At 40.8% G+C, this 72089-nt stretch overlaps 1 protein-coding gene, 1 long non-coding RNA gene and 1 other non-coding gene across 4 annotated transcripts in view; 1 reads left to right on the top strand and 2 right to left on the bottom strand.

Annotated features, from left to right (window-relative positions):
- Positions 1-14519: 14519 nt before the first annotated feature.
- LOC140731404 (uncharacterized) lies at positions 14520-40486 on the bottom strand. The gene is made up of 3 exons (XR_012099803.1): positions 40394-40486; positions 30732-30914; positions 14520-15574 (listed from the first exon to the last, which is right to left on the bottom strand). It is a non-coding gene; the product is annotated as an uncharacterized lncRNA (long non-coding RNA).
- On the bottom strand, positions 18949-19022 carry trnat-agu (transfer RNA threonine (anticodon AGU)). The gene has a single exon. It is a non-coding gene; the product is annotated as a tRNA-Thr (tRNA).
- Positions 40487-70129: 29643 nt separating the features above from the next.
- Positions 70130-72089, top strand: part of sez6b (seizure related 6 homolog b) — a 919909-nt gene continuing 917949 nt past the window's right edge. Inside the window, exon 1 of one of the 2 annotated variants that reach the window (XM_073053431.1) lies at positions 70130-70885. In XM_073053431.1, the coding sequence (XP_072909532.1) occupies positions 70798-70885 (88 nt within the window). In that variant the 5' untranslated portion in view covers positions 70130-70797. The remainder of the gene's footprint in view (positions 70886-72089) is intronic. The other variant, XM_073053432.1, reaches the window with a different exon arrangement.

The raw sequence follows: 72089 nt of genomic DNA on the forward strand, positions 1-72089 counted from the left end.
TGCCTGGAGAACGTTGACAAGACCATGCTGCCTGGAAAACTGAAGCTCTGGTGCTTACAGTTTGGACTCCTATCCCGGGTGATTAGCCACTCACTGTCTATGAGGTCCTACCAAACAACCATGAAGAAGCTCAAGTGAACCATCAGTCATTCATAAAGAAGTGTCTTGGTGTCCCAAGGTGTACTGGTAACTTCGGTTCCTACGGTAAAGGAGTCCTTGAACTACCTTTCACTGGCCTCACAGAGGAATTCAATTGTTCTAAGGTGTGTCTACAGATGATACTCAAGGACTCTCATGACAAGACCATCAGTAAGTAACGCCGCATGGATCTTATCAACTGGATGGAAATGGACCCCAACTGATGTGGTGCAGCAGGCAACAGCAGCCCTTAGGTATAGAGACATTGTGGGGCATATCCAACAAGGCAGGCGTGGCTTTGGTTTGGCAGCAAGTGGACCCACCTGGCACAAGGCCACAATTCCAGAGAGAAGGAAGATGGTTGTCGAGGAAGTGCAGCGACAAGAAGGGTCAGACAGAAATGCAGAGGCTGCCTCCCTGGCTAAGCAGGGGCAATGGATGCAGTAGGAAAGCACTGAGAGGAGGAAAATCACCTGGAAGGACATACGGGAGATGAAAGGAAATGGACATAGTTTTCTCATCAGAGCTATATACAATGTGCCTCCCTCACAAAAAAACCTCCTCCAATGTTTTGGAGAGGACTCAACATGCGTCCTGTGCCCGATTCCAGCTACCCTCAGGCATATAAGATCGTAAGGCCATCTGGCCCGTCGAGTCTGCTCTGCCATTCAAACGTGGCTGATCCTCTTTGTTTTAATCTGCTCCTCAATCCCAGTTCCTGGCCTTTAGGGTGTTCTGTACAAGGACTCCCAAGTCCCTCTGCATCTCAGGTTCCTGAATTGGGAGGCCTGTATATAACTGCCATCAACATCCTTTTAACTCAACCCCCAGGGATTCAACATCTTCCAATCCTATGTCACATCTTTCTACTGATTTGATGCCATTCTTTACCAGTAGAGCCAGACCACCCCCTCTGTCTACCTCCCTATTCCTCCGATATAACGTGTAACATTGGACATTCAGCTCGCAACTACAACCATCCTTCAGCCACAATTCATTGATGGCCACATCATACCTGGCAATCTGTAATATTGCAACAAGATCATCCACCTTATTTCTTATACTACATGCATTTAGATACAACACTTTGAGTACCATATTTGCTATCTTTTCTGATTCTGCATCTCTAATGATTTGATATTGAGCCTGTTGGCTACAACCAAGACTCATCACCTGCCTGTCCTTCCTGACAATCTGACTGCATGCTATCTCTATTTTTTTATCATCCGTCCTATCCTAAGTCCCTTCACTCTGGTCCCCACTCCCTTGCCAATTTAGTTTAAACCTCCCCAACAGCTCTAACAAACCTGCCTGCGAGAATATTGGTCCCCCTCGGGTTCAGGTACAACCTGTCACTTTTGAACAGGTTATACTTCCCCCAGAAGAGATCTCAATTGTCTAAGAACCTAATGCCCTGCTCCCTGCACCAGCTTCTCAGCCATGCATGTATCTGCCAAATCATCCTATTTCTTCCCTCACTGGCGCGTGGCACTGCCAGGAGGTCCTGCTTCTCAGTTTTCTTCCTAGCTCTCTAAATTCTCTTTTCAGGATCTCATTGCTTTTCCTTCCTATGTCATTGTTTTTTCTTCATATTCAGTCAAACTGCAAAACCAGCCTCAAACAAAGCAGATACACTTGGTGTCACAACCAGGTCTTGAAGAGTCTGGCAGTGGCAATTAAGAGCAAGAAGATAGCAACCAACTCCTTGCCTGCTAGAATGACTGATGCTCTGACACCCACAGCAATAGTCTTGGAGGGAACAAAAAGACCATCTAATCTCCCTCCTAAGCCAGAAACAGGACAGATGAACATGCCTGTGACTGGAAAATGCTGGTGGATGTCAATAAACAACTCACATTTCCACCAGAAATTGCTCCCACCAACCTCAAGTGAGACTTGGTTCTCTGGTCCAATTTATTCCAGATTGTCTACATCGTGGAACTCAGTCCCCTGGGAGGACTCAGTGACTGAAGCATATGAGTGCAAGAAGCTACGCCATGCAGATTCAGCAGCCGAAGTTCAGTGACAGGGCTGGAAAACCAAAATTTGTTCTGTGAAAGTGGATTGTAGGGGATTTATAGCCTCATCCACCATCAAATTGCTGAAGGAGCTAGGATTCCATGGCCAGACACTACAGCAAACCACCAGAGTCACATCAGAGGTGGCAGAAAGAAGCAGTCAATGGGTTTGGATCTTGGGCTCCAAGACAGCATCAAGAGAGTGCCAGGACGCAATGGGGGTGGGGGGGGGGGTGACTCTGGATGCCAGAAGTTATTGTTGAGTACTCTGGAGATGTAGTGGGCTAATCAATGAAACATTGAGGAAGGAGGGTGCTCACTTGAAAACCCCTGTGTGTCAACCCTGTGCCACTCCCAACGTCAAATAAGTCTTGAGCAAGTGCTCCCGACCCACTGACACAAGGGATATTTACATCTTACCCTGTGTTTTTTTATTTTTTTTAGCGTACCGTTAAGTGGCATATAGTCAGTCCGAAGCTGATGAATCCACTCTTTCAAAACGCATCATATGCATCAAGATCTTCACTTCTGGCTTTGTGCAGTGTTTTTCTATTTTTCATTAATTTCTGTTCAATACATAGATGAAGTCACTTCGCAGAACAGTCTGCAGTCTGCAGAGGCCTGTGCATCACCTGGGAACCTCCCTAGTGCCTTGTGGAATTTTCTATTTGTGATATGATGGCAGCGCTCAGAAAAATTTCGGATCTCGGAGGATTTTGGATTCTGGAATTTTGAATAAGGGGTACTAAACCTGAAACAACACTATCTAATAATAACAGTGAAAACAGATAATTCCAAGGCTAAGGCCATTACCACGAAAAATAACTTATAACAATGAGCTCTGATGTAACAGGATAGGGCACTGTGGTAGTGTACACGTTACACAATGCTGTTACAGCTGACGGCATTCTGAAGTTCAGAGTTCAGTTCTAGCACCATCTGTAAAGAGATTGTACATTCTCCCCATGCACAGCATAGGCTTCCTCCAGATGCTCTGGCTCCTTCCCACAGTCCAAAGTCATACTGGTTGGTCGGTTAGTTGGTCAGTGTAAATTGTCCAGTGGTTTAGTCTAGTGTTAAACAGGTGAGTTGCTGCTCGTTAGGCTGGAAGGGCCTGTTTCTTAAATAAAATGAGTAAGTAAATGGCGCCTTTGGTGCATACAAGCAGATGATGTGGCTTTTCTTAGATGGAAATAACTATTCCCAGGATTTGGCTTACTTATTTACCAAAATAAGCTCTTTTTAAAAAAAAAATCTTCACGTTCTTTTTCTCAATCAAGGGAAAGCTGCATTGCTGTTAGGAGTTCTGTGTCTTACAGCTGGCGTTGGAATCAAGCGGGTTGGTTTGGTAATGCGGAGGATAGTGGCTCCTGTCAGTGAAATGCAATCAATACAGTACTCAAGTTGTTCAGGTGACTTCATAAACCAGTAAATAAAGCTGGTGTTACATGTTAGCTGTCTGAATCCTAGGATTAGATTATTGCCTTAAATTCATTGAAACTTCTCCTTTCATTACTTGCACATCTGCAAATTATCCTTTTAGCATTTATGCCGCTGCATTTCCAATCCTGCCTAAAGATTAAAGCAATGTCATATGACATGGGGCAAATGCTGCTATTGATTTTCTGGAATGAAAGCTTGAAGGTATTTTGTAGTAGTGACATAGGACTTGAAAGTGCAGCAAATTTATCAAGAGACCCACAATCTAACCAGTTTAATTTCATGTCTACATTCCATTCTCTGATAGTGCACAACCTTCCATATATTATACTTTGAATAGCAATGATACAAATGCACATCCCTGAAGTCAGCTTAATACCAGTTCCAATAAACATTATCACCTTTGAAACAAAATCTGTATATGTTCCTATTTTACCTTTCATTCCGTGAGCAGCTGCTTGTAATCTCCTCTTGCCTGGTTTTTTTTTAACTGACTGTAGACCTCTCAGCTTCCAATACCAATGGAATGACATGGTAAACTTTTTTTATACAAACTGGAACTGGGTGAGATGACACTGATCTTCTCCATATCCTGGTTGTAAAATACTTGATTACCTCACCATGACAGCTTGTTTGCATGTCACCATTCAGTGTCAAATGAGTCCCACTAAGCCTGCTTTGTATCACATTATAAATATTTAAACCTCTTATAAAAATTCTTCAATCTGATGTATCTCCTGTTGTAATCTGCTTTTCCATTATGGATTCCTATATTCACATTATAATAAAAAGTGCAATATGAACAACACAGGCTTATGACTATACTCTTTTATTTGTGATGCTACTGCAGATTACCACTTGTCAAATTCTAATATGTGAACTAATTAAATAATTTGTAACAAATGTCTATCTTTTGGTATTAATCTATAAATTATCATCTGAAGTCATTCATCCAAATTTCCATCTGGGAACCCTGATCCACTTACCCAGGGCCCTGTTAGAGCATGTTCAGGAGTTAGGGTACATAGCAAATATTAACTAAGTCAGCAACCAGTCTTCAGATTTGAATGTGGAATGCAGACTGAATTTAAAACATAGCTCAACAATTAGACCTCAGATGCCTGCATATGCATGAATGCAGCCTAGAGTCAGTGGAGAATAACATTCATTTTGGGTTTCCGGAGTGTGGGAGCGATGAAGGAAGTGTTTGAAAACTATATGTAATTCAAAGGAAGCATTGTAGATACAACATAATTATAGACTTGTCCTGTGGTTACCTTTGATCTTTAGCATATACATATGTCCTGTAATTTTGGGTCGGGGAGGCCTCTTTTAAGAGTGTCTCAATATAATGCCTGTTGCTCGTGTTTTTCTAAAGAAAACATTTCTATCTCCGCTAGTTCAGTGTCTCACTGGTGACTTTTTCACATCACAACGGTCCATTAGTTTTTTTTTGCTTACAATTTGCATGATCTGTTTTATTTTGCACTTTAGTTGCTTGTTATTCTTTAAAAAATTTTTAGAAATTCCTTTGTATTTCGTTATTTTCCTGTAAATGCCTACTTGAAAATAAATCTCAAGGTAGCATATAGTGACATATAAGTACTTTGATAATAAACATACTTTGAATTTTGAAACTGATGATATCTCTTGGTGTTAACCTCCATGACCATTATCTTCTTCCATCCTCCCATGCCCCACAGTTACAACCCATTCAAACCATTGGAGAGGTTATAACTGATAAATAAATGATAGAATCTACTTCAGGTATGTTTCACTTCATCTATTTTGCATATTTGGTACAATAGGAGTCTATAAGAATGTAGTGCAGATGTCATATGTTGTATTTAATTTTAAAAGACATTTGACAAAATTCCATCTAATAAATTGCGTAGCAAGCCTATGAGATTGAAGTGAGAGAAGTAAAACAGATACAAAATTTGCTAAAGGGCATGAGCAGAGATTTGTAGTATGGAGTTGTTTGTCAGACTAAAGGTAAACTTGCAGTGGTGTTTCACTGTATCAGTACTTTCTATGATATATTAAAAACCTGGACATTGGGACATTGGGCATAATTTCAAATTTTGCAGATGATATGAAATTCAAGAGTTAAATAGAAGAAATGCGGCATTTGAAGCAACCTTCAGAAGGGTACGGATGTGCATGTGTGAACTGGGCAATTATAAGACACATGGTACTTTAATAAGAAGAGTGAGCTGATCCACTTCGGTAGTTAGAATGAAAAGCAATATGTACTGAAATAGTACAATTTTGAAAAGGATGCAGAAGCTAAAGTCAGCAAAGTATAAGTAAACACATTGTTAAATGCGCTAGTGTACATTTAGAAGAATGATCTTTTTTCCAAAAATGGCCTTAGATATATTAATAGAAGAGTACATTCACAGTCAAAGAAACTCAATCAGATCTCTAACAAAGAATGATAAGGCCATAACTGGAATGTTCTATTCATTTCTGGACACGTTAAGTTGGATCCAAAGTTAGTATCAGCCAATGCTCCATCACATTTGCAACTTTTGCTGCAGAACAGTCACTTTAAAAGGAGAACTGTAAAAGTGCCTGGAATGTAAAATAACATTGACAGAATGTGAAGGTTTATGGAGAAAGAGCAGGGCTAATTTGTTTTTTTCAGTGGTTCTATCAATCACAGATTTGATTGGCCAATTGAGTTCCCCCTGGGTGTATTCAACATTAGATTATTTGCATTTTAAAATGGTTCTGCAGGGAAAATCAAATTATATTTTTTTATTTACACCATTGGGTATTCCAGAATAATCAAATTGATAAAATGAGTATGAATTTCATTTTTTGGTCTTTTCACTTTTCTAAAACTGAACTTTGAAAATAAGTCTGGACCTCAACCTTATTTCACTTTAGAAATGAAGCATATTTGGCTGTTCTTTCTGACTATGGGTTAAGACTTGAGATTCCACTTTATCTTGTGTTAATGCTTTTTTTTATAACGCTATCATATTAATCTCTGGTTTGTATAGCTGTCTTGTGTATCTGCAGGGCATCAACAATAATTTTATACTTCATTTTGGAGCCAGATAATTGGATCTTGGGTGGAAGTGTGTATCCCTGTGATAACTCCTTTATGTTGCAGGATTGTATATCAAGTTGTTATGTGTTCCATAGTCTGTATTGAGATTCTAAATTTCCATTTGTATATCGGCTGTCCACATCTGCAATGATTAATGTGGAGGCAAATTAGATTAATGTATTCAGGAGGTCAGAGCAAGGCGCTACAGTATTGAGTATTTCACGCAGTCTTTATTTGTGAACTCTTATTCCATTCAAAATTCCAGAGTTCATGAGTTGGAAGATGCCTCACAGGAGGTTGGGGTCATTAATCCAGGAGGATTTGTATGACTCTGGATGTTTGTTAGGAGTGGGATAGTGAGGACATGGGAGCGGGAGCTGAGCTGGAGAGAATTGCATTGTTGAATGGGGTAGGGCCACCAAATTTCCTCAGTTTGCTGGTTTTTGCAGGGGACTGCTGCATTGTGCAGACTGAAGAATGAGACTTGGCAATCCCGACAGCCAGGATATCAAATCAGACTTACATATTGCACATGTTCCAGTATTTTAGACCCAAGATTGTTGTGGTGGCATCTCGCCCGCAATGGTTCGCCATACGAAGCATAAAAGGAACAGGACTCATGTCCTTAGCACTGTTGCAGGTCCTCTCCTTGTGCTTTTTAGTATCTGCACCTGGTTAACCCATGTAGATGATTTTGCTGTTGGTCTTCTTTGGCTGATCCTTCAAGGTCATGATAGCATCACTTCAAAACAAACCAAAGCGGACCTTATTTCAACGTTGAGAAGGTCTCATTTCAGATTTGGTTGAGACTTCCAGCATCAATGTGAGAAGCAAAGACTGTTTGTAGCTGAGTACTTGCCTTGAGCATCCAATTCTAATGATATTCTTCCTGGATGTGTATCTTCAAGATGAACTTAAAAGTATTAGTATTCATCTCTCTATTATCTATCTATTAATTGACATACAGTATTAAGCAGGCCATTCCGGCCCTTTGAGCCATGCTGCCCAAAAATCACCCAATCATAGCCTAACCATGGGACAATTTACAATGACCAATCAACCTACCAACCAGTATGTCTTTGGACTGTGGGAGGAAACTGGAGCACCCGGAAGAAACCCACGTGGTCATGGAGAGAACATACAAACTCCTTACAGGCAGTGGTGGGTTTTGAACCCACGTCACCTGTACTGTAAAGCGTTGTGCTAACCAATACACTACCGTGCTGCCCCTTTAACATTTAGTGTTGTTGCAGTGAGGATCTGTACTAATAAAGGCAACTCTGACTTCTGGAATTGTTTCTGTCCATCTGTGTCTCTTCAGAGCGCAGTAGGCCGGAATCCAAATTCCATTTTCCAGGTGGTAAATTAGTTCCTGGTTTTTGTGTAGAAATGGCTTCAGTCTAATTACAATCAGCACTGATGTTATCTAAAACTGCACTTTAGAAAATGAATGGAGGTTGGAATATAACTTTACGAGCTTGATAGATTTCAGAACTTCAGGCAATGGATCAGTACTCTACAGGACTGATTAACTACACCGTTGAAAAACTCCAAATTAATTGCCTGACAAACATTTCTTCATTTACCTTCCATGAGCATCTAAGGCTCCTGGTCAGGGTTTAATCTGTAACACTGTACAGAATATCATGAGGAGCTCCAGGGCCATTCTTCATGAGGAGCATCTACTTCCTTTTTAAAAACTCTTGATTTGAGTTTCAACAGTTAGTACCTGAAACATGATTTTCAAAATACAATATTTTCTGAGGTGGTGATATTAGAAGATGAATTCCTGATGTATCCACAAAATATTAATGTCCGTGTTTGCTATATTTACATAAAATATATGAATGTCTATACAGATTGAAACTCTTTAGGGCAGCACCCTTGGGACTTGACTGGTTCTGACCCATAGAAAATCTCAATTACTGGCCTTTATCCCCGATTACCTCTCTATCAGTAGAAATGTTCTTTCAAATTGTGGACACTCCCTAGGACACACCACAGGAGATACTGGTCTAGGACATGCACATTGAAACATATAGTGAAATGCGTCATTTCCATCAAACCAAATCAGCGAGAATTGTGCTGGGCAGCCCATAAGTGTCACCATACTTCGAATGCCCACAACCCACTAACCCTATCTGTACATCCTCGGAATGTGAGAGGAAACTGGAGTATCCGGAGGACACTGGGAGAACATACAAATTCCTTGCAGACAGCAGTGGGAGTCACTTGGTGACTGTAAAGCACTGCACTAACCACTAGGCTCTCGCGCTGCTCTAGACAGGTACCTAGAGCACGACTGGAGTTTCAACCTGTATTTAGAGAGCAAACAAAAGCCAGGTCAAGACAAGCCTACTAGAGAACCGGCCGAAGTTTTTAGGCTTTAGTTAAGAGGTGAGAACAGCACATTATTAGCTATCATCTGCTGTTAACCACCAGCTTTCTGGTGGATTCCTCCAAGGGGACCACAACCTTGTCTTGGCTTGGAGGCTTGTGTGTCTCATTGACCTGGAGAGCTATGCTGGCTAGAGTCAGGGTCTTGTGCTTTTGTCTCTCGGTAAGGTCACCCTTGCCAAACAGGTCAAAGAGTCAAGGCCAGACTAAGAACGGTCCGCTGATCTTCCAGGTCCATGGGTTCAGCTCAGGTCTAACAACCCTTACGGAAACAGCAATGAAGAATCCTTCAGCACCTGAGTGCGACGGTATTCCAGAGTCTCCACACAGGGCATGCATGACTACCAGAGTTAGAAACCGAGAGGAAGCTACTGAGATGACGAAGGAAGCCCTGAACACGGCCAAAGGTGGAGGACCTTTACCCAGCTGCCCGAAATGCCAGTGGCGTAATGGGCAGCAAGTAATTAAGTAAGTTCCTAATGAATTGAAATGCATTAAAGTATTCATATTTGGCTTTGTTAAGTGACACAAGACATCAACTATAAAGGCTCTGCTTGATTCTTTCCCTGAACAGAGAAATGGATGTTAGCTTTTATCCTCAGGCTGTACTATATTTGGTAGAAGTAAGACACTAAACAAGCAAAATGCAGGAAGGCTTGAATTACTTTTGTTCCCCTCATTGTTCGTTGGGTTTGGTTTCACAATCCTGATTATATAGCAGGGCTAATCCTTTCACAGGAAAATCTTCCTGTTCTAGTTACATGTACAAAACAAGCACTCTTGTCATATTGGATACATTTCCTTTTGTTGTGCCTGTTGTGGTTGAAACAAAAATATCTCTTCACTTGATATTTAAGAAAGGGTAGATAAGAAGGCCTATGGGATGCTAGGCTTCATTAACAGGGGGATTGAGTTCAAGAGTAGAGAGGTCATGTTGCAACTCTACAAATCTCTGGTGAGACCGCATTTAGAGTATTGTGTTCAATTCTGGTCACCTCATTATAGGAAGGATGTGGAAGCTATGGAGAGGGTGCAGAGGAGATTTACCAGGATGTTGCCTGGTTTGGAGAACAAGTCATATGAAGCAAGGTTAGTAGAGCTGGGACTTTTCTCTTTGGAGCATAGAAGAATGAGAGGGGACTTGATAGAGGTCTACAAGATTATGAGAGGCATAGATAGGGTGGATAGTCAGTACCTGTTTCCCAGGGCACCAACAGCAAACACCTGAGGGCATATGTACAAAATTAAGGGAGGGAAGTTTAGGGGAGACACCAGGGGTAAGTTTTTTACACAGAGGGTTGGAAGTGCCTGGAATGACTTGCCAGGAATGGTGGTGGAGGCTAAAACATTAAGGGTGTTTAAGAGCCTCTTGGACAGGCACATAGATGAAAGAAAAATGGAGGGTAATAGAGTAGTTTAGTACTTTTTTTTAAGGATTATATGGGTCAGCACAACATGGAGGGCTGAAGGGCCTGTACTGTGCTGTAGTGTTCTATGGTTCTATATCTAATTTAAGCTCCAAAATATGAAGAAATGTTGATCAATGAATTTGCCCTCAAACCACAGCAGTGTTGGTTTTCCACTAATCTATGTTCTGTCCTAATGGAGGATATGATGTGTTGTGCTAAAATATTTCTGTAGACCCATTTTAGGAACTTTGAATAAAAATTAATGCATAAAAATTACAGAAAGCTGGTTGGACCCCAATTGCCAATCATTTGTTTGTGAAGCATCATTGATAACCCAAAGAATGCTGGCATTGTTTGGATGCAATGTACACCTTAAAGCTGTGATGGCATTAAAATCAGCAGTAAAATGCATACCTAATGGTAATGCATGCTGCCATAAAAATTATGCTTTAAAAATCACTTTCCATGACCCAGTCTCAAAGTATTACACTGCAGTATTTGCCAATGCTGAGCTTCAATACATCACCTGGACCAATGTCTGATGACATCCAACTGTCAAGAAGCTGACAAGCTAATTTTTTTTAAAAACACTCTGGGCACCTTGGTATGATTGACAGTGATTGAATGTCAAGGACAGCTCATAATGCAGCAGACAGCAATAAAGAAAAATAACTGGAGCTGCAACATAGAGTAGCTGCAGGTTTGGATTAAATTTTAAAAATAATAATAATTTGCACAATGTGGAAGCACACTGCTAATTTATTATTTGTAATTGATATTTTGGCCTTGTTTATTGCCAATAATTAAAGGCAAACTATTATGTAGGTTGCATAAGCCACACACATAAATTAATAAAAGCTGAATTGGCAGCGTGTACCTTCCTAGCCTCCTCCAGGCACCAATACAATACTGTTGCACGTAGAGATATCACAATGCTAAATTTGATAGTTCCATCATTTAAGAATTATTGTTAATGCATGTGAAATTACATTTCACTCCTAATTTTACATTAAAAGTATCTTTTCAAAAATCTTTGCTTGCTTTCTTTTCCATTTAGAGGAACAAAAAGGTGAATAGACAAAGTTGAGTTTTTATGCCCCAGAAGATACTCTTATAATTAATCATCTTCATCAGTACAGAGTCCTGGGACCATCTGTGAAAGTCTGAAGGAAAATAAACTGCATGTTTGACAGCAAATGTGTCCAAAGGCAACAGGGAAACATTGAAAAGAAATAGTCAACTTTCTGTGTTAGAAAAGACAAGGTTGTCAATGGCAGCTTTATAATTGTGTGCTAAAAGTGAATGCAAGGCATTATTTTAAATGTATCTGCAAAGCAGGGAGGTAAATCAATAAATATGTGTATTAGAAAGTTAACAGGCTGAGGGTTAACCTTAAAATGGTTATGATTGCCATCAAAGCTGCTTGTAACTCTTTTCATCTTCACTAAACATTTGCGGTGCTGTTGTTCCAGCAACGGTTTCCCATAATACCCATACACAGTTTGTTAATGAAATAGTGAAGTGAAAATTGGTGTTGATTTGAATTCCCAGGGTTGGGATGTGATGGCAACAAGCAATCATGGGTTTAAATCCTGTCATGGCAAATTGGAAGATGAAATACAATTATCTGGTAATTTGCAGATTGTTACCAAATCTGTAGAAGTGTTATAAAACTCAATCATATCACTCTGACCCAGAATGATTAAAACATTAATATTAAGACCTTTTATCCTAATCCCTCATGCATTCTTATATCAGGTGGTTGAAGTTGAACATATTAAATTGGGAAATGTCTTTCCCACCCATGTACACGATAAAACCCCAATAATCTGCTCTACAGAAGCGGGACAGAAGGTACTGATCTCAAGTAAGCACTTTAACTATTTATTTACTAACAAGCAGTGAAACAAGCATCTAAGCCAGACAAGCACTTCTCTAAGCACTCATAAGATACAAAACCATGACACCAAACATTTAGTAACACTTCTGACTTAAGTACGTACTTTAGTAAGGCCCAAGTTATATAACTACAACACTAAACATTCAACAAGCAGCTATTTATCCAAGTGTGCGCTCGGGCCCTCCTATCTGCAGCACATTTTCCCAATGGCTGCCGCTGTAAGTTCTCTTTGTGACTATCTGGGTTTCCTCCATGTGCTCCAGTTTCCTTCCATAGTCCAAGAAACGTTCCGGATGGTAGGTTTATTGGTCATTCTAAATTGTCCTGTGAGTATGCTAGGGTTAAACTGGGGGCTGCTGAGCAGTGCAGCTTGAATGGCTGGAAGGGCAAATTCTGCACAGTGTTTCAATTAGTAATTAAATAAATTGACAAATAAATAAATACAATCTTCCTTCAGCCCTGCTTGCAGTCCAGTCTGAAGAACCACATGCTCTATTCTTATATCCTGGGATGCCCAAAGCTGGAAGGCAGTGCCATGGTGCGAAAGCCAGCCAATGGGAGAGAGCTGCTACATCCTTCGAAAAGGCCAATCAGTGACCAAGAAGTGACTTTCAAACAAGCAGGTAAGTTAACCCCTCACGTTACAATCACCAAGACCCTGGTTCCTGAACTCCCTATCCAGTTGATAGGGAGGCGTCGGTCTAGTGATCTGAAGGTCACTAGTTCGAGCCTCAGCTAAGGCAGCGTGTTGTGTCCTTGAGCAAGGCACTTAACCACACATTGCTCTGCGACGACACCGGTGCCAAGCTGTATCAGCCCTTGCCCTTTCCTTGAACAACATCGGTGGCGTGGAGAGTTGAGACTTGCAGCATGGGCAACTGACGGTCTCCCACACAACCCTGCCCAGGCCTGCACCCTGGAAACTTTCCAAGACACAAATCCATGGTCTCGTGAGACTAACGGATGCCTATTACTATTATTATCCAGTTGAGCCCAGTTCCTGCCTTTTCTCTAACACAATGGATTTCAGTTCCTTCTAACAGGCTCCATTTCCCAACTCTCCTTCTAACACAATAGGACCCCATTTCCCACTCTTCTAAAATTCTGGAGTCTCTTCCAACACTGAGTTCCCATTTTCTGCGATCCTCTAAAGCACTGGGTCCTTAAACCCCATGTAATTGTTGGTATGGTGATGTATTGGTTAGTATTTCACTATCACAGTGCCAGCTGACTGACCAGGATTTGACTCCCCCGTCTGTAAGGAGTTTGTACGATCTCCTCATCACCATGTGGGTTTCCTTTGGGGTGTTCCAGTTTTCTCCCACAGTCGAAAGAGGTATGCTTGGGGTTAGTGACTTGCAGGCATGTTATGCTGGCATCGGAAGAGTGCCAGCACTTGATTCTGCCCAGATTCTGCCCAGCAGAATCCTCGCTGATTAACACACTCACAATATGCTGGAGGAACTCAACAGGTCAGCAGCGTTTGTGCAGAGAAATAAAGAACCGACATTTCAGCCTGGTGAAGGGTCTTGGCTCTTTATTTCTCTCCAGCATTTTGCGGGTGTTGCTTTAGATTTCCAGCATCTGCAGAGTCTCTTGTGTTCACAGTTCTCGCTGATTTGATTTGACACAAATGACAAACTTTACTGTATGTTTTGATGTACATATGACAAATAAAGTAGTCTTTTAAAAAATCTTTTTCTCCTAACCCCCTCGGGCCCTGATTCCTGTGCTCCTTTGAACACACTGGGGTTCCACCACCTTTTCCACTTAGCCAGGTCCTGTGTTTCATATTAACTTAGCTGTTACAGTGGAAAATTTATTATTGCTCCATGTAGCATCTAAAAAAAAGTGAATTCTGTAGGTCAGCATGATCCATCTGACCACTCCAAGAAAGACATGTTGTTATCTCACTGCCTATCATGGCAAGTGACAACAAAGATGATTGATACAAGAAGACCACTTTGATTTTCTTATTTTCCCATTACATCAATTCAGTCTGAAAGAGAAATCTGTCATCTGCATTAGCTTAAGTATGAAAGCAAAGTAGCTTAGCCCTTCTTAAATTCACAATTTCCTCTGTCTCTTTTCTAAAGTCTTTTCACAATCCCCACATTATCAAAGCAAGGGGAGCAAGAGAAAGCATTAGATCTCTGCTGATACATTTGTGCTATCTTCACCTTGAAGTTTATTAAGGCTTTCAATTAATGTTCATGCTTTCAAGAGGCATGGCATCATTAGCAATGTCCTTGAATGGAATAGTGTGCTAGGACATCTCAAAGGGAGTTAAGAGACAAATATGTGGTTGTTGATGTGGTATCAGATGCAGACACAAACTGATAATGATGGGAGATTTCCTTCTTTAAAGGAAGTTAGTGAACTGGATTAGTTTTGGGCCAGCACAGTACAGTAGCTGTTGGGCTAAGGCTATTACAGCATCAGCAACTCTGGTTCAATTCTGGAAGGAGCTTGTAATTTCTTTATGGTTTCCCTGGGTGCTGAGCCTATCTCCCACAGTCCAAAGACGTATGGATTATTAGGTTAATTGGTCACATCGGTGTAATTGGGCAGCATGGACTCGTTGGCCCGGAAGGGCCTGTTACTGTGCTGTATCTCTCAATTTTAAAAAATGAAATAGAGACACATGGGATTGCCGATGCCACAATCAGGAACACAAAGTGATGGAGCAACTCAGCTTGTCGAGCAGCATCAGTGGGGTGGGGGAGAAGACTTGTTGATGTTTCGGGTTGAAACCCTACATCAGATCTAAGAGTGGAGAGAGACGAGAGCCAGTATAAAGAGGGGTGGGGAGAGCGGGTGAGACAAGGATCAGAGGGTGATGGTGGACCAAAGCCTGGTGAAGGATGTTGAGAAGCTGGAGTCAGGTTGGAGAGGGAAAGGGGCCAACAGAGGCAGGCTGATGATAGATCAAGGTATACAAATAAAGGCTCTATTTTCCCCGTTCCACTCTATACTGGTTATCTTCCCTCTTCACCCTTAATCCAGATGCAGCGTTTCACCTGAATGATTCCTCTCTCCCCACAGGTGGATTTTTTACACGCCAATCAGTATTTTCTCGATGGCCATTATTTATATTGGTACTGTATTTGAGAATTGAAAGTTTAATCAACAAATTTAATTTGTCCAGGTGCTGTGGTGAGATTTGAACTTCTGCCTCCAGGCATTTGGATACCAGCCCATTATCACTGCGCTGCAATACATAAAAAAAATAAGTTATTTAAAATAAAGCATCATATTATGTATTACTGAAATTGTCTTGAGCAAATGCAACCGCAAATATCTAGCAATGTAATTAAGTCAGTAATTTAATGTTCAGAATCTCTACTCACCAATTACTATCTTGTATAACCTCTTAACTAAATTTTCTTTCTTATTACCTCACCTCTTGTAAACTACCATTACATCTCCAAAGGTTACTTCCCTTGGAGACCCTGCAGAGACCAGCTCACTTTACAGCGCATGTAAAATGGTGGTAGCCTCATGGGTGTGCATGAGAGACACATGGCATTGGGGTAGCAGTGTAGTGTAGTGGTTAGCACAAATGAGAGAGAACCTGCAGATGCTGGAAGTCATCAATTAGCACAATGCTTTATGGTGCAGACGACTTGCCGCTGACTGCAAGGAGTTTGTACGTTCTCCCTGTGACCGCATAGTTTCCTCTGGATGCTCCCACAGTTCAAAGACACACCGGTTGGTAGATTAATTGGTCATTATAAATTGTCCCGTTATTAGGCTAGAGTTAAATCGGGGCATTGCTCAAAGGGCCAAAAGGGCTTATTCCATGCTGTATCATAATAAATAAATTAGATAGATAAGCCAAGTCCAGCCTGAGACAACAAAATTACACTTTGCATGAGAATATTAGTACATTTCAGGGATTTAAAAAATCAGGAGCTGAACCTCAATCATTGACATTAATAGATTAGTTAGTGGTCAGAAACTACTGATTGAGTCATTGAAACTACTTAAATCTGACAGATATTATATTCCCCTTGCCTCCCCAACCACTGAATAAACCATTAAATGAATTGATTAACAGTCATTTTAATTATAAAAAGACTGCATTCTGCACTTGCTATTTTGTTTCTGAATTTTTAGACACCTCTTTTCATTTTGTATTGAAGAGGGATTGAGAATCAGAATAAAAAGAAACCAACCAGAATACCAGATTTCCACATTTTGAAATCACAGCACATCACAGGTCAGCCACAATCTTTTCAATTTGATCTGAAAAGCTCAAACAGTGACAACTTGCATTTATATAGTGTCTTTAACATAGTAAAATAGGCTCGTGTCGGATCTATTGATGGTGAGGTGGTGCTATTCAAATATTCCACATGCTTTCATTGAAAGGAGCATGATGAGCTCCCTAGCCTGTTAGGTGTAGCTCATTTGTTCACATAAGCTTAGTGACAGCGGCTTCTCAAGTACATTATTTCCTGAGTTACCCACTTACATCTCCAAGGCCTGTGGCTCATTTTTCATGTTGTAACTCCTCGGCTGTTATTAAGATTGCTTATAGATGTTTAATCCCCAGCAGGACCGTGCAGTTTGCGAATCTCGGCTGTTTGATTTCAGTGTAATCAGTAGTAATTTGTGCAGATTGCCCAGCGACAGAAACAATTGTCTGTTTAGGATTTCAGAAGTGATTAGCTCCAAAGGGAGGTTGGGGACATGAGGAACAAAAGAAAATCTGAAAAGTCATTGTGGTTTTATTTAGATTTTATCTTTAAATGCCCAAGTCATTATATCTCAAAAAGATCAACAATACATCACAATATATCACAGCCAGTCCAGGGAAACCTTGGGCTATTAGTTCAATGAAGCCTGCTGCACAGAAGATCTTACTGATGTTTATCTACACTGTTTCACAGCATACCATCAGCAATTTGACTATCAAGGTCGGAATGGTTAACAAAGAAGAAATTCAGTTGCTTATTTTCAGGCATTAAGATCAACATTTGACATACAGTCTTTATTATACCACACTTAAATTGAACTAAACCTCATATTTATTTGTCCTGAATATTTCCTGAAATGGCTTTTAATATCTTGAAAATAAAATATGCACTTGCATGCTGATTGTAGCATTTGTTGAATGTTTGACACCAGAAAATTCCTGTATTTGTTTGGTGAATCAAAGAGGCTCAGGCTCAGGAAGGAAAACTCAGCCCATTAAGACCATGAGACCATAAGATATAGGAGCAAAATTAAGCCATTTGGTCCATCGAGTTTGCTCCGCCATTTCATCATGGCTGATCCATTAACCCTCTCAGTCCCCATCTCCTGCCTTCTCCCCTGTATCCCCTCATGCCTTGACTAATCAAAAATCTATCAATTCTGCCTTAAATATACCCAATGACTAGGCCTCTATAGCTGCCTGCAGCAACAAAATCCACAAATTCACCACTTCCTGACTAAAGAGATCCCTCCTCATTTCCATTCTAAAAGGATGTCCCTCTCTTCTGAGGCTGTGTCCTCTGGTCTTACCACCTTAGGAAACATCCTCTCCACATCCTGTCTATTGAGTCCTTTCAACATTCAATAGGTTTCAATGAGGTCGCTCCAAATTCTTCTGAAGTGCAGTGAGTAGAGGCCCAGAGCCATAAAACACTCCTCATATGAAAAGCCTTTCCATCCTGGAATCATTTTTGTGAACCTCCTTTGAACCCTCTCCAGCGTCAGCACATCCTTTCTTAGATAAAGGGGCCAAAACTGCTCACAATAATCCAAGTGAAACCTCATCAGTGCTTTATAAAGCCTCAACATTACATCCTTGCTTTTAAGTTAATTACTGGTTCTTTAAAGAGCACTCCACAGAAGCCACCGTACTTCCTGTGCTGGACCCCCATCAGTGAAAGGGAACTCAATTTCCTATGCTAACAACTTTGAGCTTTGAATTAACAGAGCTATAAATCTTATGGAGAGTATGATTAAGGAATCCAATGCTTGCAATATATTGTGATGAAGGCTAAGAACTAGGTTTGTCTGCTAGTCTTTGGGTGACATTCATAATCAAGCCTCTTTTCTTTTTCATTATATCATCAGCTGTAGAGCTGAAATGACACTCCAGTAACAATCCCATATATAAAATGCTAAACCCTACTTTCTCTATTTCAAGCAAAGGAACATACCAGAGAGGTGGATTTAAGGTCCTCTACAGCAGATATCTAAATATTACATTATTTATGGAGTTTAAGATGTACAATGCTTTTGCCTATCAGATTCTTTCACCATTGAGAACCCACACAAAAAGTTGGAGGAGCTCAGTAGGTCAGGCAACATCTATAGAAATGAATAAACAGTCAGCATTTTAGGCTGAGATGCTTCATTAGGACTGGACAGGAAGGGGGAGGAAGCCAGATTAAGGAGGTGAGGGAGGGGAATGAGTCCAAGCCGAAAGATGATAGGCAAAACCAGGTGAGGAGGAAGTTAGAAGCTGGGAGGTGATAGGTAGAATAAGTAAAGGGCTGAAGAAGAAGAAGAAGAAGAAGAAGAAGAAGAAGAAGAAGAAGAAGAAGAAGAAGAAGAAGAAGAAGAAGAAGAAGAAGAAGAAGAAGAAGAAGGCACCGCTGAGATTCGAACTCAGGATCTCCTGTTTACTAGAAAGGCACTTTAACCAACTAAGCCACAGCACCAGTTTTCTTCTTTTTTCTTGTAATTGTATCCTCAAATGGACTGCCCAGTCTTCTCTCTTTTTTTGTTTTAGGTTGTTGTAGGTTAGTTTAGTGTTTTTTTTAATTAGAAAAAATTTCCAGTCTTTTTTTTGTATGAATTGCCAAGACAAGTTGTGGTTCTTTGTTTATATATAATAGTTCAATATAACATTTACATGACTTCAACAGTATACATCCCTTTCATTGTTTTGTACGTTTATTGCATTATGTATTTGATATAACTTCTCCTCTGATTTGTATTTATTCATTTTTTTAAAAAATCAATTAAAAAAAGATTGAAAATGAAAATGAATGAAGAAGAAGGAATCTGATAGGAAAGGAGAGTGGACTATGGGAGAAAGGGTAGGATGAGAGGCACCAGGGCAGGTGATAGGCACATGAGGAGAAGAGAAGAGGTAAAAGGTGTTGTCTATTTAATATTTCACTATTATCAGAGGAATATTGTAAATTATGTTTGATTAAGTATTCTTTGTTGTTTACATAATGTATTGAGGGTTATATGTAAAAGTACATAAATGGCATACTGTATGTCATCACACTTCCATGTCATATGCATGTTCCTTGCTTAAAGTAAAAGCAAAGCTAAGACACATTCTCTGGACTCCCACCCTTTTCTTGCGGTTAGTTTTATGTTTTGTAGTTACAAAACAGTGATGAAATAATTCGTGAGTTCATAAATAGTGAGTAATGGATAATAATAATCATAAATAAAATAAAACTGAATGACTGGCTATAATTAGAAAGATAGATGGGTCTGATTGCACAAGAGATAACTGGCTGCTGTATATGGAATGAATTGAGCAGTATGTTGAAGCAAATGAAAGAGCCAATGAAAAGCAAGTGCCAGTTTTGCTGAGTGCATTGGGTGGAAGAGCATACATTTTGCTTAGAGGTTTGACTGCTCCAGCAAAAAAAAAAAAACAGCTGAAATAAGCTTTGCTGATATCATGAAAGTGATGCAGGAACATTTAGAACTAAAACCATTGTTAATTGCAGAACACTTTAGGTTTCATAAGTAGAATCAAAAGGAAGGGGGGGGGGCCATTTCAGCATATATGGCTGAATTGAAGAAGTTGTCTGAGCATTATCAGTTCAGTGGTGGGCTTAATGAGGCACTGAGAGATCATTTTGTTTGTGGAGTCTTGCAAGAAAGCATTCAAAAATGTCTCCTAACTGAAGCACAACTTATATTTTGAAGAGCAGTTGAAATAGCTGTATCAATGGAAACAGCAGACTGCGCCGCAATTGAGTTGCAGTCAAAAATCAAAGTGAGCGTGAAGAAGTTTGCAGCATCTAAACAGAAACCAGCCTGGCCAATCAAATTGTGTTACCATTGTGGCAGGCACTCACAAACACCAGACCAATGCAAGTATAAAGGCAACACTTGCAGAAAATGTATCAAAGTAGGAAACATGCAAAGAGCATGTTGGGCAGACAAAAACAAATGGACTGCACAGAGAAGAGAAAAATATAAAAGTTCAAGTTGCAGTTTCAAAAAGAGCACTATTCTGCATGTTGTTGATGAAAAATCTGGTGATGAGAGTGACACAGTATTGTGTAGATTCGAGATTAACAATGTGAAAATAGCAATAGACAAGCAATATGAATATGCCAGAAGTGAACAGCAAATTATTTAAAATGGAATTGGGCACTGGTTCAACTGTTTCAGTCGTTCCACAAAATAAGTTAAAATGGCGTTTCAAAGATACTGAATTGAAGCCTGCAGAAATACAAGTAAGAACTTATACTGGAGAAAAGGTAACTCATGTGGGACTAACATTCGTAACAATTAAATACAACAGTCAAGAAACCACATTGGACTTTTATATGGTAAAAACAGGAGGGCCAACATTGTGGGGCTGTGATTGGCTGAGACAATTATAAGTTGCTTGGAGATCCATCCACCATTTGCATGACACATTCCCTACAATAAGTTCAACTGAAAGTGAATTTTGAAAGTTACCAGATGATGCAACAACAGTGTTCAAGAATGGCAGTAGAAAACTCAAGCATATCAAGGGTAAAATAAAAATGCCACACCCAAATTTTGTCAAGCCTGCTTAGTTCCTTATATCATCCATGATAAAGTAGCCAGTGAGCTAGAACACATGGAAGCTGAAGGAATTCTTTCCAAGGTTGAGTGGAGCCCATGGGCAATGCCAATGGTCCCAGTAGCCAAGAAGAATAGGTCTGTTAGAATATGTTGTAATTTTAAGGTCACCATCAACCCAGTACCAAAAGCAGATTACTACACTTTGCACAGGATAGAGGATATCTTTGCAAACCTTTCTGTAGGAAATCATTTTAGCTAAGTGGACTTAGCTGAGGCCTACCTACAAGAGATGGAAGAAGAGTCCAAATTGCTTCTCACTATAATCAGTCACAAAGGGCTTTATCATTATAATGGGCTTATTTTTGGAGTAGCACCTGTACCTGCGCTCTGACAGAAAGCTATGGACCAGGTGCTGCGAGGCTGCCCAGGCACTCAGTGTTACCTGGATGACATCATTGTTACCAGCCAGGATGAGAAGGAACATCTCCAAAATCTCAGTTCTGTGTTAACAGGATTAGAGGAATATGGGCTCAGAGCAAGACACAACAAGTTTGAATTCTTCAAACTAAGCATCATTCACTATGGTCACACTATTGACGTATGTGTGCTGATAAAATTCAAGCAGTAGTGGATGCCTCAAGCCCAAAGGAAGTTCCATAGTGGTGGTCCATTTAAGATTTGTCATTTACTATAATAGGTTCCTGCCAAACCTGGCTACTGTGCTCCCACCACTTGAACTTATTACTACAGATCAGGAAGAAATGGCAAAGGCCAAAGCAGTGTGAGGTGGCTTTCCAAAAGGCAAAGGAAATGATGACATCAGACACTGTACTCACACATTATGATCCTTGTCTTCAGTGAAGCTTGCCTGTGATGCCTCCCCTTATGGTATAGGTGTATTCTTAAGCGATGGAAGTGAATGCCACATAGCTTTTGCATCCTGTTTCCGTACTGCTGCAGAGAAAAATTCAGTACAGATTGACGGAGAGGCTTTGAGTCTGCTTTAGGGTATGAAACATTTTAACAGTACTTGTATGGGAAAGATTTTACCTGTGTGACTTATCATCAACCAGTAGTGTCCATTTTCAATCCACAGAAGCAAGTTGCACTAACCCAAACACAAATGCAGAGCTGGGCTCTGTTTCTTGGAGTATACAATTAAAAGATCAAATTCAAGAGGACAACTAATCATGGAAATGCTGTTGGATTGTCCTATTTACTATTGGAAAAGGAAAATTGCAAATATTTACAAAAGAGAACATTCCTTTAGACCTGTTTTTCCTAATGCAAATTTAAAGTCTCCCTGTTACGGCAGAGATAATCCAAAGGGAAACCAGAAAAGAGCCCTCACTCTCTCAGGTCTACATGGCCACCAAAAATTGGAATGCGCAGCAGGAATACCAATTCCCCATTTTTACTAGCACTGGGGTGGAGATTGCCCATGTTGGGTTTCAGATTTGTTGTTCCATCAAAGCTGAGAGCAAGTGTTGGAGGAGCTACATGCTGGTCATCCAGGCGTGGTCAGAATGAAAGTGTAGGCTCAAAGTTTTGTCTGGTAGCCTGGGATAGATCAGCAGATGGAGCAGCTCATCAGCACTGTTCAGGAGACTAATGTGTTCAGAAGATGCCAAGTGCAGCACCTCTCCATCCCTGGGAGTGGCCTGAATTGCCCTAGCAGAGGATTCATGAGGATTTTGCCGGACCATTCATGGACCTAAAGTTCATGGTAGTAGTGGATGCAGCTACAAAGTGGCCAGAAATTTTCTCAGTAGCTTCCAATACAGCCTCGCACACTGTTGATGTGTTGAAAAGCCTTGCCCCAAGGACTGGTGTTTCAGAACACTTAGTCAATGACAATGGGCCACAGTTTGTTGCAGAACAGTTTCAGTCATTCCTGAACTTGAATGAAATAAGATGTTTTACATTTGAACTATATCACCCATCTACAAGTGGCTTGGTGGAACGGTGTGTCAAGAGTCTAAAGAATACTCGGTGAGTAACATCAGCAGAACATTCTGCACTGGCACTGAATCAGCAGCTCACCAATTTCCTCCTTGAATATCGAAATACAACACACTCCACAACTAACAACTCACCAGCTATGCTGTTCCTGGGTTGTCTCTTGCACTCACGCTTGGATCTCCTCAAAGCCAATCTGAGAAGGAGTATACAGGACAAACAGCCGAGACAAATTGAAGGTTCTTTAAACGAGGAGTTACGATGTTTCATTTCCCGCAAGCGAGGGACTACAGAGGTGATCAAAAGTCGGTACTCGAAAAGATTGGCGGAACTGGACCACTCTCCTACACAGTGGAGATGGCATTGATATCATCTGGAGACGACACGTTGTTTGGTTGAGGAGATCTGAGTCAATCGTTAGAGAAGAAAGGTGTTCAAAGCTGTCAGAACCACTTTATGCAGTTCCATAATGGAGGAAGCCCCAGACCTAAGATTGTTTCACAGCCACACGTCTCACCTGCCAAGTAGAGTGTTTTCCCTTGCCAGGAAAGTTACTATCCCACAAGAGTAAGAAGTCTCCACAGTGATTAAATGTTTAGTCTTGAATGGGACAACATAAACTTTACAATGCTGTGAATGTCTATACAGTAGTTGTATGATATACCAAGTATATTATACATATACACAGTCAATATATTGTTTGTTTATGCATTCTTTGTTGTTTACATAATACATTATAGGTTATAGGTATAAGTACTAAGTGGCGTACAGCATTCCACCACCTCATCATCTGTACGCATCTCGCTTAAAGTAAACACAAAATTAAGACATGTTCACCTGGGATCCCATCTTTTCTTTGCAATTGTTCTTATATTTCGGAGTTACAAACTTAACAAGAGGGAAGAAATTGCTGGTAGTTAACAAAATCGATGTTCATGTGTCAGTTTAGAGGCTACCCAGGCGGACAATGAGGTCTAACTCCTTTAGCTTGAGAGTGGCCATTTACCGACAACTTAGGTGGAGTACATTTACTTATGAGACCAGCAACTAATATTTTTTAATATATGACGTAGATGGAAAGTTCCCTTTGTGTTCTGTGTGTGCTGAGAAATCAGAATTCAGCTGATTAATATAAAGTCTCTTATGATTTTCCTTCGTTCATTTATAGGATTTGTGTCACTGTTAAGACCAGCTTTAACCATCCATGTCAAGTTATATTTGATGGAGTGAAAGTCCATTGCAGTTGCTGGAAATCAGAAATACAAATAGAAGGTACCGGGAAATTTTGGAAGGTCGAATTTGAAGGTAGAATACAGGATTAATGGCAGAATTTTTAGTAGTGTGGAGGAACACAGCCATTGATCTCTCAAAGATGCCCACACATGTTGATAAGATTGTTACAAAGCTGTATAATGTATTGGCCTTCATTAGTTGGGGGATGGAGTTCAAAAACCGTGAGGTAGTACTGCAGCTCCATAAAACCTAGGTTAGAACACATTTAGAATATTACATTCAGTTCTGGTCACCTCATTTTAGAAATGATATGGAAGTTTTAGAGAAGGTGAAGAGGATATTTATTAGGATGCTGCCTGGATTAAAGAACATGTTGTATGAGGATAGGTTGAGTGAGTCAGGGCACTTTTGTTTGGAACGAAAGAGAATGAGAGGTGACGGGACAGAGATGTACAAGATGCTAAGAGACATAGATTGAGTGGATAGCCAGAGACTTATTCCCCAGGGCGGAAATGGATATTATGAGGGGCCATAACTTTAATGTGATTAAAGTATAGCAGAGATGTCAGCGGTATGTTCTTTACACAGAGAGTGATGGGTATGAGGAATGCCCTGCTAAGAGTGATGGTAGTGGCAGGTACATCAGTGACATTTATAAAACTCTTATATAGACATATAGATAATAGAAAAAAAACAGGGCTAAACAGGAGGGAAAGAGTAGTTTAAAAGATCAATGCTCCATTGTAGGCTGAGGTTTCTGTTCTGTGCTATAATGTTCTATGTTCAAGAAATGATCAGCAGCTTAGGCAGTAACTGTTGAAAGAGAAACAGAGTCAACATTTTAGTTGAAGACCCAGCCTCGTAATTTCAGAATGTGATGGTTAACCATTCCCTTGAACTGTACAGCATGGTGAAAGTGCTGTTGGTGGACAATTTTAGGATCTTAGCCCAGTAATTCTGAATGAACAGAGACATATTTCTAAACTAGGATTTTGTATTATTTGGAGGAGACCATGTTTCTATGCACCAGCAACCCTCACCCGTTTAGACATCCAAGAATACTGATTTGGAAAAGGGGGGGGGGGGTGGTGTTCAAAATTTCTAAGCCTTTTCACCTTTTCAACATTATCCAAGCTATTTTGTGAAACATGGTAGTGAAGAAACAAATATTTTCTCCAACAGTGAGAAGGCCAACTTTGTCGCAAACGTTGATCTCAGCCCATCAGCTCTGTTGTTTGCCCAGGCTTCTGTATGACACTGAATGAAACAAGTGTTACGTTCGACCCCAAGTTCAGATTATCAATTTTAACAACATCGCTCTACTTCATCCGGCCTCAGATCAAGTGCTGCTGAAATCACTATCCATGTCTGTCCTGTCTCTATTCCTGGCTGGTTTTCCTCCCTCTCATCTTCAAAACCTTCATATCTTTATTGCCCTTGTCCCAACTTTTATTGTTGCACTTACCAATCACCATCATGTTGGCTATCAAATGCTTTAATTAAAAATTTATTATCTTACTTTCAAGCACCTCCATATGTTCACCTCTCTCTTTCCCAGCCCCCCCTCTGTCTCCTCCCACCCTCAGCCTTATGAGCCTCTGAGAAATCAATGTTTTTCTTATTCTGCTCAGTATGCTCATCCCCAGACTTACCTGCCCCGTTGCTAGCACCTATGCTTTTGTCTGGCAAGATCCTAGATTCAGGAGTGCCTTCATTGAACCTCTGTGCCAAGCAACCCCTCTTTCTTTATGACACTGCATAACCAGAAAGGTCAGGCGCAGGCCGAACTGAGGCGGTGGGGTCCAGACCTCAGAGCGTATTGAAGTGACCGAACCCGGTGTTTAGGTAACAACTTAGGCACCGGGCTAGATTGAAAAGGTCGAGGTGTTGGGACCGGAGGTGAGAGATGGGCCAGTTCGGCTCACTGCTCCGCTCTGCTCTGTGGACAGGACTGTCTCTCTGGACTTCAGCTCAGAATGCTATTGCTTATGTTCATTCTTTCCATGATTTGTTTCCTTTTTCTCTCTGCACATTGGGAGTCTGATGGTCTCCTATTTTTTAATGGGTTCTTTGTTTTGTGGCTGCCTGTTGTGGGACGAATCTCAAGGATGTAAAATGTTTACATACTTGGATAATAAGCGTACTTTGAACTTTGACCAGACACTAGTCACTTGACCTAATATGACTTAGTACCAGTTTTTGTTTGAAGCACACATGAAATGTGGGTTCATAAATGGAATTTGTTCCTACAGAAGAAACTTTGGAAGGTTAATGCAGTCCGTCCTGTAAGCAGTACGTGATGAATGAGCTTCTTTGTTTTTTGCAACAGCACTCACGCAAGCAAGCAGAGAGCATTCCATCATGCTTTTGACATATGTGGATAATAAAAAGGCTTTAGGGGGGTCAAGCTATATGTCACTCTCTAGCCTCAGACAAACCTTTGCAGCCACAGCATTTTTGTCACCAATCCAATTGTTTCTTCTCAGTGTTGACCTCCAGAATTTTCATGTAAGGGACATGATTATGTTAATGCCATTAAATGATAAGTTGATAAAGTTAGCTTTCCTACAATCGGAGATAATGTTTGCCCACCATTTCTGAAGAGTGCAGAATTTACTCGCTGCTTATGAACACAAGCCTGCATTTTGGTCAGGTCGTGCTCCATGCAGGTCGAGACAGTTACATTATTTGAGGAGTTATCATTGGAAGAAAAACACTTCCGCAGTCATTCGGGAACGAGCTTCCTTCTGTTTAAGCCTAAACAGCAGTCTGAGCGAGGATTCTGTCCAAAGGAACACCTGTAGCAACGCTTCGCAGTTGCAGTGATTGCCCTCTGACAGCATCTTCATATCTTTATTGCCCTTGTTTCTACCTACATTGTCGTATGCCAGGTCATGCCAAATCAGAATCAGAATCGGAACCAGGTTTAATATCATTGGCATATGTTGTGAAATTTGTTAACTTTGCAGTAGCAGTAGAATGCAATACATGATAATATAGAAAAATAAATAAAAAGTAAATCAATTACAGTGTATATATAAATAGTTAAAGTAAAAATTGTGCAAAAACAGAAATAGTATAAAAAGTGAGGTAGTGTTCGATGCCCATTTAAGAATTGAATGGCAGAGGAGAAAGAAGCTGTTCCTGAATCGCTTATTGATTGCATTCAGCTTTCTGTACGTCCTTCCTGACAGTAACAATGAGAAGAGGGCATGTCCTCAGTGATGAGGTCCTTAATGATGGATGTCGCCTTCCTGAGGCATCACTCCTTGAAGATGTCTTAGATACTACAGAGGCTAGTACTCAAGATGGAGCTGACTAATTTTACAACTTCCTGTAGCTTCTTTTGGTCCTGTGCAGTAGCCCCCACACTACCCACCCCCCATACTAGACAGAGATGCAGCCTGTCAGAATGCTCTCTATGGTACATTTGTAGAAGTTTTTTGATGTTTTAGGTGACAAACCAAATCCCTTTAAACTCTGAATGAAATATAACTACTGTCTTTTTTATAGCTGTATTGATATGTTGCGACCAGGTCAGATCCTCAGAGATATTAACACCTGGGAACTTGAAATTGCTCACTCTCTCCACTTCTGATCCCTATCATGTTTTCTCATCTTACCCTTTCTGACGTCCACAATTAGCTCTTTGGTCTCACTGATGCTGAGTGCAGGGTTACTGCAGTGACACCTCTCAACTAGTTGGTATATCTCGTTCCTGTATGCCCTCTTGTCTCCATCTGAGATTCTGCCAACAATAGTTGTATCATCAGCAAATTTATAAATGGCATTTGAGCTCTGCCTAGCCACACAGTCATGGGTATAGAACATAGAAATCTACAGCACATTACAGGCCCTTTGGCCCATAATGTTGTGCCAGCCACGTAACCTACTCTAGAAACTGCCTAGAATTTCCCTAGCACATAACCTCTAATTTTCTAAGCTCCATGTACCTATCTAAGAGGCTCTTAAAAGACTCTATTGTATCCGCCTCCACTCCCGTGCAGGCAGCCCATTCCACGCACCCACCTCTCTGTGTGTGAAAACTTACCCTGACATCCCCTTGGTATTTATTTCCAAGCACCTTAAAATTATGCACCTTAGTGTTAGCCATTTCAGCCCTGGGAAAAAGCCTCTGGCTATCCACACGATCAATGTCCCTCATCACCTTATACACCTCTATCAGGTCACCTCTCATCCTCCGTCGCTGCAAGGAGAAAAGGCCGAGTTCACTCAACCTATTCTCATAAGGTACATCCTCCAATCCAGGCAACATCCTTGTAAATCTCCTCTGCACTCTCTCTATAGTATCCACATCCTTCCTGTAGTGAGGTGACCAGAACTGAACACAGTACTCCATGTGGGGTCTAACCAAGGTCTTATGTAGCTGTAGCATTACCTCACAGCTCTTGAACTCAATCCCACGGCTGATGAATGCTAACACACCATACACCTTCTTAACAAAACTGTCAACCTGCTCAGCTGTTTTGAATGTCCTATCCACACGTACCCCAAGATCTCTCAGATCCTCCATACTGCCAAGAGTCTTACCATTTATATTATATTCTTTCTTCAAATTGGACCTACCAAAATGAACCACTTCACACTTATCTGGGTTTGTCCATCTGCCACTTTTCAGCCCAGTTCTGCATCCTATTGAAGTCCCACTGTAACCTTTGACAACTCTCCAGACTATCCACAACACCCCTGAACCTTTGTGTCATCAGCAAACTTACTAACCCATCCCTCTACTTCTTCATCCAGATCATTTATGAAAATCACGAAGAGGAGGGGTCCCAGAACAAATCCCTGTGGAACACCACTGGTCACCGACCTCCATGCAGAATACGAACCATCTACAACCACCCTTTGCCTTCTGTGGGCAAGACAATTCTGGATCTACAAAGCAAGGTCTCCTTGGATCCCATGCCTCCTAGAGAGAGTAGGGCAGTGGTCTAGGCACACATTCCTGAGATGCGCCAGTGTTGACCATCATTGAGGAGAAGATACTATTACCAATCCACAAAGATTGTGGTCTTCTGGTTAGGTAGTCAAGGATCCAATTGTCAAGGGAGGAACAGAGGCCCAGGTTCTTTAGCTTATTGATCAGGAGTGTGGGAATGATGGTGTTAAATGCTGAGCTATAGTCAGTAAACAACATCCGACAAAGGTGATTGTATTCTCCAGCTGATCTAGGGCTGTGTGAAGAGCTACTGAGATTGTGCTTGCTGTTGACCTATTATGGTGACAGGCAAATTGAAGTGGGTCAAGGTCCTTGCTATGGCAGAAATTGATTGTAGCCATGACCAACCTCTCAAAGCATTTCATCGTTGTAGATGTGAGTGCTGCGGGATGATATTCATTAAGGCAGCTCACACCACTCTTTTTGAGCACAGGTAGAATTGTTGTCCTTTTGAAGCAGGTGCAAACTTGGGAACATAGCAGTGAGAGGTTGAAAGTGTCCTTAAGTACTCCAGCTAGCTGGTTGGCATGGGTTTTCAGAGCCTTAACACGTACTCTATCAGGACCTGCTGCCTTGTGAGGGTTCACCCTCCTGAAAGGCAGCCTGACATCAGCCTCCAAGACAGAGATCACAGGGTCACCAGGTGCAGCAGGGATCTTCACAGCTGTAGTTATATTCCCCTTTTCAAGGCGGGCATAAAAGGCACTGAGCTCGTCTGGTCGTCTAGCAGGTATAATGGCCGACACTTGATTGAGAGGAATTCCAAGTCAGGTGAGCAGAAGTGGGACATCGCTGACACATTTGTGCACCAAGAGGAATTGATCATGAGGGATACGCCTCCACTTCTACTTTTGAGAGCCTCAACAGTCCTAGTGAACCCATCAACCTGAATCACTGCGTCCGGTACAGAAGCAAGTTAACCAGGATTCCAGACTACTGTTCCTCTGATACAGCACCCTAGTTCTGAGATCTTCAGTTTTATTGATCAGAGGCTGTACGTTTTCCAGCAACATATGTGTTCTCTCTGGTATTCTCATGATCATCAGTTTTACCGAGGTAAAATGCGGTTGTGGGGTGGAGATACATCCCTACTAAAGAAGTAGTAAGGCGCTCCTTCCCTCTGCTAGCCTGCAGGTCACCCTTGGGCAAGGTGTAGCATCTGCTTCATCCCCCCAATTGGTGTCACATGAAGCCATGGGGGCAGGCGGTAGATGGTCGTGTGAGCAGCTGGTGCACATTGCAGGTCCTGGTCGTGCAACCACTGACACTAGAGAATCTCTGAACAGTTTGGACAATGGCTGGAATCACACATCCTGTAGAGATACTGACCAGAAGAAGGCAATGGCAAATCACTATTGTTGAAAAATTTGCCAAGAACAGTCACGGTCGTGGAAAGACCATGATTATCTATGTCATACGATACAGCACGTAACAACCAAACAAAAGTGTGGTAGAATCCTACCTTCATGGTGGTTAGCATGATGCTATTACAGCACCAGTGATTTCTGACCAGTGTTCAATTCTTGCTGCTGCCTTTAAGGTGCTTGTACATACTCCCTGTGACAATGTTGGTTTCCTCTGGGTATTCCAGTTCCTTCCCGCATTCCAAAGATGTACGTGTTAGGGTTAGTGAGTTGCGGACATGCTAGGTAGGGATGAGAAACACAATGACATTTGTGGGCATTCTCTCTGGTTTGACTTGATACAATTGACACAACATACTGCACGTTTCAATGTGTATATGGCAAATAAAGCTAGTTTTTAAAAATATTCTTTAGGGTTGTCTCTTTCACGTGGTCTCTATAATACATCACTTAGTTCGTGTTTGGATCAGGAGTAATTAGGCGCTGGTGTGAAGTGGTAATGAGTAAACGCTACTTGAAAGCCCTGTCAATGACACCTCCCTGTTTTAATTAATTTGTGCTCAACTCTATTGAATTATTTATAGACAAAAATACCAAATCATTGCATTACATTATTATCAGGACAGTGCAAATATTCAAGGCTTGCTTTAGGGCTACAATCATATTTGCATCTTTCTTAAATAAATTCTCTTAACATTTGACTAAAACATAAAGCATATAAAAACATTGGTGCAGAAGTAGTCTCCTTCTTAAAGACATGGCTAACCGGATTCTTGGAATCACCTCCAACATCATGCCTTGTCCTCATAATCCCTGTTAACCAAACTTGACATTCCCTCATACAAGATCCTGATGCTAGGTCACGACCTGAAATGTCAGCAGCTCCTTTCCTCCCACAGATGTTGCTGATTTGCTGAGTTCCTCCACCAAATTGTTTGCTCCTTTATACTTCCTGACTTTGCATTCTGTCTGCCATTTTCATGCCACTTACTTAACATGGGGAGGGCATTCAGAAGTCCTTTCAAGGCACTTTATGTCCTCGCAATTTATTTTCTCACCTATCTTTGTATCATCAGCATCTTGAATACATCACCCACAATCCCCTTAATGTTACAGTGTAAATAACTGATGTCCCAGCACTGTCCCCTCAGGCACAACGCTTGCTGCTTCTGACCATCTTGACGATGAATAACTTGATGAAGGACATCTGTGGATGATGGGTTGTGCCACGTTAGTTGCCCCAGTGATCCGGTGTCCATGTGAGCACAAGGAACGAGGCCTGGTGAAGTGGCAAACCAGAGTTTAAGGTGTGGAGTTTGGGGTCCCATCATCTGTGTGGGCTTTACCGAAGATCAAAACCTGGTCCATTGGAAGTCAAAGCCTAATGGTTGAAGCCTGGAGATCAGAGAATTGAGACCCAGATGCCTGTCCTGTGGTTGGGAGTGGGGGGGGGGGGGCGGGGGAGAGAGAGAGAGAGAGAGATGTTTTGCTGTTGTTGTTCCTCATGCTTGGTTTTGTTAGGTTCTGTGTTGTTCTGCCAAGCATTGTGTGGGTGCACTATGTTGCCTCTGGAATATGTGACCACACTTGCGGGCCGCCTCAGCACTTCCTTAAATTGTGTTGGTTGCTAACGCAAACGATGCATTTCACTGTATGTTTCAATGTACGTGTGATTAATAAATAAATCTGAATCTGAATTTCCCATTGTTGACCAATCTCCATCCATGTTAATGTGTAAACCCATGATGTTTACAATAACCTTTTCAAGATTCAAGATGGTTTATTGTCAATATTCAGTACATGAGTGTAAAGGCGAACAAAATATTTGTTGCTCTGAGTCCAATGCAGCATAACAAACGCACTGAACATGAAGAATGGTGTTAAAAAACCAATAAATATAAATATAAAGGAATCCTCTAAAACACAATGTACTGTAGCTGTTATATACATAGACTGAAGTGACACTTGGTGTAGTGGTGGTGGGGAAAGAGTGGGAGAGTTAATGGATGGAGATGTTAATCAGCCTGACGGCTTGGGGGAGTATATACTCTTTGTGAGTTTAGAGGTCCTAGTGTGTATGTATGCAGCACTATCACGATTGCCAAAAAGTTCAGGTTCAAGTTTAAATTCAAGTTTACTGTCATTCAACCCTACAAAGTATACAGTAAACAAAACATCGTTCCTCTGTGGCCAAGGTGCACCTATAGTCACACACAACACAATAGTTACAATCCGGCCTACAGAGTCATAAAATAACGTTAGCACATCTGTTCCCCTTACAACTATTCTGATAATTACAACCTCAAAGAACACATATAAGTTCATTGAATGCAATTTCCCTTCCATGAAATCACATTGACTCTGTCTAGTTATTCCTTTCTAAATGCTGTGTTATCAGTTCCCCCAGGAGATAGTTCCAGCATTCCCTGACAATTGGTGTTAACTGGCCTGTAGTTCCCTGATTCCTCCCTCCATTTCTTGATTAGCAGTGTTTACCAATCTACTGGGACATTTCCAGAGTCCAGGCAATTTTGAAAGATGACAGCCAATTCATCCACTTTCTGTAGTTGCTGTTTTTCAGTATCCAGAATGCAGACCACTCAGAGCAGGGCACTCGTCAGCCCTTAGTCCCTAACTACTCGAGTACTGGGTCTCCGGTGATGTTAATTGTTTCAAGTACTTCAATGTCCTTTGTCCCTTGGTTCCTTATTATCTTTGAGTTGCATTTAGTGCCTTCTTCTACAAAGGTGATACAAAAACGTGCACATAACTTCCCTGTTATTATATTATTCCCCTGTCTGAACTTCTAAGGGACTAATGATTAATCTTTATTCTATTTTTACATGCTTATGGAAGCTCTCACAATCTGATTTCTATATATCTTGCAAGTTTACAATTGCTTTTAATTTTCCCTAATATTGTCGAATTTCTTCAATTCTCTCGATAATCAGGTCCATATCAATTCAATGTAGCCATCCCTAATTTTGATGGTGGATCCACTTTCTCACTGAATCTTTAATTAATGGATTTATTTATTGAGGTATAACATGGAACAGGCCCTTCTGAGCCTTCAAACCGTGCTGCCCAGCAGTATCCCAGTTTAATCCTAGCCTAATCACAGGACAATTTACAATAACCAATTGGCCTACCAACCGGTATGTCTTTAGACCATAGAATGAAACCGGAGCACCGAGGGGGAGCCCATGCAGTCACAGGGAGAACATGCAAACTCCTTACGGACAACGGCGGGAATTGAACCTGCGTTGCTGGCACCGAAAAGTGTTGTGGTAACTATTACACTACCATGCACACTCTAAACAATTGAACTCATTTTGGCTTGCAGCTCGATTTGCCATGTATCTCCCCGTGGCTGTATGAATGTGGCATAGACTTTCTGAACCTGAGCGTCCTGGAACAGAGAGACAGAGTTTAATGAGGTCTCTGTGGCAAGTAAACATCAGCCTGTATCACACTGAGCTCTGCCCCCAGAAAACAATGACGGCCTTTGTCAGGAGGCAAAGATGAAGTGAAACCATCTTATCTCAAAGCTTAGAAGTTCTGTAAGAATTTTAAAAATATTTCTGTTTTACAAGTGTACCGTTAAAATGTATTACAATTATCTGAAATAATGGGAAGGTAATCTTTACTTCTCTTAAAAGCAGTAATTTTTAAAGTATTAATTAACAATTAAGAGCATAGCAATAAAGTAAAATAAATAAAATGTAAATAGCTGGATTTATCCTTTTTCTTCCTAATACTGCAATTGATCCAGCATTTAAATCTGAATGAGATTGGACTGCTGTGGGATCAGAGAGGTAGATTTCCCAGCGTGTTGCCAAGGGATTCCAGTGAGACTGAGCCCTGCAACTGGGCCTTTGCAGAACTTAGCTTGGAAGCTGGGGAGCCGAGAGATGAATGCCTCTAGTTCTGGCACCGAGCAGTGGATGCAGTCTTCAGGACTCGGAGGCAGAAGTTATCTCCCATTGTTATGCTGTCTCATCTAATTCCCACCTTTCTCCTTATTTCCCTCTGCTGAATAGTCTGCTATACGATGTTGCCGCAGTCTGATTGCCTGCGCTCCTCACAGACTTTTCTCACACTCCGTGAAGTAGAATGTATCTCACATCTGAAGAACAAGTTCAATGTCTGAGAACACACAGTCACTGTACCCTGAATATCCTTACCTATCCAACTCACAGTCCCATCCTTCAGTCTTTGAGCAATGGTCTAAATCTGGTCTACTATCAAACTTAAGGAGTTGACAACCTCCTGTTCATATACGTAGTTCCCTTCTCCCATGAGCCATATCACCACCAGCTCACCAACATGGATTAAACTCCCTAAAAACAAACTACAGGTATACTAAAATATTTGGGATCTTTATTAACTTCAACATATAATAGTACTTCAATTACTTCCCTCCAATCCTTATCAAATCTCTTTTGATATATTCAATTCAGACTTCAATGTAATATTTTTGATTAAAATTAATGTATCTATATAATATTTAACTACATTTCAGTCTTTTACTATCTCTAAATAAAATGTATAGGTCTAGGTAAACACTAGACGGAACTTAAATCTTTCTACTCAGAATTAGAATCACCATGAGGTTCTGAAGCATAAGTTGGCTCCCCCTTCTTCTTTGCACCGAATTCACCACTTGCAGTCTGTTCTGGTTAAGCCATACTTAATGCAATTTGCATCAGTGTCAAGAGAATGGAAATAATTCATTTTTATTTAATGTATTGATCATGTTGCCTATAGAAACCTGAAGGCATTTAACCTGTTTGACTCTGCCATTGATCACTGTACTCCATCCTTTAACCATCACCAATGTAATTTATTTCTATCTTCTAATGATTACCTGCCCCTGCTTTGTTGTAATTAAAATCCTTCTCTATGCCTTTGTCAGGTCAAAGACTTGACTTCCTCCCACTCCCTCCACAATGGTCCTTACTGCATGAGCTTGATTTTCTCTAAGCATCTGCACCCTCTTTCACATTATATTCAGCCTCCACCCTCATTGCCTTCTAATCAACTTAAGTATTTGAAGGTAATTTTAGCCTAAACTCTGGTAGGAAAGTGGCCACTGATGTTACTGCCTACCTGCCTTTATGTCTCATTGAAGTCAGTCAGGTGCGGTGTCAACTTTCCTACTTCTATAGTTAGTGTTAAAATTACTTCCTTGCTTATACCTTCATAACTTCCTGTCACTCTGCCTTTTTTGGTATTAGGCTATGTACAGACACAAGATATTGCAAATGTTGGAATCTGGAGCAAAAGAATCAAACTTCTGGAGGAGCCCAGCAAGTTCGGAAGGAATTGGCAGTGGATATTTCAGCTTGAAGCTCTTCATCTGATTTGCTGAAGGAGTTCCGGCCTGAATTATCAACTACCCGTTTCCCTCTGCGGATACAGCTTTACCTATTGTGTTTCTCCAGCAGTATGTTTTGTGTTGAAAGAACTCAATTCAAAAAAACAGATTTCTTCTGTTTTTATCTGAAGGATATAGCTGTCCATTAGCAGTTTAATGGAGTTTTGTGTATCTTGCTGTGTGAGTCTGCACATGGCTTAAATATTGCACCCTGCACACTGAGAATTTAACAGTCTTCTTCAAGTATATTACACAGCTAATATTTATATCCATTACCATAAAAGGTGTCAAAATTATTAATGATGGTTTGGGCTTCTTATTTATGTATGTCTGCCGTTTTTTTATATCTGATTAAAAGAAGTTCAATTAAAGATGGAAAATCTAGCAATATTTATTTCCATTATAAAATTGTGTCTTCATTGGTTTAGCTCTGTTCCATTGTTAATTCAGTGGTTGTTTTATAGAGATGTTCTTGTTAATGCAAGCCTTTTTTTCCTTCTTTGTAGCTGATTGATTGAGTTAATGACTGCAAAAGCACTCCAAATTAACTCTTTAAACCAATTAATGAGATCAAAGGCAACACGAGTGAATCTGCAGATGCTGGAAATAAATAAAAACACAAAATGCTGGCAGAACTCAGCAGGCCAGACAGCATCTATGGGAGGAGGTAGTGACAACGTTTCGGGCCGAAACCCTTCATCAGGAGGGTTATTCCCTGAATAAATTAAGTGAAACGTCATCACTACCTCCTCCCATAGATGCTGTCTGGCCTGCTGAGTTCTGCCAGCATTTTGTGTTTTTATTTAATGAGATCAACTTTTTTTTCTCTTTTGTCTTCAACCTCCAGGACTATAAGGATAAACCAACAAAAGGAGCTGATCAGGGGAGGAATGCAGATTTGAATCACAATACAAATGTGGTCTTGTACCAAATAAGAAATAGTGGAAGTGCAACTAATTTGGCATAAGAGCAATTGCTATAGAAATTAGTAACTGTTTTTGTAAATGTACTGTATGTGACTGAGAGTACCCACTTTAAATTGCGATTATTGTATTTGTTGAACAGACAATGCAATAAGAACAGGAAACGAAAGACAATCAAAGTTCAGTGACCCAGTGTCTTATATAATGGAAAAAATTGAGAGATTAATGTGGAAATGCATAATTTGTTTTGCCATATGAATTGGATTAAATCTATTCCACTTGTGCTGCTTTGTTCCAAACTAAAATAAACTGTATCTTGCTCCTCTAGGAATAGTCAAGGCCTGTTTCTTCCTCATATTAATATGTTTTAATTAGGCCTGCTTTTTTATTACTTCCTAGAACTCTTTTGTATAATTTAACTCCTTTTAATGGGATTAAGCAACTAAGTAATACTAACGAGGACTTCGTTCCTTTCATTTTATTTTTGTATATTTTCATATGCCTATCTTGAAAGATACTTAGAAGAGATAATTGACTATAAAGGCCCAGCTTTGATTTATTATGCCAAAATTTAGTTATATTAAGAAATAACACAAATTCAAGGTTCTCTAGTACTGAAGAACTTACTAAAATGTTCACATTTTGCTTCAGGATCATACCAATGTTGAGATGGTAATGGCATTCTGCATTACCAACCTTTTTACTAAGAGAATTGTTTATGTGTCCATGTGCAGCTTGATTTATTTTCCAATCAATTTCTTGTTCTATAAATGCACTAGTCCAATGTCACAAATCTAAAATTTAATGAGTGCCTGGAAATCTAATGTTTCTCCTCGACTGCAGAGGCCAGTCGTTGAATGAAATACAGTGACACATGTAGCTGGTGACCTTCGATCCCATAGGTGATTATATACTTGGAGAAATAATAAAACATTATTTACATGAAAATATTATTGGAAGAATTCAAAACTCAAATGTGCTTATACTCATTACAGTTGGTACTATTTCATGTAGGAGGTAGTAAATGTTGCAAGAAAATCTGTTGAATTTAGTATCTTTTTCCATCTGCTGCTCATTTTCCTAATTGGGGGAGGTGGAATGAGAGAATAAATGTAATAATAAATTACAATATCATACTATTTTAGGCATAAGCCTACATAGCTCTAATATATCTCAACAGTGGTAAATGTAAATATTCAGAACATTGAAAGTTAGCTTTTAAATATGATTTACAACATCATTACCATTTCCCAGGGTATGACTAATACATGGGTTGCAGTAATAATCTAAATGATTTGGAAGATAAATGCTTATAAAATACTACAAGCATTTGTTTAATGCAGCAGTAAAATAAAATTTTCCTATACAATGTAAATTCCCAACAGCTTTTCAAAAAATCATTATTACAAACTGCAATTGTGTGCATCAGATTCATGTGCATTTTTTGTTGCAAGTTTTTTTCAACTTTGAACGGGTGGATTTCAGAACGTAGATAAGACGGGAATATGTAATAAGGAAAATGAGGCAGAGACAGCTAAGCAGTTGTGCTTGGACGCTGATCATTTTTCACAAAGAAAATGCATCAGCTTAAATTAAAATAAATCTTGAACTGCTGCGCTTCATTTGTCCTAGGACTGTACAAGATTAATTAAAACAGAGAAGCATGTGAGAATTCAGGCTACAGTTAGTTTCTCATCTAAACTCTGCATTTGAAAGGAGTAAACTGCCTGCGAGCCTCAATTAACAGTGGCTTCTTGCATTTTCTGCTGGACTTTAATCCTCGAAAAACATCCTGCATCCATTACATGCTATTGTGCAGAAGATAACCACTGTAATAAAATGTCTGTCTTGAAAAACAGATACTGTTTTCAGAAAAAAAAAATAATGGGAGAAGGAAAATCATTACAATCTCACATTTAGTCTAAAGTCAATGAATTGTATCCGATTCACTTAAGGTAAGCCAAACCTGTATTGGTTTTCTTTTTAAAAAAAAGATGGTACCACAACAGCACATATTCTATTGGTTGTGTTAAATGTTTAAACTAATGGCAAGGCAATGTGTACAGCTTTGGGAGGAAACATTGTATTGAGTAGATGTCTTCTAGTTGAATTTATGGGTCAGCAATGTCTTCTGAATGACGGGTCTCTCTTTGAAAGGGAATGCTGAGACTTTCAGTTAACGACTGCAAATGCAAAGCCAAGGGAAATGTAATTTATTGGGATTAGCAATCTTCTGAATGCAGTTGTGAACACTCCTCTGCTTTTCCATTGCCCCCACCTCTTCCATCCGCTCAACAGGAATATATGGTCATAGGTGCAAATCAAGCACAGCCTAATGCTGAGAACGTTGCCATTGTTGGAATCCAGATAGAAACCTCCTTACTGAAAAAAACAAGTTAAAGGACTATAGTCTGTTGTCTGCCAAAACTGAAATAGGAAGTTGAAATAATGAAGGGAACATGATGAGACCAGAACGGTTACTCATAGTTATCAAACTCACTGTAACTGAGATACATTATGGAATACTAGGTGTATATCCTTTAGGAATTCAGCCATAACCAACTATTCTTTATGGATAGATTGTTACACTGTGAGTACTGAACTGACACTAGCTGTTTGCCTGTCACATAGTGTGTTGTTAATTTTGCTTGTTGGGTGTCCTTAGACAGAATGCATGCAGATCTTCACTTGTAAGTTCACCTTTCATTGTTTGTCAGGCATTCATGTTGTTTATATAGTTAGAACAATCACAGAGTTGAAATGGATCCTGTCCATTTCTCTGCAGCCTTACTATAATAACTGCTGATGTCACATTTCACCTGCAATCACAAAGTTCCATAAAACCCTGTGTGCAACAAGTATTTCTTGACAACTCCTCAACATCATGAAAGATCCCACTCACCCTGCTCCTGAACTGTTTGTCCCACTCCTGTCAGGGGGGAGGCTACATAGCATCCATGTCAGGACCACCAGACTCAAAAACAGTTACTTCCCCCAAACAGTAAGGTTGATCAACACCTCCACCCATAACACTCCCAACCATCACTACTTTATCATTTCCTGTCAGGGTGACCCATATACGACATTCCTGTGCCTGGCATAGCTTTATAGACATACAATCAATCTACGTATATAATCTCTCTTGCATATTTATATAGTATTTATTGTGTTTTTTTATTATTGTGTTCTTTATCTTATTGCGTTTTTTGTGTGTTGCATCAGATCCAGAGTAACAATTATTTCATTTTTCTTTACACCTGTGAACTAGAAATAACATTAAACAATCTTGAATCTTGAACCACCTTTCTGATGTCAGTTAAATAAATAAATATACTGTCTCCACCTTAAGATCCCTTACTCTTTTTGTTACGGTGGTATATTCCACCTTTCAACTTCCAATCAATTCTCTTTCATTGGCTTACTCATGGATATATTTACTCTTTCATGCACAATTAATTACCTTATTGTGTTGGAAAAAATTCATCTTCTGAGTATAAATATTCTCTTCTGAGCAACAGAACTGCTTTGTTCCTGGGGCTGGTGTGTCTGCGTGATGTGAAGATCTCTTATCTTGTTAACAGCTTAAAAGCCTAAAGCTTCTTGTTTCTGTATTTTAAAACGCAGACTTGACCAGCATTTACCCATCATTCCTTTGCCATCTATTTTAAATCTGTTTGTAGCTCAAATTCATATTCCTGTTATACCATTCCCGAATCAGAGTATTGACTTCATTTATTCAAACATTTATTACAATGGGTTTGCAGGGATTCAACAAATTATAATCACTTTCTTGTACCAAATTATCAAAATCTCAAACAAAACATTTTCTAATAATGTTGGTAGAAAATATTTCCAAATAGCAACTTGCCAAAGCTATTACTTAGCTTTTAAGTAAAATACGTATCATTTCACTTTGGTAATTTTGTATTGGACAGAAAGAACTGTGAAGCATTTTGTTTAAAAATCCATATTTTATATGAATGCTCAAAAATGGCTTTGTTAGAAATGGAGAGAAAAGATTTTGATCTGTTGGAGACTGTATATCAGAACCAAGCACAATATTTTTCTGGCTCATTTCATCTTGTAAGTGCACTGTTCCCACTGGAAGTAGGCAGACTTGTGGATTTCATTGACCTGCCCAATATTTTCACTAATGTTCCAAAAATTGTCTATATTTGATTTTCATTTTATCCTTTGATCTGTTCTATACATACAGTATATAAAAGTAACCATAAACAGTCTTACCTACAATTTTTACTCTAAATGACAGTTGACAATGAATGGCAAGATAATATTGCAATTGACAAAAAAACTAATGCTTCAGTTTACAATAACACATTTCATTATATTACATTAACTATAAGTAATGTTGACAACACCACATATCTCTTCAGAAATAAATTAGAATGACTTTTACTCCCTTAGTAGTCTTGAGACAGCTAATTTAATAGAATAGTGTATAGCCTTATCTGAACCGTAAAATTATTAATTTTGATTGAAACATAACATTAATTAACCCCACATCCACGGTCACTTTCTTTTTACCATTGATTAAAGTATTCATGCATTGGTTCAGATCAGTCATGTTGCTCTACAGTTTCTAAGCAGATTCACAGATACGTTTTACAAAGACAAGTTAATGCAATATGCAGTGTTGCATATTGTCCGAGAAGAATTCATCATTAACAGATGAAATATATAGAACTGAAATTTAGTCACTTCTCAATTAATAATTACATAAAAATTAATGGGATCAAAGTCATGATTGTTATTTGTCAAACTTTATTCCATAATATAGCATGTTAGTAATTGAATGTAGTTAGATATCATATATATTATATAACTGAATGTAATTAGGTAATATATACCTTGCTGAAGCTGCAATTTAGCTTACCCAATTTAGATGTTACTGAATCTTTGATTGTGATATTGACTCCCTTCACTAATGAAAATGTTGATAGCTAATGGCATAAATCTGGCTCTGTCTTCACCAGTGTAGATATGCATTTCTCCCTATACCTTTTTTTTGGTATCACAAACACGAGAAAATCTGCAGATACTGGAAATCCAAAGCAACACACGCAAAATGCTGAAGGTACTCAGCAGGCCAGAGCAAGAATGATGCTGGGTCTCAGCCCGAAATGTTGACTGTTTGTTCTTTTCCATTGATGCTGCCTGGCCCGCAGAGTTCCTTCAGCAGTTTGTGCGTGTTGCTGGGTTTTTTGCAATTGTCTTGAACCTGGTGGGTAAGAGTAGTCAACACTGGGAAACCAGCACAGTCCAACAACCTTTAAAACTTCATAAGCTCATCATCTAATATAGTATAGCGCATCATGACCAAATATTACAAGAAATCACAAAGTATATAATATGAAATGCAAAATAAGTGCATTGACATTCCAATGATTGTACAGTTTTAACTCAATGATAATTTCAACTGACATATAATTCTTTTTAACTCTGAATATGATTGTGATCATTATGATGAACATTCAAATGAAGACATAAGAAACTGCACTGATTGAATCATATAAAAACAAACTGATGAAAGGTCACGACCTAAAAAGTCAACAATTCTGTCCCTTAGAGAATCTGTTCCTCCAACAGTTTGCTTTTCAGATTGATGCCAGTACTACAGATGATAAATCCTGTCCACAATCCCTTGAATGTTGGAAGTTGACAAAGTTCTATAGATGTGTGGTGGAGAGTATGTTGACTGATTGCATCACAGTCTGGTATAGAAACACCAATATCCTTGACAGAAAATCCTACAAAAAGTAATGGATACACTCCAGTCCCTCATGGATAAAGCTCTTGCAACTATTGAGTCAGATTACACAGAACGCTGTCACAGAAAAGCAGCATCCGTCAATAGAGGACCCGCACCACACAGGCTATACTTTCTTCCCACTGTTGCCATCAGGAAGAAGATACAGGAGTCCCAGGGCCCACATCATGAGGTTCAGGAACAGTAATTACCCCTCAGCCGAACCCAAGGGATAACATCACTCAACTTCACCCACCCCATCAATGAACTGAACTCATTTTCAAGGACTCTTCATCTCATGTTCGGGATATTTATTGCTTATTTATTTATTACTATTATTTCTGTGTTTTCTTTTGCACTTACACAGTTTGTTATTCAGGGGAACACTTAAGGAGGGCTAAAAGAAGATGTAAGGTTGCTTTAGTAGACAAGGTGAAAGAGAATCCTTCTACAGATAAATTTAGAGCAAAAAAGGATAGCAAGGGACAAAATTGGTCCTCTGGAAGATCAGAGTGCTAATCTGTGTGTGGAGTTGAAAGAGATGGGGGAGATCTTAAAGGGATTTTTTTCCATCTAAATTTACTTGAGAGAAAGACACAGATTCTATAGGTGTGAAGAAATGCAGCAGCAAAGTCATGGGCCCTATACAGATTGTGGAGGAGGTGGTGTTTCCTGTTTTGAGGGAAATTGGGGTGGGTAAATCCCCAAGGCCTGACAGGGTGTTCCCTCAGACCCTGTGGGAGGCTAGTGCAGAAATTGCAGAGATATTTAAAGCATCCTTATCCAAGGGTGTGGTACCAGAGGATTGGAAGATAGCCAATGTTGTTCTGTTGTTTAAGAAAGGTTCTAAGAATAAGACAAGAATTACTGGCTGCATTTGGATAAACAGGGAGTGATTAGGGATAGTCAACGTGGCTTTGTGCATGATAAATTGAGTCTAACAAATCTTATGGAGATTTTTGAGGAAGGTGATGAAGGCAAGGCAGTGGATATTGTCTACATGGACCTTAGCAAAGCCTGTGACACAGTCCTGCATGAGAGGTTGATCAAGAAGTTTCAGTCACCTGGCGTTCAAGATGAGGTAGCAAATTGGAATAGACATTGGTTTTATGGAGGAAACCAGAGAGTGGTTGTAGATGGTTCCCTCTGACTGTAGGCCTGTTGTGACTAGTGGTGTGTCGCAGGGATTGTTTCTGGATGATAATGTGGTAAACTGGATCAGCAAATCTGTGGATGATACCAAGATTGGGGGTGTATTGGATAGTAAGGCAAACTATCTAAGCTTGCAGCGGGATCAGGACCCGCTGGAAAAATGGGCTGAAAAATGGCAGATGGAATTTAATACAAATAAGTGTGAGATGTGGCACTTTGGGAGGTCTAGTTAGTGTAGGTCTTACAGGATGAGTGATAGTGCACAGAGGAGTGTGGTAGAACAGAGTGATCTGGGAATACAGATCCGTAATTCCTTGAGAGTGGTGTCACAGGTAGATAGGATCGTAAAGAAAGAAAGCTTTTGGTATGTTAGCCTTCATAAATCTATGTATTGAGAGCAGGAGTTGGGATGTTCTGTTGAAACTTTATAAAATGTTGGTGAGGCCTAATTTATAGTACTGTGTGCTGTTTTGGTCAGCTGCCTACAGGAAAGGTGTAAATAAGATTGAAAGAGTGCAGAGAAAATTTATAAGGATATTGCTGGGACTTGAGGATCCGAGTTACAGGAAAAGGTCAAATGGATTCGGACTTTATTCCTGAGAACGTAGAAGACTGAGGAGAGATTTGTTAGAGGTATACACAATTATGAGGGGTATAGATAGGGTAAATGCTAGCAGGCTTTTTTTCACTGAGGTTGGGTGAGACCACAACTAGACATCATGGGTTAAGGGTGAGATGTGTAATGTTTAAGGGGAACATGGGAACTTTTCCACTCAGAGGGAGGAATGAGATGCCAACACAAGTGATGGATGCAGGGTCTGTTTCAACATTCAAGAGAAATTTGAATAGCTATATGGATGAGAGGGGTATAGGGGCCTGGGGTCCAGGTGTAGGTTGATGGAACTAGGCAAATTAATGGTTTGCAGCAGACTAGGTGGATCAAAGAGTCTATTTTGTGCTGTGGTCTTCCCAGACTCTATGCTGTCTATGGCACATTGGTTGTTTCTCCGTCCTGTTGGGTGCAGTCATTCATGGATTCTGTTATGTTTCTTGGATTTACTGTGTATTCCCTCAAGTAAATGAATCTCAGGGTAGTATGTGGTGATATATATAGTAATAATAAATTTACTTTGAACTTTGATCTAAGCTTACACTAAGCAACCCATTTTATAATTTAAAAAAATCATACACAGGAGAATTAATTGATACAAACCTCTCACTTTTGATTGTACCATTCGTGCCTGGTTTATTGCTGAAAAGTCTGTTCATTGCTCAATTTAATTAGTTGTCATCAATTTTCACAGGAAAAAGGTTTTGACAGAGAAGAAGAATGAGTTTAGCAGGACAATGAACATTTCTACTCTAGTGAACACTCCTAAAAAAATCAGTGGGCAATCATACCACAGAAGTCCTGTGGAACAAGCAAATAAGAAATAGTGATGGATAAAGATTCATCGATTTGAAATGTTAATGCTGGTTCTCTCTCCACGGACACTGTCTGACCTATTGAGTGTTAGTGTGTAAATAATTCTTTTCACAGATGCTTCATCTTGAAGTCTGTTTTAAAAGTTTCTTTTAAAAAATCCCATGGTACATTGTGGTAGCAACTTTGGCTATTACTTGGTCAGAATTGTTTTACCACAATTTTTTTTATTAGATATCTCATATTGTTACCTACTTTATTAATTCTATAATATAACTTTCCCGATTTAGAAGCTACTAGAATTCTGACTGCGATTTTGATTTTTTTAAATAATGTAAGCCTCAATTGGATTCAACATAGTCCCGCTCTGTTTTTCTCATTTTGTTTAAGCAGCGTAGATAGTACATGTATGCCTTATTCTCTGAGATTGACCTCGGGTAAAAGTAGCCATGATTTACAAAGCAGCACATTTCAAAAATATCATAATGAAATAAATGCATTCATGATGAAGATTTGGTCACATTAGCTCCACAAACAAAGACCTTCTGCTGTCTTAGCAGAAAGGAGTAATGTACTGCATGTTTGTGGCTGAGATTATGCTGAAATCAAGAATGCTTTAGGAATTTAATGAAGGAGGCTGGCCAAGTGAATATTGGAATAGGCAAATCTAGAGATGGTAGAAGTTCAATGGTTCAATGATTCAATGGTTCCTTTTAATATCAGGAAATGTATACAGTACACAACCTGAAAGTTTTGCTCTTCACAGACATTCATGAAAACCGAAGAGAACCCCAAAGAATGAATTACAATAAAATGTTAGGATTCCAAAGCCCCCTCTTCCCCTCCCCCTCCCATGCACAAGCAGCAACAAAGCCTCAACCCACCCCCACTTATTTCAGTAGGAAGCATCAGCACCCGCCACCCTCTAAGTTTAGTTAGAATCTGATTTATTCTGATTCTGATTAATCTCTGAACCCAAGGTTAAATTGTTATAAATTACAAATGTAAATAAATAAATAAATAAATAGTGTCAACAAAATAAATTACAAGGCTGTGTTGCTGGGCCATTCAGAAATTTGATGGTGGAGAAGAAGAAGCTGTTTCTGAATCATTGAGTATGGGTCTTCATGCTAATGTGCCTCCATCCTGATGGTAGGAATAAGAGGAGGGAATGTCACAGATGGTGAGGGCTCTTCATGGTGACAAGACTTTCTTGAGGCACAACCTCATGAAGATATTCTTGATGGTGGAGAGGATTATGCCCGTGTTGGAGATGTCTGAGTCTACAACCATCTGCAGACCCTTCAGCTGATTTGACATGATTTGTGGAACTAAGAGTCTGTTGTAAAACAGAGGATATGAATTTGGCAGTATGGTGCAGAGGCCATAAACATTATGTTCAGCTGTGGCCAGAGAGAGAGGCTGTGAACAGATGATGAAATTATTGGCAAGGCTACATGGTTTGCATATTCCAGCCTCAACAATAAGATGAGAAAGTCTGCAGATGCTGGAAATCCGAAGTAACACATACAAAATGCTGGAGGGACTCAACAGGCCAGGCAGCAACTATGGAAAAGAGTAAACAGTCGATGTTTCGGGCCGAGACCCTTCGACTGTTTACTCTTTCCATATTTGCTGCCTGGACTGCTGAGTTCCTCCAGCATTTTGTGTGTGACAAGAATAAGATGGATAATTTCAGCACTTCCGGATATCTCTGTTTTTATTTCAGATTCCCATCACCTCCACCATTTGCTCTTGGTAAATTCAAATGATGGTCTAGAATCCGCAGTCAGCACATGCTGCTGACCTCATTTTGCCATGGTTCTCCCAGCAGAAACCTTCAAAGAGAAACATGTTGCATCCTCTGTAGTGAAGCCCTGTGCAAGAACAGGGTTTCTCACAGTGTGAAGATCAACATGTGGTGGAGGGGGTGAATTTTGGACAGTGAGGACAGAGTAAGTCCTGACTACAAAGCAACCAAAGAAAATTTTGACATGCAGCTGCCAAATTTTTCAATGTTTATGAGATAGAGTTTTTAAAGATTAGCTTTATTTATGTTTTGTACATTTAAGCACACAGTGGAATGCACAGTTTGTATCAGATCAAATCAGTGAGGATTGTGCTGGGGGCAGCCCGCAAGTGTCACCACATTTGTAGTGTCAATATAGCATTCCCACAACTCATTAATCCCAACCTTAACTGTACATCTTTGGAATATGGGTGGAAACCGGAGCGCCTGAGGAAACCCACGTGGTCATGGGGAGAACGTACAAACTGGAACTCAAATCTATGTTCACTGGTGCTGAAAGGTGATTTTGCTCATTGCTGCGCTACCATGTCACTAAGAAACACCAGAAATCATTTAGAATATTCAAGCTATTAAAAATGTAAAGAGTCCTTAAAATCATGAAATAAATGCTTGCTATTTAACTGTTGATCGTTATCTAATCCCTTGGATTAGTTCTACTCCTGTGATGTACATGGGGAAGAAATCCCTGAGCCCAGCCCTCTTTAATTCAACTTGCTCAAGCTGATGTGCTATTACATTTGAAATAGTTGCATACTCATTCTACCACACACAATAGTTGTCAGTTTGGCGTCGGAGCTTGGCTGTGAAAAGTACCGTGAATTGAAAACCACGACTTTGAGACCCTTCATTTTACCTACAAAATCCAAATCAGTGATTTTATTTTTCCAACATACCTTTTCTGGACTGAGCTGTTGATTTTTTCCCCTCTTGTCCTATTAATGCTCTTTATCACCTTCTTTTTCCATTTAAGTTCCTTTTTTCTGCATTTAAGTCCCTCCACCATCTGCACTGTCAGTAACCTTTGTCATTAGCCTTTCCTTCCCTGTCCTTCCCCCTTTCTGTCTTAAATTCTGATGCAAGTTCATTGAGCTGAAACATCCTTTGCTTCTCTCTCCACAGATATGTTGACCTACTGAAGATTTCCATCATTTTCTATTTTGCATTAGATCTGAAGATGTAATATTTTCCTTCTACATGTAGTTTGTTGAAAGGTTTGAAATCTAACAACACAATTTATGAGGAACTGTAGGTAGTTTCAGAGGCAGGGAACTTCCTTCTTTATAAATTGACTCAAAACAAATGATAGAAAGTGAGAAACAGTTGAATATAGAGTGGAAGCTTCCCATCATCACCCTTAAAAATCTCCTACGCACATCTTAGACTCCTGCTACATAGTTAATGGAAAGCTACTTGAACTTCCTCCGGTGATTCATTGTTCTCCTTTGTCAGTCCTGTTTCAGGACAGTGTTTATGCTGAAAGGATGCCAAAAGCCTCCTAGCCTATGAAATGAGACAACCCGAGAGATTGCGAAGCTGATTCAGATGCTGGTATTCTTCTGCTGCTTCTAATTCGACCCCAAAAGGCTGGCTTAAAAAGAGCATTTGGCTTTGAAAGATTCTGCACTTTATTTTGCTCCTTGCCAAATCCCTGAAGCAGCTGCTCAGTGCAGAGCTGCATTTGCAAAGGGTATCCTCGCTCGTCGGTGGCAGACAATCCAATTAAAGATGCACCTAGTCTGTGGACCTGTTGTGAATATATAATTAACCCCACCCCAGGAAAATAAACTAAGATCATAGTGGCATTAGATTCCACTTCTAGTGGAAACCCTTGACAATGCAAACTTTTAGCTGCATTCCCATCCTTTCATCCATAAATATCTGCAGGTGTTTCACACATAAGTGCCTATAGTAAGAAAACAGACGAGCAGGTGCCCCTATAAAATTAGAGTTCCTTTACTTTTGGCACTTGGGTATCTTTTAATGAAAGGAAAACAGAAAGAAATTCAGCAATGTGACAACTGCAATTCATTAAGCATTCATATTGTTTCCATAAGATTAATGAACAAGGCTAGACTTCCATACCACCAGGACAGATGAAAGGAACCCTTTTCTTGGCAGGATGATGAGTTCTACGCTACAGTGAAGGATCTGTCAAATCAATCATTTGCCTTTTAGACCCAATTTGACAGTCTTTTCAGAATTTATCCTGAAGTGGCATGGTGGTTAATATGACGGTATCAAAAACCCTGCATTTTATAACAATGAAATCCTTAAAACATTCCTTAATAATAATAATTCAGAACCAACTCCCTGATCACACTAGTTAAATTGTGATTCAGTCTTGGAGAGGAACTTGAAACTGTAACCTTAAGCCTCAAGTGACGGAATTCTGCCCACTAAACAGAGGTGAGATTTATATATCCATTAAGTAGATGGATACAGTCTGTAGCAAGCAATTGAATAAGCATGTAGGTCAGGAAGGTTATCTGACTGAATTTTATAAAATATGTCTGACCAGGTAAGTAGCTCCCTGGGCCTGGTAATTTAACTCTCTTTGCTCTATTCTTTTTTGTTGCTGATTTAATGTGCTTGAATTTTATGGACTAGGAGGTTATTGATAGTGATGGTGCCACACTGGTATATATTTTTAAATCAAGTTATGACACGTTCATACAATTTAAACTTCCTGTGTGGTCTTGAGGGCTCCAAAGCAGCAACACAAGTGGATGATGGGAGGAAATGTTTTGACAAACCTATTATAAATCACCCAAGCTGGATCGGGCCTTCTATCTCCATGGTTCTTAAATAATTTCACTGAATAATATTTAGCAATTCCATATGTGGCATGATAAAGTTTAAATTGTATGAACTAGTTATAACCTGATTTAAAAAATATACCAGAGTGGCACCGTCACTACCAATAGCCTCCGAATCCATAAAATTCAAGCATGGTAAACCAGCAACAAAAAAATAGTAGAGCAAAGAGGGTTAAATTACCAGGTGCAGGGAGCTACTTACCTGGTCAGACATCACTCTCCACATGTTATATCCAATGCATCACACTTTGTTTTAAATGTGGTTAACATATGAGGAGCGTTTGATGGCTCTGAGCCTGTACTTGGAGTTTGGAAGAATGAGGGGGGAGTCTCATTGAAACATATTGAATATTGTAAGGCCTATATAGAGATAATGTGGACAGGATGCTTCCTATAATGTTTGGGGGGGGGGGGGGATATGGGACCAGAGGGCACAGCCTCAGAATGCAAGGATGCCCATTCAGCACAGAAATGAGGAGGGATTTCTTTAGCCAGAGGGCAGTGAATCTGTGCAATGAATTGACACAGTTGGCTATGGAGGTTAAGTTATAAACAATGGTTAATAGGCTCTTGATTAGCAAGGGCATCAAAGATTACCTGAAGAAGGCAGGGAATGGAGCTGAGAGGGATAATAAATCAGCCCTTCAAAGCAGACTTGAAGGGGTGAATGGTCTAATTCTGTTCCTATCTCTAATGCTCTTATGGAACAATATGAAGGAACAAAGTAATTTTTGATTCAGCCTGAGACTGCTCTCTGTTCAAACAACAAGTAAATCCATGGACATGCTTTTGCAATCTCTTCACAACCTTCCAACACTGTAGGCTTAACAGAATAATATATTGTACATTGTAGAGCTTGTCAGGTTACAATGAACAAAGGTGACTGAGATTCCCCAATATTCTTAAAGACAGAAGGGGATATATTGGCATCAATTTTAGTGACATACTTGAAATATCAAAGTGTACAACCCACACAGAGGATGTTCCTTAAAACTAGACTCAATTATACTCAATAAAAATGAAAGTCATTGCACATTATTAGAAAACTTCAGTGCAATGATATGTATGAATTGTTTTCAAAGTATTCTGCAGTTGATTTATGAAGTAGTGAATCATATGCAGTGATGAGATAAATTATAAGATAATATCATGTATTTCTAAATCAGTGTTTTTCATTAATTCCTCTCCTGCTCTTTAATATCCAACTGAGGAAAATGGACTCCTCATTTAATGTCATTCAAGACAAACCATCTCCTGTGGTTAATCTTTCCTGTGCAGTGCATTGAAGCATTAGTCTAGATCAAGTGTTTAAGTTACAGCAAGTGGATCAATATTTTGTGCTCAGAATAAAGTAAGCAGTATATACTTAACAAAGTCAACTTGATAATAAAGTTATATTTCATTCTGAATATGTCGAATTACTGGGTGAATGAGTAGTCTTTGGGGTACTGCAAGTTTGTGTTTTTATTGATGCTTTGCTGCACATGTGAGTGTTCGGTGGGGTAGTGACGCTTTTTTGGTGGTGGGGGAGAGGGGTCATTGTTTTACTGCTGCTTATGTGTGGGAGGGGGAGTTGGGAGGGGACTTTCAGGTTCTAACATTTAATGGACATTCATTCTTTGGGGCACTCCTCCGCTTTCAGGGATGTTTGCGAAGAAAAGTAATTTCCTGATGTATATTGTATACATTTCCCTGAATATTTATCATGCAACTTGTTTTGAAGATCTTTACATTCATGCTGTGGAAAGGTGCAAAGTTATCATGATACCAAGCATAAGAATATTTTTGCATAATGTCTGCAGCTGGATTCGCACTAATAAGTTACCCCATGACTTTTACTTATCCTTTTCTTCCACACAACACCAATCTACGTACTGTAATACATAATGTACTATCTGGTCCTGCCGTTTTCTCACAACTACTATTGGATAGGAGGTACAGAAGCCTTAAGTCCCATACCAGCAGGTTTGAACAGTGAATTCTCTTCAACAATTTGATTCTTGAACCAACCCTATCAGTACAGCTTAGCAACACTATTGACACATTGATACCTTAATTTAGAAGGCTATGAATGCTTACTTACTTCAATAGTAATCCCAGTGTTTTACCAATTTTCTCTGGGTAAGGTGTGAGACAAGCTGCTTCTTAACACAAGAGACTCTGCAGGTTCTGGAAATCCAGAGTAACATGCAGAAAATACTGGAGGCGCTCAACAAGTCGGGCAACATCTATGAATAAAGAGGAAGAGAGAGCTGAAGTTTTGGGCCGAGACTTTTCATCAGGACTAGAAAGAAAGAGGGAGAGATCCAGAGTGGGTAGGTGGGGGGAAGGGAAAGAGTACAAGCTAGAAGGTAATGGGTGAAATCGGGTGAGGTGGAAGGTAGGTGGATGTGGAAGGCGGAATGAAGTGAGTAATCAGAAGGTGATAGATGGAAAAGGTAAAGGGCCGAAGAAGAAGGGATCTGATAGGAGAAGAGCGTGGACCATGGGAGAAAGGGAAGGAGGAGGGGAGCCAACTTCTTAAACTATGCCTATGTGCCCACCTACAGCTTGTAACTAGAATTCCTCATGATGCACATAAACATGTAGTATGTTACTCCATATGTAAATTTAAAAGGTGCTGTTCTTTTTGTTATTGATTGTAACTGAAAATAAATAGGCTCCAGGCTTCTCGTTTTGTAAGTTGTCTTCCACAGTGAACCTAGGCCCTTAAAAGCGAAGAGCATCAGTGCTGATATGAGAAATTGTTCACGTCCGGTTTGGATGGCAACATCAAGTGTGAGAACACTAGCAGTTCAGGCGTGGGGCACAGCTTACTCTATTCTTGTCCTAATACTAAGGTGACCAACCTTACTATTGCATTTCTGATGTTTAACATCGTATTTGGTTTTGTTTTGGCAAAACCAGTGAGGGTGACTGAAAAATAATATCAGAATAAGAATATTCAGAGCAAATTTGACAGCCAAAAAAAAAAATGAAGTAAGGATTGCAATGCATGAGCATTTATTTGTCAGTCAAGATAATGCATGCAGACTGTCCGTCAATTATAATGAGGCACCCTAACCTAGCCAATGAGGGTCTAGCATAAGTTAAAGCTAGCTTCCACTCTTAATGTCAGTATGTATCTCTTAAATAGAAGGTGTGTTCTGGCTGGAGCAGAACATGTCAGGTGTTCCATAATGAAATTTACCTGAGATACAGCAAAGACTGACAGAACAATGAAGAAATGGTGTGCTGTGGTTTTCATTACTTCATCATTCACTCCCCACTACTGCAGGCTGAAGAGTGGCAGGTAAGTTTCATTCAGAGAGATGTGAGATGCTGCAAACCAGGGAAGAACTTTTATAGTAAACGGTAGGGCCATGGGCAGTGTTGTAGAACGGAGGGAATTAAGGGCGCAGGTCTTGAAAGTGGCGATGCAGGTAGACAAGATGGTGAAGAAAGTGTTTGATCCACTCCGATTTGCCTACCAGCATGACAGATCCACAGCCATTTCACTGGTTCTTCACTTAAACCTGGAACATCTAGACTGCAGATATGCATGCACCAGAATACAGTATTCTTTTTTTTTTAAACTTTTTTAATTGTTTTTAAATAGTTACAGAATAAATGTGTATGAAAAAAAAGTGTTACCCAGCCCCCCCTCCCCTTAACCCCTCCCCCCTAACATCCCTATTAAAAAAAATAAGAAAGAAAAAAAAAGGGAATGCCTGGATGTTGGAAGATCCCCACATGCTCCACGGAGTTCTCATTTTTTTAATATATGTTAAAATTCTTTTTCTTTTTACTGGCCCATTAAGCCCATTAACATTAAAACTTAAAAAATTTAGTAGATTAGTCATTATTTTTTTTTATTACATTACTCCAATCTATAATAATACCTAATCTTTCCACTTTCGTGGTATCCTGGGAAATCTTTATAAAAATCTCCGTGTTGCTATGTGTGTCCCCACCAATCATCCAGGCAAAAAGATAGAAAAAAATTAAAATATAAAGAAAAAAAACCAAAATACCCCCCTACTAATGTTGTGGAAAAAAAAACACAACATTACCCCCCTCTGCTGTACGGGTCATGGCAACCGCCATGATTACACACGTGAATCCCGCAGTAACCGATCCACAGCCTCCCAGCACCCCCCGCAACATAAAAAAGTATAAGAAGAGAAAAAAAAATACTGTTCTCATTTAGTATTTCTAAAATTTTGCTTTTCTCTTCTATAATATCCATAAATGTCCATCACTTCTGTTCCTTGGGTCTATCTTCATCTTTAATCCATTACGTTTGGAAGCCTCTATGTGTAATTAGCGAATAGATGGAAGTTCTTGTACAAACTCCTCCGCTTTTCGATAATCGGAAAAAAAAATTTTTCCCTCCTCCAAAAAAATTATCAGTGTTGCTGGATGACGCATTGTAAATTTATAACCCTTTTCCCATAAGGCTTTTTTCACTGGGTTAAATTCCTTCTTTCTCTTCAACAGGTTGTAACTTATATCCGGATAAAAATGATAGATAGATAGATAGATAGATAGATAGATAGATAGATACTTTATTCATCCCCATGGGGAAATTCAACTTTTTTCCAATGTCCCATACACTTATTGTAGCAAAACTAATTACATACAATACTTAACTCAGTAAAGAATATGATATGCATCTAAATCACTATCTCAAAAAGCATTAATAATAGCTTTTAAAAAGTTCTTAAGTCCTGGCGGTAGAATTGTAAAGCCTAATGGCATTGGGGAGTATTGACCTCTTCATCCTGTCTGAGGAACATTGCATCGATAGTAACCTGTCGCTGAAACTGCTTCTCTGTCTCTGGATGGTGCTATGTAGAGGATGTTCAGAGTTATCCATAATTGACCGTAGTCTACTCAGCGCCCTTCGCTCAGCTACCGATGTTAAACTCTCCAGTACTTTGCCCACGACAGAGCCCGCCTTCCTTACCAGCTTATTAAGACGTGAGGCGTCCCTCTTCTTAATGCTTCCTCCCCAACACGCCACCACAAAGAAGAGGGCGCTCTCCACAACTGACCTATAGAACACCTTCAGCATCTCACTACAGACATTGAATGACGCCAACCTTCTTAGGAAGTACAGTCGACTCTGTGCCTTCCTGCACAAGGCATCTGTGTTGGCAGTCCAGTCTAGCTTCTCGTCTAACTGTACTCCCAGATACTTATAGGTCTTAACCTGCTCCACACATTCTCCATTAATGATCACTGGCTCCATATGAGGCCTAGATCTCCTAAAGTCCACCACCATCTCCTTGGTCTTGGTGATATTGAGACGCAGGTAGTTTGAGTTGCACCATATCACAAAGTCCTGTATCAGTTTCCTATACTCCTCCTCCTGTCCATTCCTGACACACCCCACTATGGCCGTGTCATCAGCGAACTTCTGCACATGGCAGGACTCCGAGTTATATTGGAAGTCTGATGTGTACAGGGTGAACAGGACCGGAGAGAGTACGGTTCCCTGCGGCGCCCCTGTGCTGCTGACCACCGTGTCAGACCTACAGTCTCCCAACCGCACATACTGAGGCCTATCTGTCAAGTAGTCCACTATCCAATCCACCATGTGAGAGTCTACTCCCATCTCCGTTAGTTTGTGCCTTAAGATCTTGGGCTGGATGGTGTTAAAGGCACTAGAGAAGTCAAGGAATGTAATCCTCACAGCACAACTGACCCCCTCTAGGTGAGAGAGTGATTTGTGCAGCAAATACGTGATAGCATCCTCCACTCCCACCTTCTCCTTATACGCAAACTGAAGAGGATCCTGGGCGTGCCTGGTTTGTGGCCTCAGATTCTGTATTATCAGCCGCTCCATGGTCTTCATCACGTGCGACGTCAAGGCAACAGGTCTGAAGTCATTCAACTCCTTTGGTTGTGGTTTCTTCGGTACCGGGACAATACAGGATGTTTTCCACTGTCTGGGTACTCTTCTCTGCTCCAGGCTCATGTTGAATGAACTGGTTTCCCTGCTATCATCAATGGCCCGTTTCTATTTTTGGCACTTTGTGCAGCGGCCTTCAGGATCTTTTCTTTGTCTTGGTATTGTAAGCATTTTATCAAAATTGATCGTGGGTTTTGATCAGCTCGAGGTCTTGACCTTAAAGATCTATGCGCCCTTTCAATCTCAATTGGAGTTTCTCTTTCCATTTTCAATTTTTCAGGGATCCATTTTTGAAAAAAATTTATTGGATCTTCTCCTTCTATATCTTCTTTAAGTCCAACAATTTTAATATTATTTCGTCTACTGAGATTTTCAAGCTTATCAATTTTTTCCATAAATTGTTTTCTTTCTGATGTCCAAGCCGTATTTTCCTTTTCCATTTTGTCCATTCTTTCAACCATATCTTCCGTTGTAGTTTCCAAGTCCGTAATTCTTTTTTCCATTTTTTCCTGTCTCTTTGCCATTTTATCAAGCATAGTCTCCATATTGGTCATTTTTTTCGAGTATTTTTTGATTATTTTTAATTACTTTTAATGTGTCTAATTGTTATGCCGTTGGCCCCCTCCTTTGTGAAAATCGCAAGAACTCTAGTTAAGGGGGGGTCAACTGACCCAAGAGAGAGACGTGCGAAAGACCACGTTCTTCCAAGACGCAGAATAAAAGTGACTTTGACTATTGTCTCATGGAGACCACCTGAAAAGCCCTCGGGCAAAGTGGGCTGGTTGAGAGAGAGATCGCATTACCTGCAACTTGATTGACACCTGCGATCTCGTGAAGAAGTATAAAGGCGGGTCTGAGGGGAGGACCCTCAGATGCACCAAGGAAACACACGAAGGAGAAACGCTAGAAATCCTGCGACAGCGTTTTAATAGCTACAGCCGGTGGTGGGGTTCGTGTGCGTCCTTCCCTTGCCTGGGATTGGCGACTTCACCACGGAAGACGGCCTAGCTACAGGGGAAGCCACAGATGAGAGTCCATTCCCCCAACGAGACTTCCGACTACCTCCTACAGGTTGGAAAACCTGTCGGGTAAATGCTTCATGTTCTCTGTCTTTCTAACTAAACGTGCACCAACGCGACACTTCCGCCGACAACTAAGTGAAACTGCCGTGATCTGAAAGACTTTTAGCTATCCAGTGAACGATATAAAATCTACATTACCCCTAGACGAAGATCGAGCTTGTGTTTTGAATGATTATTATTACACCGGTGTTTTAGATTGAGTTTTGATGATCTGAATGTTTTGTATTAACCATACGTTTGTGCCCTTGTTGAATAAAACGGTTGAAAATAGTAGCATCCGACTCAGCTGATCCATCTATCTTTGCTGGTAAGTTACCTGGTTACGGGGTTTTCGTAACAAGTGGGGTGCTCGTCCCGGATTTGAAACCAAACGGGAGGGTCAGTGAATCGGGCTGTAAGTCCAAACTTAAATCTGGTTACGCAGGTAGTCAGACGAGAAACCAGCAAAGATGGATGTGCAGGAATTTATGGGAAACCCGACGGTAGGGGCGCTAGGGAAAGCTACAAAATCAGACTTAGTAAGTTTGGCGCAGGCCTTAGACCTCACAGCGGTGAAGCCAGCAATGAAAAAGCAGGAAGTGCTAAGGGTCATACAACAGCATTACGTTGGGAAGAAGGTGTTTACAGCTGAGGATTTGGAAAATATTCCCGAAAGGAGATTAGTGAGTGGGACAAATCAGGCAGAGTTGGAGAAAACAAGGCTGGAATATGAGTTTAAAATAAAGCAGCTAGAAATAGAAGCAGCTCAGAAGGCTGCAGAGAAAGGAGCCAGAGAGGGAGAGAGCAGCGATCCCTATCGGGCGTGCAGTGGTAATCAGGAAGTTGACAAGAGGGCCCCAGGTAGATGGAGTACCGGAGGGGCGGGAGACATTTAGTTCCGAAGGAACCGTGTCTTTGAGGGAAGGGGACCCCCCCATCCCCGTACGAATTTGGAGAGACACGGGGGCGGAACTATCGTTAATTAGCCGTAATGTGTTAATTTTCGGCCCTCGGACGGGGGAGGTTGCCCTGAGAGGAATCGGGAACCAGACCGCGGTCGTGCCTTTGCATAGGGTCTTTCTCGATTGCGAGTTGGTGTCGGGACCTGTGGAGCTAGGAGTCCTGCCGGAGTTACCGGGGGAGGGCGTGGACCTCCTGTTGGGTAATGACCTCGCGGGTGGGAAGATGGGAACCGCCCTGATAGTTGAGGCCCCGCCCATGGAGTCCCCGAGCTATCGCGCATGCGCGGTCACTCGCAGCCTGTCGAGAGCGGCGACTGGGACCGCGCGCAGTTTGAAATTGGCCCAGACGTTTTTACCGACCCTACACCACGAGGGTTCAGAGGGTGGTAAAACGGAAGGTAGTAAAGTAAAATGGGGTAAGGGTAAGGAGATAGCCCTCCCCTTAGTGAAGAGAAAGGTCCTAGAGGTAGGAAATAAAGATGAGAAACGGATAAAGCTGTTAAAACGTCCAGAGTTGGACGTGGTTGATCTGTCTGGTTTGGCAGAATTGTTTGGAGAAGTTGAGAGTCCTAAAGATGTTCTCGATGGTCCCGAGAGTGAAATGAGGGCAGTCTTAGAGGAGAAGGGTATCCTTGCTGTGGAGAAGTCAGCTGACATGGCCGAGGAGGTTGTTTCAGCTCGCAGGGTTGCGCCTTCCCCAACAGGGGGCTGCCTGGAGAGTTACTGGAAGGAGGGGGGGACGTTAGAATTTGAAAAAGGTACGGGTGTTGAAAACCTGGACGAGGCCAATGTCCCGTTTGAGCGTGTCCAAGATGGGGATACACATGGTGCTGAACCACAAGATGGGGATACACATGGTGCTGAACCTAGTCACGGAACTCAAGGGAAAGGGGGATGTGTAGTTCCCAAATTGAATGAAGAAAATTTAAAGGATGGACTGATATCAAAAGCAGCAACCAGGCTACAGAAACAATGGCTTGGTACCACAAAGCCTGTGAATCCATTACAGGTTGAGTTGGAAGGTAAAGGGGCCCCACACGCTATTGTTATTCCAGAGTGTGGTGTGAAAAGGCAGAATTTGAAATGCTGTCTGAACAAAGCGAGATCGCTTGCGGATCTTAAATTGGAAACTAATAGCATGACGGGTCCTGAAGAGAAAAACGACAAATTGCCTAAAATTAAGGAATTGGGTGGTCTAAGTTTGGAACACGCTGATAAAATAACTCCTATGAAAGGAGCGGGCGAAAGCCTATTTCGCCAGGGTGCCCAAGATCGCCACGAGGGAATTAACCGGAAAAAAGGCGAGGGTTAATGGGGGCGCGATTTTTTTAAAATAGCAGAAGCCGGTTTTAAGGGATTTTGACAAAGTATGTGAATAATAAAGACAACACCCATGGAAGCTTGACTGTTAAGTTTGAAAGTAGCATAAAAATTTGTCTTTTGCATGAACCTTTGTAGATGTATGTAAGCTAAGATCACACCTCCTTAGTTATGTTGCTGAAGAAAGCAAATAAATAAGGTGGTTATTGAGCTGAAGTTTGATGCTACCAGGCGTTAGTAGGGCACATGAGGTTAAGGTATTAAAGAAAAGGGGCACTGTACTTGTTACCTGTTTAGATACTGACTTGAATGTATAACAGTAGTACTCTGTGAAGAGAAAAGCTTGTGTAGTATGTAGATTCAAAAAAAAAAAAAAATTTCCTGTGTCAACCTGTTTTTAACCGCTGGTTAAAAACCCATTATGGGGGGAAGTGTTATGCCGTTGGCCCCCTCCTTTGTGAAAATCGCAAGAACTCTAGTTAAGGGGGGGTCAACTGACCCAAGAGAGAGACGTGCGAAAGACCACGTTCTTCCAAGACGCAGAATAAAAGTGACTTTGACTATTGTCTCATGGAGACCACCTGAAAAGCCCTCGGGCAAAGTGGGCTGGTTGAGAGAGAGATCGCATTACCTGCAACTTGATCGACACCTGCGATCTCGTGAAGAAGTATAAAGGCGGGTCTGAGGGGAGGACCCTCAGATGCACCAAGGAAACACACGAAGGAGAAACGCTAGAAATCCTGCGACAGCGTTTTAATAGCTACAGCCGGTGGTGGGGTTCGTGTGCGTCCTTCCCTTGCCTGGGATTGGCGACTTCACCACGGAAGACGGCCTAGCTACAGGGGAAGCCACAGATGAGAGTCCATTCCCCCAACGAGACTTCCGACTACCTCCTACAGGTTGGAAAACCTGTCGGGTAAATGCTTCATTGTTCTCTTCATGTTAGTCTTTCTAACTAAACGTGCACCAACGCGACACTTCCGCCGACAACTAAGTGAAACTGCCGTGATCTGAAAGACTTTTAGCTAATCAGTGAACGATATAAAATCTACATTACCCCTAGACGACGATCGAGCTTGTGTTTTGAATGATTATTATTACACCGGTGTTTTAGATTGAGTTTTGATGATCTGAATGTTTTGTATTAACCATACGTTTGTGCCCTTGTTGAATAAAACGGTTGAAAATAGTAGCATCCGACTCAGCTGATCCATCTATCTTTGCTGGTAAGTTACCTGGTTACGGGGTTTTCGTAACATAATTTACACATTATTTGGACTTTTGCCTCCTTGCCACATTAAAGGACTTTTGCCTCCTTCTTCAGCTGATCCTTCCAAGAGATTTGACTCTCCCTCCGATTCGCTATCACTTTCAGTTGCAGTGGTAGCTGGGCTTTGTAGTTCTTGTTGCTCCCGTTTGCGCATGCTCCATCCTTCGCGTTTGCGCAGCTCACGATGGTCTTTTCCTGTGGCCAATAATTGCCACAGTCTCCTGTTCCGTATCGCCGGTGATATAATGTACCTGAGACCGCGGTTCCTCGGTAGACGTGGGCCTTGTTCTTGTTCCAACTTGCGTAGTCTTCCCGGTATTAGTTTTCTTCATCTTCCTTCTTTGAGGCATAGCTTGACACAGTCCGGAGTTGTTTATAAGTAACTTTTAGAAAGTATTGACTAACTTTTCTTCATTTAAACATTAATTTATTAACTTTTTACGGGAGAGCTGGGTCCCTGCGTCTCGATCCTACGTCATCACGTGATGTCCCCCCAGTATTCTTTATCAAGCACCGCTCAGCATTCAACACGATCATCCTTTCAAAACAATTCACTAAACTTCAAGACCTTGGTCTCAATACATCCTTGTGCAATTGGATCCTCAATTTTCTCACTTGTAGACCCCACTCAGTTTGAATTGCCAAAAACATCTCCTCCACAATCTCCATCAACATAGGCACACCAGAAGACTGTGAGCTTAGCCCCCTGGCTGACTCACTTTATACTTACGACTGTGAGGTTAAACACAGTTCCTACGCTATATTTAAGTTTGCTGATGACTCCACTGTCATTGACTGGATCAAAGGTGTGACAAATCAGCATATAGGAGGGAGACTAAAAATCCCACTGAGTGGTGCCACAACAATAAAAATTTACTCAATGTCAGCAAGACCAAGGAGCTGATTATTGACTTCAGGAGGCGGAAACCAGAGCTGGTCCTCATCAGGGGATCAGAAGTGGAGAGGGTCAGCAACTTTAAGTTTCTTGGTGTTACCATTTCTGGTTATCTGCCCTGGGCCCAGCACTTAAAGGTAGTTACAAAGAAAGCATTACAGTCCCTCTACTTCCTTAGAAGCTTGTGAAGATTCAGCATGACATCTAAAACCTTGACAGACTTCTGTAGATGTGTGGTGGGGAGCATATTGACAAGTTGCATCATGGCCTGGTATGGAAACACTAATACCCTTTGAATGGAAAATTCAACAGAAAGTAATGGATACAGTCTAGTCCAACATGGGTAAAGCCCTCCCCACGATTGTGCACATCTACATAGAGCATTGTCATGCAAAAGTAGCAACCTTCATCAAGAACACCCACCACCCAAGCCATGCTCTCTTCTCACTGCTGCCATCAGGGTGAAGGTGCAGGAGCCTCAAGACCCACACCACCAGGTTCACGAATGGTACTTACCCCTCAACCATCAGGCTCTTCAACCAAAGGGAGTAATTCCACTCAACTTCACACGCCCAATCACTAGACTGTTCCCACAACCTATGGACTCACTTTCAAGGATTCTTCATCTCATGTTCTTGATAGTCATTGCTTATCTATTTATTTATCTATCTATCTATCTATCTATCTATCTATCTATCTATCTATCTATCCATCCATCCATCCATCCATCCATCCATCCATCCATCCATCCATCCATCCATCCATCTATCTATCTATCTATCTATCTATCTATCTATTTATTTATTTATTAATTATTCGGGTTTTTTTTTGTATTTGCACATTTTGTTGTCTTTTGCACATTGGTTGTTTGTCTGCTCTGTTGGGTGCAGTCTTTCATTGATTTTCTTATGTTCCTTGGATTTATTGTGTATGTCCACAAGAAAATGAATCTCAGGTTGTATATGGTGACATATACCTTGAAAAAAAACTTACTTGGAACTGTGGCACACTTGCTGTCAGTCAGGATGTTGAGTAGAGGATTTGGGGGGCCATGTTACAGCTGTACTAGTCATTGGAAAGGCCACTTAAGGAGTATTGCACACAGTTCCGATTACCCTGCTATAAAAAATGTTATTAAACTGGGAAGTGTACACAAAAGATTTATGAGGATGCAATCAGGACTGTAGTTTTAAGTTTTAAGGAGAACCTGTACAAGCTAGGAGTTTTCTGCCTGAAGTGCCAACCTAAGGCTGTGACTTGACCTTAGGTTTACAGAATCATGAATCATAAAGTGAAAGACCACTATCTTCTCACCTGGGTAGGGTGTCTAAAACTGGAAGGTTGAAGTGAGAAGGGGAAAGATTTAAAAGATATGTGTGGGGCAACTTTTTCGCACAGAGAATGGTAGGTAAGTGAATTGAGGTGCAGAAGATGTGGTAGCGGTGGGTGCAATTACAACATTTAGAAGATGAGTAACACAAAGGGGAAAAGTTTAGAGGGAGATAGACCAAGCACAGGAAAATTGGACTAACTCTGTTAAACAACTTCGTTGAGTTGGGCTGAAAGGTCTATTCTCTGTGCTGTGTAGCTCTATAGCCTGTGTTCACATCCCACAGCCTGCAAATGCTACAAATGATTCAACCATAATAGCCTCATCACTTTGCAGATTGCTCACTGATGCACTTACCCCTTCTTCTAGGACAGGTGTTCCCAAACTGGGGTCCATAGACTCCTCGATTAACGGTAGATGTCCATGGCTTTAAAAAGGTTGGAAACCCCTGGTCTCAGACGAGATGGTACATGATGGAAGGTAGCAATAAAGCTGAATCACCCAGTGTTTCATTCCAGGAAAGAGTTAGCATTAGGATCCATGTTCCTAAGGATGAGGCTGAAGTATTGCTGAAAACATTGGTGATGACACTGTCTTTGTGTATAAAGACATTGGAATCAAGTGCATCTAGTTTATAGTTTCTCAAGGAGGTGATGAAACAACTTGAGGAAAATGGAGTGTTGGATGTGGTGTATGTTGGTTTTAGTGAGGCATTTGTCAAAGTTCCCCATGGTAGGCTGACCCAGAAAGTCATGAGGGGTCTATGGAAACTTGGATGCATGGATTCAGAACTGGCTTGCCCAAGAAGGCAGAGGGTGGTAATAGATAGAGCATATTCTACCTAGAGTGTGGTGACTGGTGGTGTTCTGCAGACATCTATTCAGGGACCTCTGCTCATTGTGGCGTTTATAAATGGCTTGGATGAGGAAGTGGATGGGTCTGTTGGTAAATTTTCAGATGACATGAAGGTCAGAGGTACTGTGGATAATGTTGTGGCTTGTCGTAGTTTACAAAGGGACAGAGACATGATGCAGAGTTGGTCAGAGAAGTGGATGATGGAGTTCAATCCAGTAAAGTGTGAAGTGATACACATTGGAAAATTGAACTTGAAGACATTGTACAGGGTTAATGTCAGGATTCTTATCAGTGTGGACAATCAGCGGGATCTTGACGTCCAAGTCCACAGATCCCTAGTATTTACTCTGCAAGTTGATATGGTGGTCAAGAAGGCATATGATGTGTTTGCCTTCAATAGTAGGGGTATTGAGTTCATGAGCCAGAACCACAGCTGGAGCATTTTGTTCAGTTCTGGTCATCTTGCTATAGTGTTGAGACTGTAAGTGAAGCCATTGGAGAGACACAATTGGTAGATATAAAAGTCTTTATTCAGTAAAACAAGCAGGCATCATACTGGAGGCCCTCTTGGATGATGAGGCCCAGAAACTCGAAGTACATCACATTTTTATGCCCTTAAGATCAATGGTAACTCAATATAGTTTCAATAGTTACAAAGACATTTTTTACTTCAATACTTTGGATTGGCAATGCTTCCTTTGAGCTACAAGCACCTAGATCTTCACACCAACACTCCAGACACCCTAGATTGAGTAAGAGAAAATCTGCGTGTGCTGTAAATCCAAGCAATAGGCACAAAATTCTGGAGGAACTCATCAGGCCAGGCAGCATCTATGGAAAAGAGTAAACAGTTGACATTTTGGGCAGAGACATCAACTGCGTACTCTTTTCCACAGATGCTGCCTGTCCTGCTGAGTTCCTCCAGCATTTTGTGTGTGTTACCCTAGAATGAGTGTTAATCACCACTGTCTCTGAGCTGCATTCATGCATATGCAGACATCTCAGTCAATGGGGTGTTTCCTGGTTTGCAATTGACCCCAGTCTATAGCTCCAAGTAGACCATTGTCCTGAGTTGCATTTTAAATTCAATTGGCAATCCACATTCAAATCTGAAGACTGGTTGCTGTGAAATCAATATCTTATAGCTCCAGAATAATCCCTAACAATATAAAAGGATGTGGAAACTTTAAAGAGGGTGCAAAGGATATTTACCAGGATGCTGCTTGGGTTGGGGTATGCATCTCTTCACGAAAGGCTGAGTGTGCTGGGCTTTTTCTCTTTGGAGAAACGAAAGATGAGTGGTAATTTGATTGAGGTGTATAAGATTATGAGAAGCATAGATAGAATAGACAGCTGACACCATTTTTTTTCCTTAGAGTGGCAATGCCCAATACCAGTGAAGGTGAATGGAGGAAGGTTTAGATAGGATGTCAGAGGTAAGTTTTTTAAACAGAGAGTGGTGGGTAGATGGAAGGTATTGCACCGGGTAATGGTAGAAGGCTGAAATAGTCAGGACATTTAAAAGACTCAGTGTGACAAAAATGGAAGGTTATAGGCTGTGTAGGAGGGAAGACTTAGATTAATTGCAAAGCAGGCACAACGTCACGGGCCGAAGGGCCTTTACTGTGCTGTGCTGTTCTATGTTGTATATGATAGCTGTATTGTATTGTAAATTTGCTTCAGAGTGAATATTCTGCACTGGATTTTGCATTTACTTTCCACTGTGGTTGGGTGAGACTAGAACTATAGGTCATGAGTTAAGGTTAAAAAACAAAATATTTAAGGGGAACATGAGGAGGCTCTTCTTCACTCAGAGGGTGGTGGAAGTGTGGAATGAACTGCCAGTGCACGTGGTGTATGCATGTTTGACTGCAACGTTAGAGAGAAATTTGGATAAGCACATGATGGGCGAGGTATGAGAGCTAAGGGCTGGGTGGAAATAGATGGGACTAGACAGCATAGCAGATCAGCATGGAGCAGATGAGCTGAAGGCCCTATTTCTGTACTGCTGTGTTGTAAGACTCTGTGACTGTACTTGTATTGTGGCCATGGTCATTGTTTGAGACTGTGGCAATGAGAAGATAGCCTGGGATTGTTAGTGAAGAGAGGATTAGAGCTGAGGTTATCAGAAGCACACTCCAGTGAGTCCAGCAGACAGCTCGGATAAAGCGGGTTGCCGTCTTCTTTCCTTGAATCAGCTACACCTCACTCGGCATTTTCCCCTTCTACTTTCTCTTCCCACTGTTCACAGCAGAGTCACAAGCTGTGGCCTCACAGTAAAATGTTGTACAGCCTGCGGCAGGTCAGAAACAAGCACTCATTTTCAAGCACCCTACAACTCATGTTCTCAATACTTATTACTTATTTTCTTCTTATTATTATTTTGTTTTTTTCTCTTTCGTATTTACACAAATCATTGTCTTTTGCTTATTGGCTGTTTATCCATCCATGTGTGAAGTTTCTTTTTCATTGAATCTATTCCTTCTTGCTATATTTAATCTGAATGCCTGCAAGAAAATGAATCTCGGGGTAGTACATGGTGATATGCCTGTATTTTGATAATAAATTTGCTTTGAACTATGAACTTTGAAGCACATCGGCCAACCTGCAAAACAGTGGAAGGTTACTCCTGAATGCCCAAGGTAGTGGAAGCATTGTTTCAACATGCCACTGACCAACCATATCAGATGTCATGCCGGCAGGTAACCTTCACAATACGCCTGCTACCCTTGAGCGAGTTAGTTATGCTGTGAAAGTACCAGCCCTTTTATCAGTAATACCAGACATTTTATCAGTAATACCATACCTTTTGCATCAGTAATGATCCTTTCCTTTGTGGTGGTGCCTCAAAGGCAGCTGGAAGAGCTTGCTGCTGCAGAATGCAGAGGGTGTTTTCTGTTGCCAGGGTAATAGACAATGATAGGAAGGATTCACAGTCTGTCACCAGATACCTGCTGCTCATTGAGGATGTGGAATCACTTTTGATTCTGGCACTTACCAGAGTTGGCATGGAGCACCCAAAATTGGTGTGCACATTGCCAACGCCATGGGAAAGACTGGAATCCTATTAAAGTTAAGTACTTTCTTCATCTGAAGGAGAAGCGAAAGAAAATGAAGGGTGCCTCTTTGCAGACAGAATGCCAGGAGATTTCCTAGCACATCAAGTGGACAGCAAACAGTGTGATTGTGCAATTATCTCCTGTTATGGCTGGGAATGTGCCAGAGCCATATATTTTCATTTCCCTGATCATCCTAGCTTTCTTTGGAGTGGCAGAGGCTGAGGGGAGACTTGGCAGAAGCTTGTAACATTATGAGAGGCATTCAGAATTGAATATTCAAGCTTATTTGTCATGTCTACATCGAAATATATAGTGAAGTGAAACCCCATCACTAGGACTTGAACTCAGGTCTCACTGATTTGAGAACCGAGGGGGCCATTGGAACTTGTTTCTCCTGCCTGCATGTAACTCCAGCTCTGGAACACGCTGATCTAGTGGCGGGCTCTTGTCCGCTCTGCCAGTCTAACATCCAGCATCAGACATTCGACCATGGATGTTCCATGTCCACATCACTGGTCTTCCAGCATGAAGCGGAGACTTAGCCTCCAGCCTGAAATCCAATTCTCCCACATCCCTGACCCTAAACCCTAACCTGACTCCCATCTCTCCTCTCTGTCCCCAGAACCATCCTGACAAGTCTAAAAACAATTAAAACAACAATCAAATCTGAGCTGCAATTCAACAGAGGCTGCAACTTGGCACAATCTTTTTAGCTGGGATTTGCACTAGATGGGGTAGACAGCTACTGTCTTTTACCCAGAATGAAAATGTTTAATATTAGAGGGCATGCATTTAAGGTGAGAGGGATAATGCTCAAAGGAGAAATGAGAGGCATTTTTCTTTGTACAGAGAATAGTGATTGGTGCTAGGAATACATTGCCAGGTTTGGTGATGGAGACAAATACAATGGCACTTAAGAGACTCTCAGATTGGCACATGGATATACAGATAATGAAGAAATATCAGTCATTTGGTAGACAGAAGGGATTAAGGGACAATATTTTAATTGGTTTGGCACAACATTGTAGGCCTTGTGGTCTATTGTTATGCTGTTTAGTTCTATGCTCTACCAACCTTCAGGAATGCGTGCCTTGTCCTGATCTCATTTTGCACTTGCTGGTATCTCAGGTGGGAAAGTGAAGTTGGGCCTAGGATTAGCTTTGATCTTTTCAAAAATTGGAAGAAGCTCGCAGTGCCTTAAGGTCTATTCTCATCTGGATTTATCTGAGTGGGAGTTTTCACACGTTGGTGCAGTTCAGGTTGGAGAACGGCTTGCAGAACACTGGTCCGCTTCTTCTCCTCTTCCTTCCTGCAGCTTGACCTGCCCTGTGGATCACCTGCTCAGTCTCCCAGCTAAACTCTGCTTGAAATGGAATTTCTACTCAATATGCCTGACTACAAGTGGTTTGCATGCTACCTTGAAGTCAGCAAAAAGTCCTTCAGCAGCTTAAACATCACTCCCTGTAGACTTCCTGCAACCTGAACTACTATAAAAAGCACCAAATACTTAGAAAATCCCAACAGCAGTTGGAGGAAGAAATCAATCAGGATCCAATCTGTAACTTAGCTCATGTTCCCTTAAAATAAATGGCTGGTGGAGATGAAATTTGCTTTTTTTTTCCCCACTGAACAACACATGTGTATTTAAGTGAGGGCATTTACATGCCAAGTTAATTGAAAGCTGGTTGAGAGAATGTAATACTTTACATCTACAATGTAAATATGCATCCAGTGGCTGCTTTATTAAGGTACTTCCTTTCCTAATATTGTGGCCACTGAGTGTATGTTCATTGTTTTCTGCTGCTGTTGCTCAACCACTCCAAGGTTCAATGTGCTGTGCACTCAGAGATGCTCTTCTGCATGTCAGTCTTGTAATAAATGATTATTTGAACTACTGTCATCTTCCTGCCAGTTTGGTTCAGTCTGGCCATTCTCCTTTGGCCTCTTTCATTAATAAAGCATTTTTGCCCCATAAGCAACAACTGAGCCTCTAGACCTTGTCTGCATGCTTTCACGCATTGAGTCGTTGGCAAGTGATTGGCTGATTAGATATTTACATTAAGGAGCAGGTGTTCATGTGTGCCTGACAGCGTGGCCGCTGAGTGTTTGTGCTTCAAGTGAGGGCATTTATGGAGGGTCTTCCATGTCAAGTTAATTGAAAGCTGATTGAGAGAATGTCATACTCTACATCTACAATATAAATACACATTCCCTGTATTTGTATATGGTGTCAACTCACTAATTTGGGCTTGACAGCTTATTGTAGTGCCCAATTAGGACACTCACCACCCACTCAATGGGTGGCAACTGTCTATATATCTCATAGGCTCAATGTTAAATTCTGAAATATATTCCTTTATTAATGGATGCGTCCTATTTCCTTCACAAACTATGAAGTATTTTCACGCCTAGAGAAATAATCATTAGGTAAATACAATGAATAAAGCTTTTAGTTTAAGCCTTAACAGTAAAAGATGCGACAAATCGAGATTGAGCCCAATGTTCTTTTTTTTTGGTACCACGGCAGTATAAACTGGAATCCATGTTCATTCTTTTCTAGTTCTATGTTGTTTCATATGGCACGAAGTGTGGCCCGGGAGGTGCAGAGGCGAGTCAGTCTGTTCGGAAGCCGGGGTTGTATCGATCTTCGTCCGGCATCTCGTCCACAACCGTTCCAACAAGAGTGACCCTGAGTTGGCGTCGCCTGATGGAGTCCTTGAAGCGCTTAAGCCTCCACACGACGTCAACGTGTTGATCCAGTACATGGAAGTGTTCTGGTTCTATACATTAGTATTATATACATTATTCTGCTTTCATTTTAATGTACATTTTCTGGCTTTGACAGTTTATTACTCTAAATCTGTGAAGCGATGCGCCATTTCCCACTCAAATTTGTTGTTATGCCAACTTGATCATTTTATTTTAAGACCACAGTGTGTTATTTTTATTATGATTATTTATTTACACAAGATGTTGGATCTAAAATAGGCTCCGGAGAAAGTTGGTAAGTAATCACCAGTACTTTGCTTACAATAACATAAAATTCGGATAAATGAACACGCGCGTTCTGAGTGAGAGACGATGTAATAGCGGCGGTTACAACTTTTCTGAAATGCAGTTTGTGGAGGAAAATTGTGAATTCAAGTCCACGTTCCGCTTTCTAGAGATTAGAGGAGCACTTTCTTAAGCATACCCACGATGTTAAACTCTGATGTTAGGCCCGGTAAATGTACTAGATGTGATCGGCAGGCACTTAGCGACGAGAAAAGAGGAGGCTTTCTTTTAAGGACCCCAAGTTAATTTCAGAGGTATTTTGCCTTGACACGTTTGTGACTAAATATTTACCTTGTTAACCAATCACTACCACGGGAATTAGAGGAGCTTGAGCAGGCTATGACTCCTGAACCGAACATCCTTCTGGAACCCAGATGTAAACAATGGACTGAAGCGAAACCATCCAACCTTGCCTGCTCAGGGAACATGTTGATTGCATCGAGGAACAAAACGGGAAGTCCGGGTGGAATAATGAAAAAAGATGAATGCACAGACATATTTAGACGTACTAGATTTAGGAGGTTCGAACAAGGCATGAACCATTTGGGAGAAATACTCCGTGATGTAAATGCTTTATTTAGTTGCTGCCTGTGCATACAGTTCAGGAAAAATAGAAACAGGGCCAATACCAACCCAGGGTTAAGTTAAATACATTTTATTCAGTCTGGTGAGAGATGCATTAAAGCAACATCAACTGCCTTCTTAATTGCAGGCGACAGGATTGAGTGAGAAGTCGGTGATAAATGGGGGAGTGAAGGATCACGGCATTGCAACTTTAAACGGCGAGGGAAGGGGCTGCTGCTGGGTCAGTTTCAGCGGCGGCGGGACGTCACGGTGCACGTGGTCGGCTACAGAAGCTGGAGCTGTCCGCGGTGCTGACGGCAGCAGGAGCAGCGGCGACCCGCTCCCAAAGCAGCCCGAATACCAGGCTCTCGCTCGCCCTGGTGTCGCTCTCAGGCTCGGTCAGCGTGGCGATTCTGTCCTCTTCCGCCCGCCCCGCCTCCCCCTTCTTTCAACAAAGCCGTTCGTTTGAATTAAGACAAGCCGAAACAAAAAAAAAGAGAAGAGAGAACCTGACCACTTTCGACGTCCCCGATCTTGCTTCGAGGAGTGAGTGGAGGGCTCTGTCTCAAATACCTCGGAAAGTAGTTAGAAGAACAGCAAGAAAGAAACAATTCTCTGGCAACCTCTGGAATGAACAGGAGCGCGTTCTCTCGCTATCGATTAGAAATGAATGCGATGTGTTTTCTTCTAGCTTTTCTATTGAAGGTCCGCGGTCAAGGTAAGAGTTTGGTGGGAGAGGAAATTTTCATAAATGCTAACCGGTGCATATTTAACAAAGAGAATGTGTTGATATCAGAGTGAATGCCCGAAGATTCACGTGGACAGCATTGAAAAACAAATTGAGAGTATTTACCTTACTGTCCATCATTTAAAGTACTTCCACGTAGTTACGGCGGATTTTGGTTACACATATAGGTAGACCCCGATCAAACAAGATGATTGCCATTCGTATGTATCTACAGCAGGCAAAAAGTGTTGAGTTGTTGAAACTGTGAAAATAAAACCCCAATTATAAATTTTCTTTCTTGTACTCCAGTTTTCGTTTTTGTAAATGAAATTCTGGGTGTCACTTTAAATGCTGATAAACTACAAATTTGTTATTATATAATGTATTTGTATTGTAAATAAATGTATAGTGTGATAAATAACTTGTTAACAAAATTCCGAGGAACTCCCACTGAAGCTATTCCAATCCCATTGTTCCTCTCTTTCACGAGTTTGATTAATTAGCATCAGATAATGAGATTAATTGTTAATTGTGTGAATTTGTTTTCCGTACTTGCATTCAGAGACAAGTTGCTGGTCTGGGAAACATTAGATATTTTACGTTCAAATAGCGACATGTTACGTGAGAATTTATCATACATAGAAGCATTTTTTATTTCTGGAGTTTCCTTATCCCGTGTAGTCTGTGAGTACCGCAAATTTTAATGCGATTTTTTTTTCATCAAGGAAGGTTTAACATTGGAAAATTCAGTTTAGTAAGACAATTTTTCTCTATCATCATTTAAAGCATTTTTCACAAAAGAATACGAGTATTGAGTCGAAGCAGGTGCCACCTGAGTCGCGAGCAGTTGAATTGAGAGATGCCTTGATACTGTTGGCGTTATGTGGGTCTAATTTCCACTTCGCAAGTGCGCCCTCCTCTGTGTAAACCGATTTATCAAAAATGTTTTGCTAGCACCTTCTCAACCAGGTTTTCTAAATAACATTGTGCCCAGTGCCTAGAATAGTGAATTGGCACCACATGAGGCAATATTGATTTGACACAATGCTGGCGCATGTCACTTTTGAGTCAGGGCTGTTTGCTGTGTCCTTTTAACAGATTGCTGAATGTGCTTGATACATTGTTAAACCGCCTTGTTGTCAAGGGACGAATATAATCTTCTACAATCACAGGCATTAACGGTGATTGGACAGAA

This window comes from Hemitrygon akajei, chromosome 8, assembly GCF_048418815.1.
Source record: "Hemitrygon akajei chromosome 8, sHemAka1.3, whole genome shotgun sequence".
NCBI classification, from domain to species: domain Eukaryota; kingdom Metazoa; phylum Chordata; class Chondrichthyes; order Myliobatiformes; family Dasyatidae; genus Hemitrygon; species Hemitrygon akajei.